Here is a 72,089-nt window from a genome sequence, read left to right as displayed (position 1 = left end):
TACTATCAAAACTAAACATAATCTTTATTGAATTGGTGGTACATTTTTTTTAGTAAAAATTGGAACATTATTCAACTACTAGAAGATTCCTTGCATAGAAACATTGCAGGAGTAGGCCATTCAACCCTTTGAACCTGATCTGCCATTTAATATGATCATGGCTGATCATTGAGTTCAGTACCTAATCCCACCCTCCCTCATATCCCTTGATCCCTTTTGCCGCAAGAGCTATATCTACCTCCTCCTTGACAAGATACAATGCTTTGGCTTCAACTACTTTCTGTGGTAATGAACTTCACAGGCTGGCCACTCTCTGGTGAAGAAATTTCTCCTCATCTCAATTCTAAAAGGTTTACGCCTCGTGTTAAAGCTATTACCTCTGGTTTTGGACTCTCCTTCCATTGGGAACATCCTTCCTGTTGAGTTCTGTTAGAATTTTAAAGGTTACAATGAGATATTCCCTCTTATTCCTCTAAATCCACTGAATACAAACTAACCGACTCAATCGCTCCTCATTCATCAGTCTTGACATTCCAGGAATGACTTGTTAAACCTTCACTGACTCCCTCTATAGGAAGAACATCCTTCCTCAGATAAGGAGATCAAAACTGCAGACAATATTCTGGTGTGGCCTCACTAATGTCCTGTTTAATGGCAGCAAGGCACCCTCATTCTGATACTTGAATCCTCTCACTGTGAAGGACAATAGAGTTTGTCTTCTTTAGTGCCTGCTGTACTTGCTCACTTACTTTCAGTGACAAAGAAAGCAAGGTCTAGTTGAACATTATCTTCTCTCAAGTTACAGCCATCCAAATAATAATCTGCATTTCTATTTTAGCTACCAAAGTGGATAACCTCATATACACATATATATCCCTCAGATACAAGGAGTGTATTTGACATCTGCATCCCGTCCCTTACTTTGCTGGTGATTTCTATATTTCTCCCTCACAATATTTTTCAATCACATTCCAGGCTTTTCTGTATTGCAGCATTTACTGTAATTGTCTGCAATTTGATCACCTTGAGCTGACACATAGACCGTTCCTGGATCAGCCGCTTAAGAAGTATATTCTAATTCATTGTTTTTCAGTGACGTCCCAATTCTATCTGCTCACTCTTCGAAATTGCACATACCCACTTACATCTATTAGCCATTCAGTTAAATCATAGTTGATCATTGAGCTCAATGTAACGTTCCTGCATGACCTCTGTATCCCTCGATGTTGTTAGTTGTCAGAAATCTTGTAATGTCTGTCTTGTACATGGTCAATTATTGCACTTCTGGGGTAGAGATTTCCAAAGATTCTACAAGATGAAATTCTTCCTCGTCTCAGTCTTACCAAACAACTCCTTATTCTGAGATTGGGTCTTCTGGCTCTAGTGTTACCAGACAAGGCAAACATCTCATCCATACCCACCTTTAATACACCATAGTAACATTTTCTAAGTTCAATCAGATCAACTCTCATTCTTTGAAACTCGACAGAATACAGATCTAGATCCTCCATTTTGCCTTCTAAAACAATCCTGACATTCAACTGATTAATCTGGTGAGCCTCCATTACACTAATGACTTGGCTGATTATTAATGAAGCTGAAAATGTATTGCTGGAAAAGCACAGCAGGTCAGGCAGCATCCAAGGAAAAGGAGATCCGACGTTTCGGGCATAGGCCCTTCATCAGGAATCAGATTATTAATGAACCCCATTTACTAGATTTTTCCAGACAACAAACCCTAAACCCAATTCTGCCCAGCTCCTGCCAACAATTAACAAGGGCAGCACGGTGGCTCACGGTGGTTAGCACTGTTGCCTCACGTCATCAGGGACCCAGGTTCAATTCCAGCCTTGGGTGACTGTCTGTGTGGAGTTTACACGTTCTCCCTCTGTCTGTGTGGGTTTACTCCCACAATCCAAAGATATGAAGGTTAGGTGAATTGGCCATGCTAAATTGCCAATAGTATTCAGGGATGTGTAGGTTAGGTGCATTAGTCAGGGTAAATGTTGGGAAATGGGCCTGGGTGGGTTACTCTTTAAAGGGTCGGTGTGGACTTGTTGGGCTGAAGGGTTTGTTTCCACACTGTAGGGATTCTAATTCTTAAATACCATCAGACTAGCAAGAATAAAAACACATAGATTTGCAGGTAAAATAGATCAAGAATATTGAAGTAGAAAAAAATGCTATAGCTTGGAAAACAAAAGGCAGACATGCGTATTTGCAGCAGCTATTCTTCAGTGTGTATACATATGCAAAATGAAAATTATTAGAGGAATTTAACATGGCTGTGAGAGTTTTACATCACAGAAGGAGACCTACTGCCCATTGTATGTGTGTCAGTCATCACATATCCATCTACTCCAGAGATATTTTCAAGCACTTGGCCTCTAGCCTTGTATGCTTTAGCCTTTCAAGTGTTTGACGCTCTGATGGTTCATGTCCCTTTTTGGTAAATGCATTCCAGATACCCAACATCCTCTGGATGAAAATAATTATTCCTTAATAATATGTCGAGTAAAAAATGAGGTCTGCAGATGCTGGAGATCACAGCTGCAAATGTGTTGCTGGTCAAAGCACAGCAGGTTAGGCAGCATCTCAGGAATAGAGAATTCGACGTTTCGAGCATAAGCCCTTCATCAGGAAAGATATGTCTCCAAGTTATTGACTACTGTTGTGGAGAAAATATAGAGAACCACCAGGAGATGCAGAGAGTTCTTCAAGAAGTAGGTCTTTTATTTGCAAACAACAAACCGTGACACTGAGAAAGCAGATTCGCGAATGCCCATGGACCTCAGGATCCGTGGATTTTTATTTTTTTTATCATGTTTCTGTTAGCTTATCAGCATGTCCAACTATATTAATCAAAGTACCTCACTCTAGCTACACAATAAACCAGTGATGTTAGTTCCCATTATCTCTTTAGTTGTACATTCTACTTAATGTCATTCTAATGTCACAGTTAGCTATTTATTGCTAAATCTGCTACAGTGATCTTCCATTCCTGACTAACCTGCCATGATAGATATTTAGCTATTCCATCTGTTACAATAGTCTCCTGTCTCAATCTGACTCCACTAACTATTAATTAGGTATTTTAATGTCATGTCCCAAATATTTATTGTCCCAATCCTGCCATAATAACACTTAACAGAAACTTGCTTTATTACTTGTGTCATCTCATCTGGCCATAGTGACCTTTCAGCCTTAACCTCACAATGCTAATTGGTGTAAGAATGTTCCACTATGGTTATCCCATCCTGCCTTCCACAGAACACAGGCTGCCAGTGGTCTTCATGCATTAACCCTTCGCATGCTTTCATGTTCTTTATTTTCCATACTACTGTCTCAAGGGGAAAGGTTCCTTCCAATCTATGTCACTCACAATTTTGGATATCCCAGTTGGGATCCCCCTCAGTCTTCTCGGCTCTAAGGAAACTAATCACGGCCTCTCTGCATAGCTGAAACACTCCAGAGCAGATAACAGCTGAAAATGTGTTGCTGGAAAAGCGCAGCAGGTCAAGCAGCATCCAAGGAGCAGGAGATTCGACGTTTCGGGCATAAGCCCTTCTTTAGGAATCCTGAAGAAGGGCTTATGCCCGAAACGTCGAATCTCCTGCTCCTTGGATGCTGCCTGACCTGCTGCGCTTTTCCAACAACACATTTTCAGCTCTGATCTCCAGCATCTGCAGTCCTCACTTTCTCCTCAGAACAGATAACATCCTGGTTAATCTTCTCTTGAGAGTAATCACATCCTTTCTTAGTATGGCAACCAGAATCGCACATAATGCTTCAATTGTAGCCTAACTAAATCTCTTGTGCAGTTCCATTCTAACCCATCTGCTCTGAAGACCATAAGATGTAAGAATCATGAGGGGTATGGATATGGTTTAATGGCATGTGTCTTTTCCCTATAATGGGGGATTTCAAGAGTAGGGGGAATATTTTAAAGGTGAGAGGAGTGATTTAAAACAGTCATGAGGGGTAAATCTTTTACAGAGAGGGTGGATCGCATGTGGAAGGGATTTCCTGAGGAAGTGGTGGATGCGGGCACAGTTAAAAAGTTTAAAAGATATTTCGATAACTATATGAATGGGAAATGTTTGGAGAGCTATGGGCCAGGAGCAAGAAGATGGGACTAGTTTAGTTTGGGATTATGTTCAGCATGGACTGGTTGGATCGAAGGATCTGTTTCCATGTTGTATGACTATGACTCCATAACCCTTTATTCACTTAATGATTAAAAAATTGTCTATCTTAGCATTGACTTTACTGAGCAACACAGCCTCGAATGCTCTCTGTGATGAACAATTCCACAGTTCCCTGAGACAAAAGAAGTTACTCATTTTGGTTTTAATGGGTAACCTCTTATTCTGAGATTATACCCTCTGGTTTTAGCCTCTTCCCTCCAGGGGAAGCAATGTCTCTAACAATCATTTCATGTTTCAGTGAGGTCTCCTCCCATTCTTCTAAACTTCAAGCTCAATTTACCCAACCTTTTCATACACCAACGTCCCTCCCTTCTACAAACAACGTAGTTAACCTAGTCAGGAGTATATCTTATACAAGTTTATCTTTCCTTAGAATGTCACGATCAAACACTACACAGTAAATTGGGTGTGGTTTCACTAGTATCTTATATAGGTTAGTAAGCCCTCACTATTTTTATACTTTATTGTCTTTGAAATAAACGCATTTTCTATTACCTAATGAACCTAGGCATTAGTTTATTTTGTAATTCATGCATTAGAAATCTAATTCCCTCTGTGCTGCAACTTTCTATAGTCTCTCTCCATTTAAATAATATTGAGCTCGTCTGAGATTAGAGAGGGAGAGAATTCTGGAGATTAGGGCCTATAGGCAGCTGAATACAGACACAAAAGCCCCAGCAATTAAAATCCAAGTCATACTCAAGAAGCAGTCATTAAAAAAGCACAGATTGTTATAGGGCTGGAGATGGGAAAGGCCAGATCCTAGAAGAAGCCAGGTAGTGGCAGGATTTTAAAGCTGAAAATGTGTTGCTGGAAAAGCGCAGCAGGTCAGGCAGCATCCAAGGAGCAGGAGAATCGACGTTTCGGGCATGAGCCCTTCTTCAGGAATATTTCGGCTCATGCCCGAAACGTTGATTCTCCTGCTCCTTGGATGCTACCTGACCTGCTGCGCTTTTCCAGCATCTGCAATCCTCACTTTCTCCTTGCAGGATTTTAAAACAAGGTTGAGAGAATTTCAAAATTGAGACATTGCTTATGGGAAGGCACTGTAGGTTAGCAAGCTCAGATATGATTTAGGAATCTTTGCGAGTTAGCATCAGGCAGTAAAACTTTGGATGGCTTTAAGGGTAAAGCATGGGAGCAGGCTAATAATTTACAAGGGGCAAGTGTACAGGCAATAAAGATATGAACAGTAGGCGGGAGTGGAGATTGGCAGTGTTAATGAGATGAAAATAAACAACACAAATAAGTGTTTGAAAGCTCATCTTGGGGTCAGATAGCACACCAAAGTTGCTTACAATCTTGTTCAGTCTAAAAATTATTGTTGCTGAGAGGAGCAGAATCAACATTGGGGAAATGGAGCTTGTGGTTAGGCCCAAAGACAATTTTTCCAATATTTACCTGGAAGTCTTTTCTGTTCACCCAGTACTATGTGTCATATAAGCAATCTGAAAGTGTAGTGACAACAGAGTGACTAGGAGGCCTGAGTATATCAGAGTGCATTTGGAAACCAATGCTATATTTTTCGTTACCCTTTGGTAACATAAATGTGTAGATGAGAAATAGAAGAGGTCCAATAGTAGGTACTTGAGGAACACTAGAACTAAATGCTAAATACATTGCTGATATTTCAAACAACAGTTAAATACAAAATATTAAAAGTGCATTTGACAATTTTAAGTTTAAGTAAATAGTGATTTATGTATAATTAGTATCCATTTTGGTAAGAAGGAAGTGCTATTTACTTTGATTTACTTGGCAAGCTTCCATTATAACAAAATAAAGTGGACACATATCGATGTAGTGCATGCACTTTATTCCTGATTGTTGTACATTATCTCACATTTTAATTAATGACAGCAGAATAACATTTACATTAATGAAACCATTGCAAGAAATGAAAATACTTTTTTAAAGTTTGTTTTGAAATATATTTTTCATGCCCCCATTACAATTAAATACATTTGCTTTGAAATTGGCTTGGTTTGAAAACAGTTAAATGGTGGAATGCTTCTATCACTCAGTTGAAGCTTACAAATTAAACATGGTCTCTATTCACCAAAGTTTTTGCATGAGTAAAACTACGTACAGTACATAACTATTAAATAAAACATTAAAATCACTGAAAATGTTGTTTTAGGAAATGGGTGGAAATACTTTTAACTTAGTAATGTTTCTGTTACACTGTCTTTTTGTAATATAAAGCTCAGTTAAAACATTAACTTATTAGACAGCTTTCATCTGATTCCTGGCTTCTGATTTTCAATTTACGCAAGATTTCGCAACTCTCACTTCAGCTTAAATCTCATTAGAATAAATTCTAATCTCTTATAAGGTAATTTACAACAAGAATCAAATACATAACATTATTAGGACAAACCTGATCCTACAAAATACAAATACAAAATATTAATACTTCAGTTTACTTCAAATAATGCATTAACATAAAGCACAAATATTGAAAAAATTAACTCTTTGAGATGGGTGTACCATTTCAGAAGAAGTGTATATTTTACTGCAAATTAACACGGAATATTATCTAAAAACATGTTTGAATAAGGTTATTCCAACAATTAGTTTTTGCATAAAAGTGCGAGGTGTTAGGGAGACCACTCAACAAACTGAAAGAGTTAATGAGCAATGGATGCAATTTGCAATATCTCAAGAATGATAGAATTTCCAAGATGCAAAAAATAGAAATCTGACACTTATTAAATCCAAATGCTGTATGGGTTTTCCTGCATTTCTCTGTTTTACATTGTATAGTGTTTTTGGGATATGAAATGAGTGAAATAAAACCAAAAATGGAATACAACTGCCCCAATATTATTCTACATTTCATCTCAACAGAATTGGCTTGGGGCAGCTGTCATTGGAGTCAAACCCTCATTAAATAGTACTATTCTATTATATTAAAATTAAAGATGTAGACATTTTTAAATAGTTAAATTGCCCATAATTAGCTCTTATACTGTTCAACATTAATAGGTGACTGGCTAATAACCATTCCCAAAGACTGCTGTACATTCATAATAGCAATACATGGAATCATATGCCAACATTTCTGTACATTTGTGCATTTGAACATTTTGTATCTCCATTGCAATTGTGTCTCTTAGGGTTTTCTGAAGTGCTTTGATTAGGCTTGAATTTTCTTTTGTCTTACATTTTCAACTATAGGTTGACTTCTCAGCACCAAGTGACTGCTGTTACATGGTGTCAATATTGGTCTACTAGATTCTGTTTTCCAAAGGTTACCTTCTAAAGACTCTTATTATTCTTAATCTTTGTGTTTTCTCTAATTCCTTCAACTTAGCACAGTGGCTCAGCAGTTAGCACTGATGCCTCACAGTGCCAGGGACCTTGGTTCAATTCCACTCTTGGGTGACTGTCTGGGTGGAGTTTGCACATTCTCACCATGTCTATATGTGTTTCCTCCCACAGTCCAAAGATATGCAGTTTAGGTGGATTGGCCATGCTAAATTGTCCAGGGAAGTGCAGGCTAGGTGGGTTAACCATAGGAATTGCAGGGATAAGGTAATGTGGTGGGTTTGGGTGGGATGCTCTTTGGAGGGTCAGTGTGGACTCAATGGGCCAAATAGCCTTCTTCCACACTGCAGGGATTCTTGGAAATCTGGCTCCATTGCCTTTGCACCTACAGTGTTCATAATGAAAAAAAAAGTGAGGTTAACTCCATGTAAATAACTTTTCACTTCAGTTGCATTCGTACCTAATATTTATTTGGTCACACAACCTTTTCAGTTTTCTGAGGGAAATAACCATAAATCAGTAGGATTGATCACAAAGAATCCATTTTTTAAAATATCTAAATCAGTTATTTTCAACATATACATATGTATGCGTGAATATAAGATATTAAGTTGCAAGTTGTAGAATCATCTTTGAATTAGGAACAGCACAAAATGAGGCAGCCCAGTAACCAGGATATAAAGTTTCACTGTTCACTCTGAAGGGTTCTGTGCAAAATGAGCTCAGTTTAGTCATTGAGAGCTGAGCTCACACTCAGTACAGAAAGGAAAGGCTAGAAATGGTAAATATCAGTGATAGTTGTGACGGCTTCTTCTCGAGCTAAGGCAGGCTTTTTCCCGTATTTTACTTTCTGCAATACCTGTTCTGGTAACTTAAATCACTGTTGAGGAACAAGTGCCTACACGTCCAGTAAGAATATTATATAACTTAAATATTACTTAAAACATAAAAATGCTTGTTGGCCAAAGAATTCTAGGTTATAGAAAACAAGGGTTTTTCACTTGTTTCAATTACAGCAGTTTTCCATGATTACCTCGTCTCCTGTTCTCTTCCCCCCCACCCCAAACCCTTTAATATTTCTCTTTTCTCAAGTAATCTTCTGGTCACTTTTATAAAATGAATTGAATTCAATTTCCAGCTATTGTGGTGGAATCATACCCAATGTCTTCAGAATGCTGGCCTCTAGATTATTAGTCTAGGTACATTACCGTTGTGCCATCACTGTCCCCTTTGGCTTTAATAACGCTTATAAAGCAGAGCCCAGAATTGTTAAACAACAGGTATAGTGTTGCACAACCTCAGCATTATTTTTATACTTTGTACCTCTATATATGAAACTAAGGATTCCATGTTCTTGTTACAGTGCATCTTGTTACACTGCGACTATTAATGACCTGTATACCTTGTTCATTTATTCGCTTTAAATTCTTCATATAACAAGTTGATTGGCAGTAAATCAGTCGATTGGACTGACCTTCCATGTTCTGCAATTACAATTTGCATCACTCTGCCAATTAATGGAAGGCCGAATTCTGCTCATATAAATATTAAAAGAATTATACTGTTATATATCAATGCCCATTTTTGCACTCAGGGAGCTGATGCTGCTCCCGCAAATCTGGAAGTCTACACTGCTGCGCATTGTAAGTGAAATTGGAGTGAGCTTAACCCATGCTTACAGTCAGATGAGAAAGATAAGTCCAGGAATCCCAAAGTATTTAGCTGGTACTGTAACAGGAAAAGCATGGAGTAAGATGAGACGTCCATTAAGTGAGGAGCGTAGGGTTATTTCAGAATATTGGTACTGAAGGTGAACAGCAATTATCTAAAAGCACATTTTAAAATAAAGGTGAGATGGTTTCAGGAAAACCGTGCTGGACACAAAATCAGTTTAGAAGAGAAAACACACAGGCCTAACTTCTATAAATCGTAACCAAGCTTAAGAATGAGGTTGCAAGATACTTGCATGTAGGAAATAATATATTCCTCTAGGTTGTAGGTTATACCAATGATTACTGAAACTAATTCATTACGTAATTAATTACTATAGTGCCTAATATTTCAGGAATAGCAAGCTGATATGTGAACATGGTTGACAGTGTGGTGCTAGAAAAGCACAGTAGGTCAGAAGGATGATTTCTGATGAAGGGCTTATGCCCAAAATGTTGATTCTCCTGCTCCTTGGATGCTACTGTGCTTTTCCAGCACCACACTCTTGACTGATCTCCAGCATCTGCAGTCCTCACTCCCTCCTGATATGTGATCATGCATAGTTTCTACAGAATTTTAAAACATCACCTTATTTATTCGTTCTGAAATTACATTATGTAACATACATAGCACTAAGTAATAACATAAATTGGATTTGGTGCGTAGCTTCTCATGTGATTGAATTTAAAAATGTTCCTAATGACTATGACAGTGCAAGTTTGAGGCATATACACACAACTAAAACTCAATAATATAAATTTAAAACTTCAAACAATTCCTGGTTTATTCAATGTCACTTCCATTTTGAGACTGAAAGGATTCCAGAGTCTTCAAAGGATTAATTAAAGCTAGTCTTCACATCCTCTAAACAAAACAAATTTAAGCTCCAACTGCTGAAGTGTTTTTGTTATTTTGGATTTGAAAATTATTACAGTTAATCTAAATTGTAGAGCAAAAACAAATTTAGGCACAAATAGCAGTCTGAAGAAAATGTTAACACTTAAGGAATAGCATGGACCTAAACAGTTTTTAAAAAAGGTGCCCACATTTTGTTTTTCCCCTAAGTACCTATGTTCTCAAACCAAATATTTCACTTATACTTTACCCAGATGGATATGTAAACATGTTCATTCTAAAGATGCCTTCGGGGCAACTTTGATGACAGACTCCATATTTTTGTATGTAAGCCTGATTATTTCATTTCAAGACAATCAATATGCAGCTAATTAAAAAATTAACAAGATGTGCCAAAATACTAAACAGCAGAATGGACATCTTTTTTTCTGGAGGTTAATCGGTTTGAAACATATGTTAAAATCAGTAGAAGTATGTGATAATTAATTTGCCTTAGCTTATATTTATGACAAAAGAAACACTTCACTAGAAAATGAGTTAAAAGCAATATATTTTGGATGGAAAGTGGAAAATATAGTTGACAAACTAACAACTCTATGACATTCTACTTTGGATCTTTATTAATATGCACCCACACATACTCAAGCAAATTAGATAGCAAAGGCACTGACCTGTTTGTGAGATATTTGCATACAGTGTCTGTTTAAGGTTGATCCAGTTTAGTTTATTTTGCTTAAAATCATTAATAAAGTTGACAACATATTTGTTTATTGGCGAATTTCAGTTTAAAGTTGTATGACAGACTTTGAGTGGTCTGACTGCACTCAAAACATTCCCCCTATGTTTCTGCTGTTGCACTTGGTTTCCCTGGCTTTCTTCGGTCCTCAGACTTTCTTGACTTTACCCATCCCCTAACGCCACCTTGGCTCCTATTCCTGCCCTCTGTTTTTCCCTTTTGTCAGTGTCCACTTTCACCTGTTTGCTATGTCCTCGGCTCCACCTCGTGGCAGAGGTTAGTCAAATGTCTGCCACTAGATGGAGCCTGGTCAATTAAAACTTCTTCAGGAGAGTTTAGCTTTAACATGGATTCCAATGGGAAACGAGGTTCACTTAAATTCCATTCATTTAAGTTGTGATTTTCAGTAATGCAACCACAAAATTAAATGAAGGCTTCCTTGGAGTGTGAGATATCCAATTTCTGAAGATGGGGTGGAGACACTGAGAATCAGCACTCCTGCACCTCTTGGCCAAGAGACGTGCAGTAAAGACACTTCTCCCTGAAGATTTCTTCATCTCCCTTCCCCATTTTGGGCGTATAGTAGGTTCCAACTACCCTGACACCAGAAGATCTGGATTATTTAAGCTGCCTTGTGCTTCTGACAGCATCTGCCCACCTCACTGAAATATTAAAACTGCTAATATGTCTCCTGGGAGGTTTGAGATTTTAAAATTTCAATATGAGTTAAACGTAACCCACCTCTCTTTGAGTTCCATCTAGTTTTGAGTGTTAAACACATATTTTAACGTAAGAACTTTGTTTATGTCTTACCAGTAAATGGTGAAATAACTGACAAAGTAGTATGATAGGAATTTAAAACCCATTCTCATATTGATTCACATTTTTCAAAACATGCTAGCGTACAACTTACAGTGAGAAACAACAGTGTTAATTAACAGATAATAACATTAGCAGTTTACAATTGCTTTCAAATATAATCAACATTTAGTATTTGCATATTGGAGCCTTTATTTTCTACTTACAAACATGAAACTGCAAAGATACTTTTGAGTAAATAGCTTTATCATGTTTCAATTTCTGCCTCTGCTTTAGAGACACCAAGATTACTCCATGTGATACCAACATACAAACTTAAAACTCTTTCCTCGGCACTTTTTAAAAGGATGTTAACATTTTTAAAATGAAGGCGGGAATGTTTTAAAACAGTATTACTTCATTGTGCTATATCCAACAACTGTCAGCAATTACTGTGTAACATAAAAACAAAAGAACTGCGGATGCTATAAATCAGAAACAAAGTCAGAAGTTGCTGGAAAAGCACAACAGATCTGGCAGCACCTGTGAACAGAAATCAGAGGAAATGTTTTGGGTCCAATGACTGCAATTACTATGTGTCGTATTAGTGATATTTTTACATACTTTCATAATAATGATCAAAAGAACTTTATTTCTACACCAATTCCCACAAACTTCAAAGATGATCCAGTACTTTTCTGATGCAGTCATTTTACAAGAAACTATGGGAAATAGCCAGATCCCCAAAGTGGCAATGAGATAAATAACCAAATAAGAGGTTTTTCCCCAAAAATTAGTTTGGCTGGGAGATAGCTATTCAGCAGGATATCAGCAGAACTTTTCTGTGCTTTCTCAAATAGCATTGAGATCTTTTAACTCCACCTGAGAAGGGAGATTGGTCTTTGATATACCAGTCTAGATCTTCCAGTATCAGGATAGTTGGAAATTAGCTCACCCTAAAAACGTCCCCTTACATGTCTTATGACAATGGAACACTTCTTGGATTTGATGGGCTGAATGGCCTCCTTCTGCTTCACCATCTTATGGTTTTAAGGACCGCATTGACTTGCCAATGCAGATTACAAACTCAAATCCTCAACTTTTGTGTTCAGAGGTGAGTGCTACCAAATCTGGTATTTTAATAATTTAGACCAATGTAACAGTATCTATTAGCCCTCCCTTTTGAGCAACACATATGATTTTGGTGTATTAAATTTAAACATTTTAGCATTAATATTGGATTCATTTTTCTCATTAGAAACAAATTATTCATATGAAACACCCTTGATACATGAAAAACACGTGTTCATTGGTACTATAGACCATTGACAATAACTCAGCAGCTTCAAATAAAATGGCAAGACAGAAGAATTGTAATTCAACAGCATCACACTGGTTTATGCCAATTTATAAGCAGCATATAGCCTGTACATGTGATGTAGGTTTGTCTTTGGAGACGAGGTGAGCTCTTCAATTATCATAATTGTCTTGCATTGTCACAATAATCTGTCAATAAGTAGTTTCATTACCAGTATAACCACTTATTTCTTTAATTATTTCAGATTATTCAAAACAGTCAGTAGTTGAAATAAACAAACATTTCATCATTTTGTAGTGTATCAGCCTAACAGCTATATACAATCACTAACATAATATGTTTTATACTGAAAACATCCACAAACACTTCAAACTCCGGTTATTTTGTATTTGCATAATCTGCTGTTTTTTAAATCATTTGGTACAGTAATGTGACTCGTCGGTTTAAATTAACGAATAGATAAATGAGATAAAGCTTTCACTTGATTTTACACATAACTGCTCAGCAAGCTCACAACTTTTATCTAACTCTTGTGAGCTGGTATGTTCAGCATATCATATGTTTAGCTTTAATTGTATTATTATTCAACCCAGAATGTTTCCATTCGGTTTGCCTAATTTATAATGTATTTCATGAGTGGCAGGTTTGTTATTATATTTGGATGACAACTCAACACTGAGCCACAAGTAAAAGCAAGGGTAAGTTTTCTTCCTTCCCACCCCAACTAAATTGTTTAATTTCTTCACTTAACTATTATTATGCAGATTACTCGACACAAAATATGTTGAATGTTCTTTTACCTGACTAGGGAAACCTTCTCTATAAAACACAGTGAACACCCACTGACTACATGCTATTCTTCTCCCACCTTAAGATTCATGGTGAAGGCACCAGTCTGACCGCAATTCTAGTGCAGTCAAGTGAAAAGAAATTCAAGAGCTCTGCTATAATCTGATTGCCTTTTGTAAACAACACAGAAATTAAGGATTCATATCCAAATCAGTGATTCTTACTATTTCACATTTTCTACTTTGCACAGCACAGAATTCAGAGATTAAAGTACTTTGCCATTACACGATACATTTATGTAAATGTTCACAACAATTGCTTAAATCTGGTAGTGTATCATTGAGCAGTGCAAAGCTTAGGAGTGATGAGCTTTGAAAATTGCATCAGCATGTTTTCCTTGAATGTAATTATTCTGCATGATCAAAGGGTCATCCTTCTCACTCCACATTCGCAACAGAACTTTGCGCACTCGATAGGATACTTGGTTCCACATTCATGACAAAATCTTGGCAATTGCTGTCCAGCTGAACTTCGAACACTGGCTTTCATGATTCCATCATTGACATTTAGGGAATTATCCCTGGTGTCTGAACTGGATTTCACATTATTCCTGTAAAAGAGAAGTTTGACTTATCTTAATGAAATGGGAAAGATTTAAGCTTCAACAAGTAGCAAGATTTCAAAACTTGAAAACAGCCAAGCGCTAATCTGATATAAAAGTAATAAATGCTGTAAATACGGAGCAGGTCAGAGGCATCTGGAGAGAGAAACACTTTGGGCCCAAATGTTAGATCTGTGCTGGGACGGTTGCATCTGGCACTGATTTTTAAAAAATGCTTACAGTGTGGAGATCCATCTTTTCTGATCCACCCATGTAGAAGAACTCTGTCAGCTCAGGAATCCACAAAGAGGGCAGCAAATAGAATAAGTGAAGATGGAATTACCCACTTCCATTGGTCTGGTTGCCATAAGTTTTATTGTCCAGTAGTAGTGGGGACACTGGGTGTCACGTGGGTGAGTAGATTGAAGGCATAATTAGGTATGATGGGGTCAGGGTTGTCAGGATAGGTTGTAAGTGGGGATGCATAGTTGGATGGTAGAGGATAGTTGGATGGTAGGGGCTAGTCAAGTCAGATGGGGAGTTAGTGCGAGTAAGTGGGGGTGAGTTTTGGAGTTACCTAGGCATTAGACAAGGATTTGTCAAACATTCCATGAGGAACTACCCAAAGTTGAATCGTTCTGTGTCATCTGTCCCTCGTGGAGAAATTTGCAAAGAAAAACATCTTTGACTACAAATCCATCAAGAAGTGGCCAGCACATAGCATCCTCAAGACACTGCGGGACAAAGAAAGGGTAGATTCTGTTGGGTTATTCCCTGAGTAGACTGTCAAAGTCACCTGATAGAATGGCTAATCACCAGAACTTTCCAAAAGCACAATGACATAGTTTGGCTGGTACTGAGAAGGGCACTACCTGTGAGGTCTTTCATGTATGCCTGGACTCTGTGCCACTTCACATTGCTTTTGAAGTGGCTGCAGGGGAGTACAGACTCTTACATAGCTCCTTCAGGCAAGTGCTTTTCCAAATCTGGAGACAGATGCAGTGGTTTTTGTTGAGGCTTGTCCTGAGCAGCTCCGTGATGCAGGACTCTGTGCTCTACTGGCTGTTCCCCGGGATGCATACTGAGATACACATTGACTGAGCCTGGTGGATCATCAACTCGGTGAAAGATGCTCTTGACCAGCCCGAAACTTGCCCATTCCTAATTGCCCTTGATGCCTTTAACATAATAAACTCAACAGATACTTCATAAGAAAATGATTGACACATAGCCACATAATATGTTAAAGTAGATGAGAAAGGCCTTGTCAAAGTGATAGATTTAATGCAGCTTCATACAGAAGGAAGGGAACTCCAGAACCTAGGGCCCAGGCAACTGACAGAATAGCCACAAGGTTGGCGTTAGAGGAATACATATCTTGTCGGGACTGTGGGGTGGAGACACTCAGAATAGGGAAAGGGTTAGGCTATGGAGAAATTTAAAACACATGAGAATTTAAAAATTGAAGTGCTGCATAATGCAAGCAAGCACAGGTGATAGGACACAGACACAGAGTTTTGTATCATCTGAAGTTTAAAGAGAGAGTAGAACACAACAGGCCAGCCAGAATTGCAGTAGAATTGTTAAGTCCAGAGAGTTATGAAGAGTTTCAGCATTAGATGAATTTAGGTAAGCTATGAATTGAATGATGCTGTTTGGATGGAAGTAGTTGATCTTATTTGTGGTGTGGTTGTGGTTAGAAACCATTTTATAAATGCCATTAAAATGTTCTCCTATATTCTTTTGGAAGAACACCATCCAAAATGTTTTTTTTAATCTGAGATGGTTAGCTAACTTTTATCTTGTAAGATGATGGCTTGAACTATGGTGGTTAACTCTATGTTAGATATTGCCTGATATGGCTCAGGATCTCCACTCTGGGATGGCAGTCTCTGGCACATTTGCTACAGAGAACTAGAGTGGGTAGAGAAGGTGCATGATACATTGGGCTCTCTTGGCCAACTGAGCTTTCTGTTCCTGTTTGCTTTAATAAAGAATTTTAACATTTTTAAAAAATATAAATTAAAATCTTTTTGATTTAAATACAAAAAATGTTTTGTATAAATGACTTGGATGAAGGCGTGGTTGCTAAAGTTGCAGATGACACAAAGAAAGATAGAAAAGTAAATTGCATAGAGATTACAAAACAATATAAATAAGTCAAGTGAAAAAGTGGGTAAAAAAATCAAGCAAATGGAGTGTAATGTGGTCTCCTGACTTTAAGGATATAAATGCATTGCAAGTAATTCAGAGAATGACCGGACTGTTACCTGGATTACTTAGTTGTCTTATAAGAGAAGAGCTAGAATTATAGAAAAATTACAGCTGTCTGTGCCAGCTGAATAAACTGGATCTCACTTTCTGGCAGCTGGTTGCTAGTCTTGCAGATATCTGCTTTTCAGGTACAGGTTAAGGGTTCATTTCAAATAAGTCAAGGGTTGGACAGACGAGGTTTGTATGTGTTGGATTTTCAGAGAGTAAGAGGTGACATGATCCTTAGGGGTCCTGACAGTGTGGATGTAGAAAGGACGATTCTTCTTTTGGAAGAGTCTGAAACTAGTGGTCATTGTTTAAAAAATAAAGTGTCACCCACTTAGGACAGCTGAGGCAAATTCTTTTTCGCTGAACAAGGTCACGGCTCTTTGGAACACACTTTGTCAACAAGTTGGGGAAGTCAGAGTTTGAATGTTTATAAGGCAGAGGTGGATAGATTTTTGTCAGGGGAGTACAAGGTTGAAGGGTAGATAGGAATGTGGAATTGAGACTACAATGAGATTAATCATGATCTTATGAAATGGGGGAGCAACCACAAGGAGTTAAACAGCCTACATCTGCTCCTAATTTTGTATGCTTACATGTTCGTGTGAGACAGTGAAAGTGGAAAATGGCCAATATTTTCTCCTGCCTATCCAGGTTCCACCAATGTAGAAGACGCTTTGAGGACACAGGCCTGGCAGCTCACAGTTAGGTGTCTTCAATTAAGTTGACATTATTCCACAAAATTCAGCTTGGATATAACAGCTGCTACTTTTATTCTGGGTGTTTATTTTAGCATCAAGTGGCAGATTGCTGGTGATAGTGGAGTCTACATATGTGAAGTTATCTAGCATCCATTCTTGATGCAGATAGGAATACAAAATTCAGCGTCAAGGATATGGCCATTCCTTTATCCAAGGTTGACAGCAAAAACAAGTTCTGTACGGGCATGGGTTAGTTTCAAGCTGAAATTATTTTTCTTAATGGCATGCGAGTACAGTGCTATCAGCTGATACCTACGCTTGGATGATGACCAAGTGCACTTGTGTCTTGGATCTTAGACAAGCAAAGCTCAGCAGCTTTAGCACCTGTTCCTCACAACAATCAAGTTAGACTTTTAATTCATAATAGTGTCATCCCACAATAGTGTTACTGATTCACAGTGAAATTGCAGTGTTCTTTCCAGGCACCAGCCTAAGCAAAGAGGTCCAGAGTTTCCCAAAATCAGGATGCCCCTATTGACCTCCCTAGGTGAGCTCTACATATCGAAAGCAGTGCATTTACCATCAGCTTCATTACAGGCGTTGCCAGAAAGTCAACATATTTAGATCTCAATCTGTCTTTGGACTCGTCTCCAGATATTTTCTTTGTCAAGAATATACTTTCTTAATCTTTAATTCTCCAAATGTATTTACCAGACATTGGAGTTATTTGCTTATAGCTGGGAGTCTGGTTCATCATTTCCCGGGTGTGTCCAAATACCAGTGAGACTGCACACTATTCCAAATAAATACTAATTCTTCAAATGTTATACTCAACAAAACATTATCTCCAAGCCAACCAGTCTTGTACATATGGTGCTCCTTTTTAAAAAAATTGATGCTGGGTACAAATTCTGGATTTCCATACCTATTACCAATGCTTAAAATCATGTAGTAACACTGTGGGGAAGCACTAATTCTAAAAGATTCTGCATCACCCTTCCAGGATAACCTGTCAAGTGATAAATGCCAACTTGATTAGATTAGAATTCCTACTGTATGGAAAGAGGCCCTTTGGCCCATTCAGTCCATACTGACCTTCCGAAGCGTAATCCATCCAGACCCATTCCCCTACCCTATGTTTACCCCTGACTAATGGACCGAACAGTATGGGCAATTTAGCATGGCCAATTCACCTGAACTGCACATCTTTGGATTGTGGGAGGAAGCTGGAGCATCCAGAGGAAACCCATGCAGACACAGGGAGAATGTGCAAACTCCACACAGATAGTTGTCCGAGGTGGGAATCGAGCACGGGTCCCTGGTGCTGTGAGGCAGCAGTGCTAACCACTGAGCCACCGTGTCGCCAAGCTGTAAAGTTAACTGTAATATGATCAGAGCAGTTCGTGTCTCACAAATCAACAAACGGAAAACAAAATCTTACAAATGTTCAGCTGCAACACACTGTAGCATCCTTCTGAGTATATAAATTATTAAGAAAACAGACAATAGGTGCAGGACTAGGCCATTCTGCCCTTCGAGCCTGCACCACCATTCAATATGATCATGGCTGATCATCCTTAATCAGTATCCTGTTCCTGCCTTATCTCCATAACCCTTGATAGCTCTATCCAACTCTTTATTAAATGAATCCAGAGACTGGGCCTCCACTGCCCTCTAGGGCAGAGCATTCCACACAGCCACCACTCTCTGGGTGAAGAAGTTTCTCCTCATCTCTGCCCTAAATGGTCTATCCCGTAAAAGATAAACGCTTGCTTCATTTTGTCAATATATTTAAGACTACATGAGAAAAGTGAAACACTTCGAACTTTAAACTGAATTCCAAATAAAAGTGAATCCTCACTCTTCTGGCCATAATAATGACATTAAAATAGCTTAAACAAGGCAGTTTCTTTCCTTTCCAGTTATGGAGTATTAAACACTATATCACCTTATGTAATTTTCAGCATTGTAGGTCTTTTTGTTCACTGAGCTTGTTCCAGCAACATTCCTCATTCCACTTGGTAGTGTTTGTGTTCGAGATCTGATGTTACTGGGTAAACCCCTGAAAATGAAAATGAAATTATCAAAAAGGTAAATTCATAATAATTTATGGATTAAAATTAACTGTAATATGATTTTTCTCAATAAAATGTTATTAAAATCACGGTTACAGTTTTTGTATCAAGTATTTTCAGGCCAGTTATACAATGCCCAGATATACAATGCCCATTCCTGATGAAGAGCTTATGTTTGAAATGTTGACAACGCTTTCTGACCGGCTGTGCTTTTCCAGCACCACACTTTTTGACAATGCCACATCAGTAGAGGAATATTTGCATCTTATGGCATTCCATTTTTTTTTTAATAGTTGATGTCTTGAAATAAAGCCAGTAAAGCCAGTATTTTTGCTTACTTATACAAAGGCAAGTCAGGAGCAGAGACTGACAAAAGGGTTTGTGATCATGGTTTGGCAGTCAGAGTCCCAAATGGTAGTTGCACCACTAAACACACTAATTACAATATCTTTGTTTGTGAAAGATTTATTACATTTCTAACTTTTCCTAATTGGAGGTAGATAGGGTAAACTATTGAAAATATAATGCAGAAAAAAGTATAACATGGACTGCTATACTTGCTGAATTAACAGAAGTATTTTATTGAGAAGGTGCGTATTTAGTGGTCAAGGATGGATCATAAAAGCAGCATGAAGAGGGCAAGAGAATTAGGAGAACTGGTGTCAAGAAAGAGTTGCCACAGTTGAGTGTGTGGTGCTGGAAAAGCACAGCAGGCCAGGCAGCTTCCAAGGAGCAGGAGAATTAACGTTTCAGGAATTCTGATCAAAGGCTTATGCCCGAAACGTCAATTCTCCTGCTCCTTGGATGCTGCCTGGACTGCTGTGCTTTTCCAGCACCACACACTCAACTCGATCTTCAGCATCTGCAGTCCTCACATTTTCCAAAGAGTTGCCACAACCAAAGGTTCTCCTTTGAGGATTGCAATTTGGTAGATAAAGTTCTCTGAATTATTTTTGGATATGATCTTGTTCACACTGGATGTCTGGAATGGAAGTGTTTTATTCCCCAGTATTAACATCATTTATCTCAAAAGCTCAAAAAGCGAATAGAAAATAATGCAATTGACATTTTTGATTAATCTGCAATTATACCAATGATGGGTTGATTATGAATATTTAGGAACAAACTTTAAAAGAAAACAAGTAAACATTGCTAAATTTGAATTCACTAATTCAGAATAAATTTCCAATTTGTAAATTGTTGCTTATCATAAAAATAAAAAAATGACTAGGGAGGAAGTCCAGCTTTTATTTCAAGACATCAATTATTTAAAAAAATGAAATACCTTAAGACGCAAGAATTCCTCTACGACTGTGGTAGTTATATCTTGAAAATCACTGCATTAAGTGAAACTGCATTTTGTGAAACACGCAGTCCCACAGAAACCCGTACAAGTGTTCATGTTACGTTCCTCGAACATAGTTAGAAATTTTAAGGGCTGCCACAAAAACTCTTAAAGGAGACCCACCATTTTAATCTGGCATTGCGGTCAGTTTTTTTTAAACAATTCACGAGATTGTCACTGGAAAATCATTTGTGCGATGTGGGCATCATTGGATGGCCAGCATTTGTTGCCTGTCCCTAGTCAGCAACAGTGAAGGAATGGTGATATACTTCCAAGTCAGGAAGGGTGAGTGGCTTGGAGAGGAATTGAAGGTGGTGGTGTTTCCAGATATCTGCTGCTCTTGTCCTTCTAGATGGAAGTGGATTTGGAAGGTGCTGTCTGGGGACCTTTGGTAAATCTCTGCAGTCAACTTGTAGATAACACACACTGCTGCTACTGAGCATTGGTGATGGAGGGTTAATATAAAACACGTCTTATCTCATATACAAGATTACTCAACTGGAAGTGTAAGGCTGTGGACAGTTTTTAAGATCTTATTCAGCCTTAATGAAGACTGGCAATGGTCAAAATGAGCTGAACAAATAGCAGCTCGCCCTGGAACGCTAAATTTTAGCATTTCTTATTTATTCCTCTGCTCTATTGAGAGTTGCGTAAGAACTGCGTTGTCATGCATCAGGCATGTTTTATTGCAATCATGGGTAGTAAACTAGAAACCAGGCTAACCTAGGACTACTTGTATTGTAATGCCCAAAATAAATATTTGCATTATGGGAAGTTAACTGTGCTCGTAAGGTATGCAATTGTTTATCCTCCAAAGCAGTAAAAATGTAATTAAGTCAACCATTCATGTTTCAATCATAATATATTGTCCAGTAAAGCTTCTACCAGATTGTGCTAGATTTTTCCAATGTAAATCTTTCAAACTAGTTTTTTTTAAAAAAACTGACCATGATACCAGATTGACTTTATCAAAGCAGTGGGTCTCCTTTAACAGCTTTTATGGCAGGTCTTAAAATTAAGTACAGAAAAAAAAGAAACCTGACCATTGCATACTAATGAAACTAGTAAATATTTCGGTATACCAAAGGGTCACCAGAACCAAAGGTTAACTTTGATTTCTCTTCGCAGATGCATCCAGACTTGCTGAGCTTTTCCAGCAACCGCTATCTCTGTTTCTGATTTACAGCATCCACAGTTCTTTCAGTTTTAAAATATTTTGGTATGGTTTGTTTTGAAGTCAATTTCTGTGAAGTCTGCCAAATTCAAACCTATAATCCCAAAGCAAAGGGCAATGATGCAGCCCACCGTTTCATCCCATTGTATTCAATTTAAAATAAATCCACAAATTCAGTGACTTCCATATTGGTACATATGGATCCTTATTAATCCTCACCCAGTTGGTTGAGTTAATGCTCCAGCCACGTTACCAACACCAGATGAACTCCGTTTTGCAGGTGATCCATCTCGAAGTTTATTTTCATAGGCTGCTGTTAGGTTACTTTTGGTGGTAGAAAGTCCTGTCGACAGAACACTGAATATCGGCTTTTACTAAATTATTACAATTTCAATCAAGTCAAAGACTTATAATGAATAACTTACATTGAAGGACAACAATGTTTTCCCTACATTGGTACAAGATCCAGACTGAAGATGACATTTTCATAATCGATGTGGGACATTTCATAAGGGATTGGTATAAATCTCAATCTTTGACATGAAATTTGCATATAGCTAAGCTGAAAAGCCATTGTTCCCAAAATTGAAGCACCATGAAGAGAAGATGACCACAAATAATGTTTTTTTCAGAAAATGTACTCGGAGAAATGGCTGAATGATTGCAGATTGAAAAATACACACCTAAATCACAGCAAAATAATTTTAAAATTCGTACATAGTAATAACACATTACATCACATTATTCTAAGTACAATTAAAATGTCCTGTAAATGATTATGATTTAACCAGTACTTTGCAAACTACATTCAAAGAAAACCAGTGTATTATTTAAAATTTCTCTGCCAGTATGTCCACTTTTGGTAAATAGATCAGTAAGTCCGTTCAGCAAGATTTGTATGAAGGGTACAGTTAATAGTAGTAAGTGTCAATATGAATAATAAATAGTGTAAAGCAGGTATACACAAACAACTAATGACTCATGGTCTATTGGAATTTGATATCACATGGGCTTTAGAAGCAAAGTGGATGTTCCAAATATAGAATTCAAAATAGGTTACATACAAGGCATAAGATTTAATGTGCAGAAAAAAATTCAATTCACTTGAAGATTAACATAATTGACAAATTGGTTATGACTTTCACAACTCACTGATATTGTTTATATTTTAAGAAAGCAAAATCATACTTTCAACTGGACACTTTCGTGACATTGTTTTACTTTCACAATTAGGCTAACTGGTTAAGATGAGAAAAAGTCCCACACAGGATCTTTGCGTGTAGTAAATTACTTAACTTCAATCATCATATTCACAGAGTTTGTTGCACACTGAAGCATCAGTATTCAAATGTAGAGACTTTAGATAAAAATTGCAACAGCTAAGATGTGCAGACTATTAGCATTCCATAGCCTCAATCTGCTTCAGTGTCATTCAAGCACTTAATCTCTGTCATGACAATAGACCATAAACCCAGGTTATACAGCTGGTTTATGTCTTAAACTGCAGACGTGTTTGTGTTTTATCCTTCCAGGAATATACAAAGGGGTTAAAACAATCTGCTGGTTTGTATGTTATTTGGCTGATGTCTTAGTGTGGACTAGTTGTGTTGTGAGGTTCACAGCTTATGGACACCTGTACTGCAGGTAGAGAAAGATTCTCACTCACTCACTGACTTGTGAAAACTAAGCAAGCCAGTGAATTCACCATCAAAAAAACAGGACAAAAACTTGTCGGCTATCTTGCAGACTACAAAATCTTAAAATTAACTACCAATGTCAGCAATATTGGCATCATCCAAGTTAATGGATGCAATGTTCTAATATCTACTTATTAAGGAATCCAGAGACTGATACACCTATCTTTTTAACTGTTACCTTTTAACTCAATTCACACTTTTTATCCATGTGTATGTACTTCATATTTTACTCATCTTGTGTCACATTTTGTAACTAATAATCTCACCCTTTGTTTTACTCAGAAAGAATCTTTCTAAATTAATCTTGTCGCCACCAATTCAGAAATAATTTGAATTAAGAAGGGGAGTCCGTTCATCCTTCTTCACCCAAAATCATAAAATAAATTGGAGACCCTCTCTGGGGACTGATTGTAACATACATACAAAAATACAGCAATAGGGAAAAAAACTAAATACACAAAATGAAAAGAAAATCCACATACCACTTTTCCCACCAACAGAAGGCTGGGGAATCCTTGTTGATGCACCAGGTGTTGAGACTGGTGAATTAGTCTTCTTAAGCACTGGAGACCGATGCTATACATTAATAAAGACATACCAAAGAACAAATTTAGTCACAAGCCATATAATGAAAAAGCATAGAAGGCAGCCATTTGGCTAATCATGTCTATATCAAATACATATTCCTATATGTTACTTTTCATGTATTTAGTCAATCCCATTTAGAATTACAGCTATAATTTTATTAATGGGCACCAGTGTGACCAGGCCAAGAGGTCTACATAATCAATGTAAAAGCACACACTAAGTAGTAGAAATGCAATGCAGAGGGAATGCACATCACTGCTGTGCTTTTCTTACAGCATAAATCACTTACATAATAATCCAACTTTGCCTTAAATAAAACTTACGAGCAGACAGACTTCTCACTCACGCATTCAAACTACTCAGCCATCGAGGAGATCGCAATAATATAATAAAGTTGCAGTATTTCTGGTCCATAATTTTTTTGCCGCTTTATTAAGAAAGCCTGTTCTTAAGGTGCCAGTTAAAACAAAGTTTGCTGCATATTACCAAATCTACTTCTTTCACACTTTCAGGCAACACATTTTAATTAACTTGCTGCATAAAAATTACAGTTCTTTCATCAATTATCTCTGGTTACCAATCTTTCGTCCAGTGCAGCCACTTTTCTCACTCTATGAAAGGGTTCAAGATTTTGAATACTCCTATTCAATCTTCCCTTAACCTTCGCTGTAAAGGAGAACCTCCCAGTTTACCTGATCTCACTTGTAGTTGAAGTTTTTTATTCCCTGTAAGATTCTTCTGCACTTTCCCCAAGGCTTAACATCCTTCCGAAGGTGAGGTACCCAGAACTGAATCCAATACACTAGCTTGGGTCCACCAATGTTGACTAAAGATTCAGCAAAGCATCTTGCTATTATATTCTATGCCTTTAATTATTAAAAAAAATCCTGTATAAACTTTTTCACACTTTTCCACTTGCCCTGTCAACTTCTAAGCTATTCAACTTCTGTCAAATGGGAGAACTATACAGCAAGTCAGCATCACTGCGAAGCAGACTAGGAAGAATAAGTAGTAAGAAATGTGTGTGTGTGTGTGTGTGTGTCTCTCTCTTTTTCTCTGCTGTTAAAACACCAAAGCCTGAAGAGACCAGTTATTTTCTCCTACCACTGACTGTAATGTGTGGCTTTAGACCAGTAGCTAACAGACGTTGCTCTTATTGTATCAATTGCCCTTTACCTCCTGCAAAGACATGACAGCATGTGGAGAAAGGAGATGAAGAATAGGAAATCCTGACAAACAAAAGGAATGTTTCAACAAATTCGGTGGACTGATACTATTGAACTGCATTTCCCAGCTTATTTTTTTTTTAACAATCCTCCAACCTCAACACCATTTTTTTTGTTTGTATGTGTGTAGCTGGACCAAATGGTGTTATAAGTAACAAAGCTGTAAATTTGATAGTTCAAAGCTATTTATTTGTGGTTAGAATGTACTTATTTTTAGCAAATATAGTAGGCACAGGAACCTGATCAATGTTTTCTGTTAACTTGAATCCAACAGAGGGGTAAACTGGGGACTTTGAGTGCTTTGATTAAATCATTTTGTGGTGACCCTGAGAGTAGTGGGGCTTGACCATAAGCACACTTTCCAAAGTCAAAAAGTGTGGTGCTGGAAAAGCACAGCAGGTCAGGCAGCATTTGAGGAGCAGGAGAGATGACCTGCTGTGCTTCCCAGCACCATACTTTTTGACTCTGATCTCCAGCCCTCACTTTCTCAGAGACATTTTCTAAATGGGTTGTAACAATATAGAAAGAGTATGGGATCCTTGGAGAACTCGGCTAGGGAATGGATAGAGAGAAGCAGGAAAATGGCAGATAATGTAATCCAACATTTTACATTGGTCTTTAAGGTGGACACTGTAAATATCCCAAAGATACCAGATATGTAAGATGCTAATGGAAGGGAAGGTCTTATAAAAGTCTCCATGCAAGGGTCAAAGTATTTGACAAACCAATGAGACTGACGTTGCCAATCCCTGATTGATCTACATCTAAGCGTTTCAAAGGAAGTGTCTGTAGAGGTATTGGAGACATTGGCCAAAATATTAGAGGACCAATGCAGATTTCTGCGGTGATGTCCTGGATCTGAGATGACTAACCTCAAACATGCACACCATCTTCCTTTATTCTCGGTACAATTACAACTAGTGAAGAGTTTTTGCTGATTCCCATTGACTCTAGGGACCTCTATTGCTATACCTCAGTCAAATGTTGCCCTGATGTTCAGTGCAATCAGTCTCACCTCATGTCTTAAGCTCAGCTTTTTTGTTTATGCTTGGGCCAAGTCTGTAAGGAGGTCACAAATGGAGATCAGTTGTCCTGGCCAAATTCAAATTGAAAATCAGAGAGCTGGTTAGTCTCATGATACCACTGTCAATTTGAAGATGATTTCAAACAGACTCAGGGCAGTAACCAGCCAGGTTAAATTTGTCCTTTTTGTTCAAAAGATATTGTGGGGTAGATGTCAGCCTTGTAGGAATGTAATGGAATACCTTGGCTATGGTGTGGGTAGTTCTGCAGGTCAAGAGGACAAGTCATCAGTACTGCTGGAACTTTGAAAGGACCCATACCCTCAGCAGTATCCAGTGCCTACAGTCATTTCTTGAAAGCATAAAAAGTGAATCAAGCTGACTGGAGACTGCCATCTGTATTCCTGAGAACTTCAAAAGGATGCAGAGATAGATCATCTACTTGGCATTTGAAAGTGAAGCTGGTTCCAAATACTTCTGCACTGATATGTTGGGCTTCCCCATTGTTGAAGAAGGGGATATTTGTGGAACCTCCTCCTCCACTTAGCTAATTGTTCATCATCAATAATGACCAATGGGGCAGGACTGCATGCTGATATCTGACTCGTTGGTTGTGGGACCATTTACTGTTGTTTATGCACGTCACTTCTGCTGTTTGGCATGCAAGTAGTCCTCTGTTGTAGCTTCAGTTGACACCTTGTTCTAAGGTATGCCTAATGTTGCTACTGTCATGCTGTTCTGCACTCTTCACTGCACAACAACATTTTCCCACAGCTGAGGATTTTTGGAGATTGTTTTTCTCACTGACCTCTCTTAATCTGATCTTTCCTTCCCTCTATTGTGGTTTTAGCATGAGCTTTCAGCGAATTAAATATTTTGATTTATACTTGTGATCCAGACTCTATGTATTAATAAGGATTGTCCAGCCTGGTCGGCTGAAGAAACATGCTGTTGCTTGCTTTGTTCACATAGATCCCTGGTTACCTATTGACAATGCCATAGTGCTGTGACTATCTGATAATAGCAAATTGCAGTGTAATGGCCCACAGAAATTTTCTGGGCAAATATACACTAGTATAATGAACAGTGAGTACTGACTGCAAAATATGGGTGCTTGGCACCTGTATATGTACTGCCCAAGAAAGTGTTTTCGATGTTGCTAAGATCTACCATGATGCACAGTATCACCTGTAAATAAGACATTTATGTTTTACCTGAGTTGGAGTGCTTTGTTTCCCTTTGCTTGCAGCATATTTAGGCTTGGTAATGCGAGCAGCTTGTTCTTTGCAGAAAGAAATGTGTCTGTCTGCAGCATTCTCATTAAATCTTCTCTGACAGTATGGGCACTGGATATAATCTTAAAAAATGAAATTTGACAAATACATTAAGATAACAGATTCTTATTATTCAATGTAGGGATTTTATTAACATCTCTGGAATGAAATCATATATAATGGACATTCTGTATGAAAAGTATGTGCCACAATAGAAGATTAATATGCTTAGTGAAGTAAAATAAAACAAGGCTTACATATTACTTTCCAAGTTAAAAATGAGGACATGACATCAAAATATGCTTGCACAGATTTATCCATTTTCAGTTGTGAGTGATGCTTTTACTAAGGATAATTTAAAGGTTGAAACAAAATTAACTATCAATTGAAATAGAATCTTGACAAAACATTGCAACAGAACAATCTCTGTGGCAGCAAATATAACTGAGATGTTTGGCAAAGTGTTTTACTTTTCTCTAAACTGTAGGAAAAAACGTACTGACATACATAAAACAATACGGCATCTGGCAAATCATTAGCATAGATATGAGGAAGCATTTCCAATGTATCCATGACAGCAAACACAGATGAGCAGTAAAAAATATGCCTCCCAGCAAGATCTGGTAACACCATGGCCAGGCTACAAGTATAGCTACACATGTCTTAAGTCTAAGCCTCCTCAAAACCCAGTTTTGAAAAAAATCTTGCATTTGACTAAAATGTGGATCAAGTCTCCACATATGCCAAGTTTATATTATTGCACCTTTATCAACTTCATTTTTGTAACAATTGCTCTTAATTGCAAACTCTTTCATTTCTATTTTCTTCCCTAGATGCTGGAGTGCAAATATGTGGTGTAAAATCATTCCCTGTCTTTGAATGCATTGAATAACAAAACTTCTGACTTAACCCTAAAAAACTGTTTGTCGTGGGTCACTTTGAAAATTGGACTTCATGATAGAGGGTTCAATGGAACACACCTCACCTGTTTCAAAAAAGATGCTTATGGATGAAAGAACAGGAAAAGAGTTGAACTTACCTCCCTTCCCATACCATAAGTACCATTTGGATTTCCCTCCATCAATACCTCAGCTTTATCACCTTCTTTCCCGTTTTCAAAAGCCTCATCAATATTCATTCTATTAAACATGCTTTATTTTAAAGATCTTAATCTGTCTCCTTCAAGCCCAACATCCTTTCACTATTCAATGCTCTGAAAAATGCTGATATCCATGCATTCGTGAGGCCTCTTCTATCTAGTTCAGGCCACTCAGTTATAGAAAGGACCTTATTAAGCTGGAGAGGGTTCAGAAGAGGTGTACCAAAATGTAGTCAGGTATGGAAGGTTTGAGTTATAAAGAAGGGTTGGACAGGTTGGGATGTTTTTCACTGGAACGTGAAAGGTTGAGAGGTGACCTGACAGAAGTTTGTAAAATAATGAGCGATAAAGTTTGAGTAAATGGTGGTTGTCTTCTCCCTATGATGGAAGATTTCAAGACTATGGGGCACATTTTTAAGGTGAGAGGAGAGAGAATTAAAAAAGATATGAGGGACAAATTTTCTACACAGCAGGTGGTTCATATGTGGAATGAACTTCCTGAGGAAATGATGGATGTGGGTTCAAATACAAGGTTTGGAGAGATATGAGCCAGGAACAGGCAGTGGGAGTAGGTTAGTTTGATATTGTGTTTCTGTTTGGACCGAAGGGTTTGATTCCGTCCTGTATGACTCTGTGACTCTATTAAAAAAAGTTAACTTAAAATATTATGGAATCATACCACACAGAAACAGACCTTTCAGTATAACTTGTTCAGGCCTAACAAGTTTCCCAAACTAAACTACTCCCATTTGCTATGTTTGGCCCATATCCTTGTAAATTGTTTTTATTCATGTACCAGTCCAAATATCTCTCAAATGCTGCACCCATACTTGCATCCAACTCTGGCAGTTCATTCCATACATGAACCTCACCTTCTGTGTGAAAAAAAAACTGTCCTTCATGACCTTGTTAAAACTTCCTCCTCTTGTCTTGAAAATATGCTCCCTAATCTTGAACTCCCCCACCCTAGGGAAAAGACCCTTGCTATTCACCTCCTTACAGCCTTTCTTAAATAAAGGCACAACATTAGACACCTTCCAGTTATTTGGCACGTCATCCTTGATTATAGATTGTGCAAGCAATACTGCTAGGGGCCCCGGAATTTCTTCCCTTGTTTCCCACACCATTCTGGGTTACACTTGATTATGTCCTGGAGTTTTATCTAGCTTTATGTTTTCTGAGACCTCTAGTACTTCTGCATTGTGAACTGTTTTTGAAACATCAATATTTGCCCAGGTTCTTTCGCTTCCATTTCTTTCTCCACAGTGAAAAATGATGTGAAATATTCATTTAGTATCTCTCTCATCACCTGAGGTTCAACACATAGACGACCTCATTGATCTTTAAAGGACCTGATTTTCTCTCTAATTGCTCTTTTGTTCTTAAGGTATTTGTAGAATCTCTTTGGATTATCCTTAACCTTATCTGCAAAGGTTATCGCCTCTTTGTCCTCCAGATTTCCCTCTTAAAAATGTCCCTAAACTTAGGGTGTAGGTTTGCTCGCTGAGCTGTAGGTTTGATAACTAGACGTTTCATTACCTGGCTAGGTAACATCATCAGTGGCGACCTCCAAGTGAAGCGAAGCTGTTGTCTCCTGCTTTCTATTTATATCTTTCTCCTGGATGGGGTTCCTGGGGTTTGTGGTGATGTCATTTCCTGTTCGTTTTCTGAGGAGTTGATAGATGGCATCTAGATCTATGTGCTTATTTATGGCGTTGTGGTTGGAGTGCCAGGCCTCTAGGAATTCTCTGGCACGTCTTTGCTTAGCCTGTCCCAATCAAATGGTGTTTTTTTTCATCCGTGTGTAGGGCTATGAGGGAGAGGAGGTCGTGTCTTTTTGTGGCTAGCTGGTGTTCATGTATCCTGGTGGCTAACTTTCTTCCTGTTTGTCCTACGTAGTGTTTGTGGCAGTCCTTGCATGGAATTTTATGGACATTGGTTTTATCCACGGGTTGTACTGGGTCTTTTAAGTTTGTTAGTTTTTGTTTGAGTGTGTTGGTGGGTTTGTATGCTACTAGGATTCCGAGGGGTCTCAGTAGTCTGGCTGTCATTTCTGAAACTTCTTTGATATATGGTAAGGTGGTTAGGGTTTCTGGCTATGTTTTGTCTGCTTGTCGTGGTTTGTTCTTGAGGAATCTGTGCTCTGTGTTTTTTAAGTATCCATTCTTCTTGAATATGTCGTATAGGTGTTTTTCGTCACAGTAGAAAGAAAGGACAAGGGAGAATTACAAACCTGTGTATACAGAAAACTGACAATCACTGACCAAATACTAGACTACACCAGCAACCATCCCAACACACACAAACGAAGCTGTATCAGAACACTATTCCAATGAGCCACCACACACTGGAGCACAGACGAACTTCGAAAAACAGAGGAGAACCACCTATATGACGTATTCAAGAAGAACGGATACTCAAAAAACAGTGCGCAGATTCCTCAAGAACAAACCACGACAAGCAGACAAAACACAGCCAGAAACCCTAACCACCTTACCATATATCAAAGAAGTTTCAGAAATGACAGCCAGACTACTGAGACCCCTCGGAATCCTAGTAGCACACAAACCCACCAACACTCTCAAACATAAACTAACAAACTTAAAAGACCCAGTAAAACCCCTGGACAAAACCAACGTCATCTATAAAATTCCATGCAAGGACTGCCACAAACACTACGTAGGACAAACAGGAAGAAAATTAGCCACCAGGATACATGAACATCAGCTAGCCACAAAAAGACACAACCCCCTCTCCCTCATAGCCCTACACACGGATGACTGAGACAACACATCTATCCTGGGACAGGCTAAGCAAAGACATGCCAGAGAATTCCTAGACGCCTGGCACTCCAACCACAACACCATAAACAAGCACATAGATCTAGATGCCATCTATCAACCGCTCAGAAAATGAACAGGAAATGACATCACCACAAACCCCAGGAACCCCATCCAGGAGAAAGATATAAATAGAAAGCAGGAGACAACAGCTTCGCTTCACTTGGAAGTCGCCACTGATGATGTTACCTAGCCAGGTAATGAAACGTCTGGATATCAAACCTACAGCTCAGCGAGCAAACCTACTCCCTAAACCTTAACCTGAGCTACAAACCTTGCGTGTCCCTAAACTCTTCATATTAAAGAAATTCATTTGATCCCAGTTGCATATGTCTAATATATGATTCTTTCTTATTCTTGGCCAAAGCCTCAATATCTCTATCATCCACTGGTCCCTACTCTTACCAGCCTTACCCTTCAGTCTAACTGGAATGTACTCGCTCTGAACTCTAGATGTCTCACTTTTGAAAGCTTTCCACTTCCAGTCATCTCTTTAGTTGTGAATATTCCACTCCAATCAACTTTTGAAAGTCCTGTCTCATACTGTCAAAATTGACCTTACTCCAGCTAAGAACTTTAACTTTTATACTAAACCTATCCTTTTCCAGAACAATTGCAAAACTAATAAAATTATGATCACTGGTCCCAAACGCTCCTCTACTAACTTTCAGTCACTTGCCTGCCTTATTTCCCAAGAGAAGATCAAGTTTTTCTCCAGAAGGTACATCTACATATTGAAAAAGAAAATTTTCTTGAACATATTAATTTAATAGAAACAGAAAATGCTGAGAATACACAGAAGTTCTGAGAGAAATTGCTTCAAGAGAAACAAATTTAATATTTCAAGTTAGAATTTTATCAGAATTGCTATTGCTCGAATAGTCATGGGCCAAATCTTCGAGGCTCTGGGCCAAATCTTCGAGACCTCCAAGTGTCTATTGCGACCTACTGGAAATTCTACTTGTAGGTCTTATGTAAATTAACCTGGGTAGCCTCAACATTTAATGGCAATTTTCTTATTCACCGAGACATCTGCAAATCTCTCCAACTTGGAGTTAGATTTACGACAGTACCTAGTAGGTTTACAAATGAGTCCCTAATTATCCACCCTCTGACGCATATACCACCTGAACACCCATCTGACCCAACTATGACAGTCCTCTAAACCTAACTACAGCACAACTTAAAGAAGGGGGCTCACTATTATCTTCTCAAGCGCAACTAGGGATGGACAATAAATACTGGCTCAGCCAATCATGTCCATGTCCCGTGAGTAAATAAATAGAACTACTACCACAATTGTCCTCAACCAAACAACCCAATCAGATCTCCTAATCAGATCCTACTGACCCCAACCAACTAATTCACTAAATATTCAAAGGCTAAACTTTTAACCTACCATATGGCAAGTCGTAAAAAGGGGATGTGTCTTTACTCCCCTGACTCTACTCCACTCCAACGGAGCTCCCCAATGGACACTATGTTGTAGATTTCTGTGAAAACCAGGATCGGAAGATCCCGGAAGTAATGTATAGCAACGTCAGGCCAGGAGAACTTTCGATTGCAGCAGCAATCAGACCATCATTGCTGCTGCTCGAATGACCTGGACCAACACATCTGCAAGAAAAATCATACAATCAAAAAAAAAATTTAATTATTAAGAATATGATGCAATGAAAGTGAATTTCACAAGACAAGATAAATTTCTACTCCAAAACATAGGATTTAGTTTCTTCAACAAATCAATTGTGATACTGTATTTTCATGTGCAAAACAAGATTAAATATAACTTGAAAAGTAGGAACATAAAAGTGGCAATGGGACTTTGAAGCACACAGACGCGAATCATAAGCCAACATTGCAGATTATTAAGGTTTTTAAAAAGCCAAACAAAAACTGGGACTAATCTCTAGGGAACTGAAAAGTATAGAGGTAATGCTAAACCTGTATTGAAACTTGACAAGACCACACTTGGGAGTACTGCATATACTTCTGGTCACCCTATTAAAAGGATATAAAGACAATGGGCAGCATATAAAAGACTGACAAGGATGATATTTGAAATATAAGTTTACATCCATTAGGAAAGGATGAACAGGTTAGGTCTCTTTTCTCTTGAAAGAGGAGGCTGAGAGTTAACTGAGCTAAAATTATGAAAGCATTTAACAGAGTGAAAAGGGCTACTCTCTCAGGAGAGATAGATGACTGGTGGCGGTTTAACCTGAGGGTTACCATACCTCAGATGGGGGGAAAGGTTGACAAATGGAGTCGCTCATTGTAATCTCAGCTGATGCTGGAATTGAACATGCTGTTGGCATAATTCTGCATTCTAAACTAGCTGTCCAGCCAAGTGAGCTAAAATCTGATTTTTTTTTGCATTTATTTATACTGTGCAACTGATGGCTTGTCAAGATTGTAATAGTTAAGCACAAGACATTCCAGTGCTTGAAATATTTGTTCTTTTCTAGTCACAGGGCAGAACCCTCCTGTTTTGATAGGCTACCCAGATCATTTTAAGGTAACTTTAGTCAGGGAGACAGTCTGACATGGTGACTCCTTGTTGGCCAGAGTCACTCACATCAGACGGTTAACACTTTCACGCAGCTGGTGTATCAGATATTTAGATATAGGGCATAAAAGCTCCAGGAGCAGAGAGTCTGATGTTACCAGTTTTCAGGCAGTCAAGGATAAGCCTCAAGGAGCTGGGAAGGAGGTGCAAAGTCACCTATTGTGTTGGAGAAAATCAGGGCTTAATATGGAACCTCTGTCTGTCAATGAGATCTAATCAGCTGAGAATGGGGGTAAAGGAAGCCCAGAACCATATTTTCTTGGCACAACTGAGACATATTGGAGCTAAGAGAAACCCTGAGGCAGTGCCAGCTTAGTGAAGCTGTCTGCAATAGAGCAAAAAATGTGCCTAAAATTAGTCACTGGAATGCAAACTCAAGAATGAAATAGAACACAGAACTGGTTCTAACTGCTGTTCGGTTTTCAGAGACACACTGTTGTATCAGGGGTGTGATGCCTTAAAAGAAACTGTACTTTCCTTCAATCTTTAAGGGGCAAATGAGACTTCACATGGTGAATGACTCAATGACTGCCGGATTTTGAAATAGTCCAGATACCAGACACAGTTATTAATGCAACAGAAGGATTAAAAGATGAGCAGAATAACGATGAAAGTACCTTTAGAAAATGTGGTATTACAGCACAGATAAAGTTTAAACCAAAATAGACCAAACAGATCCTTGAAATGCTTAAGAGACAATTACTAGGTATAACTGGTGTGATTTTAAATATTATTGGTACTCAGTATATGATTTGCTAAATGTTACATTAGTTAATAAACAAAGCGTAGACAGACAATTTTACAGCAAACCATTAAGTTGTGCTTCAAAACCAACACACCTTAATAATACTGTAGTTAATTATTGAATTGGATGTGCTAAGTAAGAGGAAGGTGCCTGGCAAACTAATATTGCCTCTGGGAGAGTAATTCAAAGACCCAAGTAATGTTCCGGGGAATCAGATTGACAAAGCACACTGATTTGAATTCACTAAAACAATATGGAATTAAAAGTTTGATGACCATAAAATCATTGTTGACAGTCATAAAATCTCTCTAGTGAAATTTTAATAAAGAGAAGTGCCAAATTAGCTGGTCTGGTCTAGGTACTCCAGACCCATGGTAATGTGGTTCCCAACTCTCTGAAATGGCCCCAGCAGGCATTTGTTGTATCAGCTGTAGTGGCTATGGGCCCAGACAGTGTCCCAGCAATAGTACTGAAGACATGCATTAGAACTAGTGCACTCCTAACCAAACTGTTCCAGTATAGCTACAACATTGGTGTCTACTTGACTAATGTGGATAATTGCCTGGGTACTTCCTGACACAAAAACTAGGACAAATCTGATCCAACTAATACAACTCCATCAGTCTTTTAATGATGCAAGGTATCATCGACAGTGCTATCAAGCAGCCCTTACTTAACAATAACATGCTCACTAATGCTGGGGTTCACCTGGGTCACTCAGCCCTCGACTTCATTACAATATTTGGTCAAACAGGGAACTGAATTCCAGAGGCTAGTTGAAAGTGACTGTCCTTGGACATCAATGCATTTTACAGAGTGTGACATCGAGGAGCCCTAGAAAAAAAAAGAGTCAACTGGAATTGGGAAATAAACTCTCCACTGGGTTGGAGTGATACGAAACACAAAGGAAGAAGTTTGTGTCACCTCTGCTCCGAGACCTCTCTGCAGGGTTTCTTCAATATTGCATTCTTGGCCCAAGTATCTTCAACTATTTCTTTACCGGCCTCCCTTCCATCATAAGGTCAGAAGTGAGAATGCTCACTGTTGATTGCACAATGTTCAGCACCATTTGGGACTCCTCAGATACTGAAGCAGTCCATGTTTAAAGGCAGAAATACCTGGACAATACCTGGACAATACCTGGACAATACACAAAACTACTGAAGAGAAATACTTTAAACTTAATTGTAAAGTTGGACTTACGACATGACTCACAGGGGTGAAAGGTTACATTTAATTCTTAAATTATGTTTGCTGAATAATGTACAAGCAGAATGTACTCTTTTTTAATGGGCTTGATAATACACAGGAGAATAATGCTAACTAATAATGAATTTGAACTTGATGAGAATTAGGCAATTGAATGAAAATATAGCTATTTTTCAATTGCATTCAAATATACTGTCTAATTAAATATGTCAGTTGTAAAATTGGGCTTGATAACCAGTGTAAAGAAGGGCAAGATTACAGCTAATCATAAGTTTGGTCTCATAATTAATACGCAGGGGAATTCTGTTATTTTTTAAGTCAGGTTTGGTTACAAATAGTTAGGGTATAATGTTCATCGGTTGTTAAATTGGATTGAATGGGACACAGGGGAGTAATTTTATACTTCATTGCTAAATTGGCCTTGATAGTAGATTTAGGAGATATGAGGTTGGCAACCAAAACATAAATAATCATATCAGTCAACTGTTAGATTAGTCTTGATAATTGAAGGGGACTGGTAATTTAAGTGTTATTACAGAATCAACATCTGGAAACACGACTGCTGAACGATCAAAGTACGCTAAGGTAAAGTGATACCACAGATCCAAGAGCTACCGGGGTATATCAGAAGCACTGAACAAAATATAGGTCAAAATCATCAAGGGGTGAGCTTGGTAGATTCCAAGATATTGGACGACAGAGGTCAGAGTCCCCAAAGAGAAGGGGCTAGGGGAGAAATATGACCATAAATGTACGAGTGAAAAAGCCCAAGTGGTAGTTGGTGGAAACACTTCACCAGATGATATCTTTAACTGTGGATCCCAGAGGTCAATAAATTCCTGTTAACAAAAACATATGCAAGATGAGGCAAGATGAAGAAAAAGGGGTAATTTGGTAGGATGGCCAGTAAAAGGTCAGGGATAATGAGGTATAAAAACTGAAAATGCTGGAGAAACTTAGCAGATCTGGCAGTACTTACAGAGAGTCGAGAGTATGTTGCTGAAAAAGCACAGCAGGTCAGGCAGCTTCCAAGGAGCAGGAGAATCAATGTTTCAGGCATCAGCCCTTCATCAGGAATCCTAACGAAAGGCTTATGCCTGAAACATCGATTATTCTGCTCCTTGGATGCTGCCTGACCTGTTGTGCTTGTCCAGCACACACCCTCGACTCTGATCTCCAGCATCTGCAGTCCTCACTTTCTCCTAGTTGATTTCAACCTTACTGCGAAGCCTCTTCCAAGGATGCCGACCTTTAAGAAGTTCTCCTTCTCTCTCTACAAGTACCTATGAAGAGACAAACAGATTTAACATTTTGAATCCAGAATGTTAACTCACTTGCTTGGAACTAAGGTAAGGACTCAAATGCTGCCAGACCTGCTGAGCTTCTCCAGTGTTTTGTTTTCATTTCAGATTTTCAACATCTGGCAGTATTTTGCTTTTATTAAGAAAGATAAGGTGATGGTTCTAATTAACATTTTCTTGGGACTGAGAAAATGAGTCCAGGACAATGCCAAACTAATAATAGAATTAGTGGCAAAATAAACTTGGTTCAGGAGTCAGGGAAAAGATTGGTAAAAATTACACGGGAAATACCACAATGGTCCAGAACGGTGGTGAAGAGACAAGAGTAGTAAAACTTGTATGTGAGTTGATGTGAGTCAATGTTGATGTCTAGTCTGTTTTGTTCAGATGTGGTGAATAGTAAAAGTGAATGTGTGTGTTTGTGGACAAAGTGGAATAAATTGGTATAAGCTAAAAGAAGCAATAACCAGAAGAAGCTATGACAAAAATGAGAGTTTAGGTTATGAAAGAACATTGCTTTTCAATATGCTTTTGTTAGGTGGTAATGGAATCATAGTGCGGAAAAAGACTATTCGGCCCATCAAGTCTGTACTGACTTGACAAAGCACATCCCACCCAGACCCTACCCTGATCCATAACCCCACAATTACCTGGGCTAACCCATTTAGCCTGAACATCCATAGACACAACGGCGAAATTTTATGTATGTGTATCTTTGGACTGTGGGAGGAATCCAGACTACCTGGAAGAAACCTGCACAGACAGGGTGTGCAAACTCCACACAGTCACCCAAGGCTGGAATCAAACCCAGGTCCCTGGTGCTCTGAGGCAGCAGTGCTATCCACTGAGCCACTGTGCTGCCCTCTAGGCCAGGAATCTCTAGGGTGAATCGGCATTGTACAACCCTGTTGATGAGACAGAACAGTGGATGAAGGGCTCCACACATAAGGCCGAAAAACAAAAGTAATGTGGCTATTGGCCTGGCAGGTGAAGTGAGAGCAGCAGGAGGAAAAGGGAAACCAGTTGGAGTTAGAATTGAGGAAATCAAGAAAAGGGAAGGAAGGTAAGTATGCCATAGTTGACTGGACAAAGAGTGGAGAACAAAAGAGATAAATAAGGTACAGAACAATGCAACCTACAGAAGACCCGTGTCAATGGTCTGGGATAGGGGAGATCCTTAAGGTATATTGTGCAACTATATCAAGGGTATAGGAAAAGAGGGAGGTAGATGGGAAATAATTGAAACAGAAGTTTAACAAAGCTGAGTAGGAAAGAGTCAATATTAAGGTTGTGTAACCAGACCCAAAATGTTAACTTTGATTTCTCTGCACAGATGCTGCCAGACCTGCTGAGCTTTTCTAGCAACTTCTGTTTTTGTTACTGCTTTACAGCATCCACAGTCCTTTACGTTTCTACTTTGTATTTTTTTCTGTCTGTGTGGAACAAACAGACTTACTTGTGTGTGCATGCCATTTTTAATTGAACCTGCAAATTTAAAATTTCGATTGAAGAGGATCAAGGAATAATCAGCTCCTCCTTACAAAACCAGGCTTAGCACTTCACTGGCAAGGACCTAATGAAGTTGTGATGACCATTGACTCTGTGTGTATAGAAGGAAAAGGCCTGTGGAAACACTGGACACAGATCAATGTGTATGGGTACACAAAGAATAAAAAGGACTAACTGTTGATGACTGGCACCCTCTATGTTCCTTCTTTACAGGACCGTGGAAATTGCAATATTGCTGATACGTCTGGCAACTACAATTGTGGAGGGACCAAGTCATTGACCAGGGAGATCCAACATGGCCTTTTTATAAAGGACTTGAACCAATCCAACTTACAGTCAGGAGCATGGAATATTAAATGCCATATGAAACAAACTAATATGCAGAAGGAATAGCTCAGGGCATTTGGGAATGGGGGCTGTAGTGAAATTGTAAAGCAAAGCAGAAAGATTCTCTTTATACTTAAAGCTGCAATGCATAAATCTAGTGTCAGCACCATGAACTATAGTTTAAACCTTATAATCCCTATAATAGATATTTTCAATCAGCCTGTTCAGCTGTGTAATGACACACCTCTGGAATGGGTGGGACTTGTGGCATTGCATCATAAAATTTCCTTTTAATTCTTACTGAATCTGTATGCAGTTACCTGTATTAAATTAAGTTCTGTTCTAGTCATTTGTTATCAAATTTCCTAACCAAAGTGATTGTTGATTGCGGCTCACATTTTAGGAATCTGTGCATTATTTATGGTTTGAAGAAAGTTGCTTAATTCCATTACATCCTCTTGAGCACACTGGCTAGTTACACAGCTGAACGATGTTACCAGAATCACTGATTAAACTGTAATCTTTAATTTAGAAAACTAAACTGCTAGAACAATTGTATAGAGCTGGTCTGTATTTATCAATTAATTGCAGCTGTTAGCAATTACAAGTGTATTGACTTTAAAATCACATTGAGCATAGCAATGTTCAAATGCAATTTTAAGTTCAATTTGAAATTAACCAACATAACAGCTTCCTTATAGACATCGACTGCTCAAACACTGCACTGTAGAACCAATATCATCATTTACTTTTCCTCATATGCTTGTATCTAATACAGATTACACATTTTGAACAAAATATCTGACTATTGGAGCTTTTTAAAAATTCATTCATAAAATATGGCCAGCATTTATTGTTCATCCAAGTTTCCCTTGAGAAGGTAGTGGTGAGCTGCTTTCTTGAACTGCAGCAGTCCACATTCTGCACATAAATGAACAATGCCTTTAGGAAAGGAGTTCCTAGGAGTTTGTTCAACTGACACTGAAGGAACAGTGACATATCCCAAAGTCAGGATGGTGAGTGATTGGGAGACGACCTTGCAGGTGATGGTATTTCCAAGCACATGGTGCCTTGGTGCTCTCGATGGTTGTGGTCATAGGTTTGAAAGATGCTGTCTGAGAAGCCTGACTGAATTTTTGTGCTTATGACACCATGACTAAGGCATAGGGTGCAGAAGTAGGCCATTCAACCTATTAACTCTATTCTGCCGTTCAGTAAGATCATAGATGATTTGATAATCCTCAACTCTACTTTCATGCACTATCACCATACCTTGTTTTGCTTCATAATTAGAAATCTGTCTCAGTCTTGACTGAACTTAAATGCCACAATGGTCTATTCCCTGCACTCTCAAATGCTTAACTAACCTTCCCTAAGTGCATAAAACAGTGGAACAATCGCAAAATATCGTAAATTTTGAAACCAGAAATAAAACAAAATCAGGCAGATCAATGAAGAAAAAATATTTAAACGGCACTAACATTCCATCAATTGGATCCACCAACTCATTAAACTTTTTAAAAGCATTAGTACTAAAATTGCAGATGAAACAATTAAACATCACAGATTTTTGTTTTCAAATTATGATGGACCAAATCTGTATGAGATTAAAACAGTAAAACTTGTATTCTGTGCATGCCATACCTGGATCATATAAAGGTGGAGGTGGTGGTGGAAGGGAACCTCCATCATTCATGGTTTTACTCATCTTTTTAGCTGCTCTGATGGTGGCAATAAAATTTTCATGTTTTAATCTCCAGTTTGAGGGTTTTTTGGGAGGCTCAGGCTAAAGAATTGAAACAGAATTGCAATTAAAGTATCATATATGTCATATGCATGCATCCTACATACATCATCCTCATTTCATGTTTTGTAAAAGAAAACTCTTAACATGTCTTAATGGAAATATCAGTAATTCATGAAGGAAAATTGACACGGACTGTTAATGAACCAATTTGAAAAGAATCAACTCTTTTCTGTCATTTTCTGCCAAGTATCCACATCATCAATACCTCACAGCAAAAGATAAGGATAAAGCATTCGCAGCAATCTACAGCCTGTGCCAAGTAGATGATCCATCTTGACCTCCTCCAGTGGTCCCGAGCATCCAGATACAGTTTTCAGCCAATTCGATTCACTCCACATGATGTCAAGAAACAGTTGGAGACATTGGATAGTGTAAAGGATGTGACAGCATCCCAGCAACAGTACTGAAGACTTGTGCTCCAAAATCTGCAGGTCCCTTAGCCAAGCACTTTCAGTACAATTGCAACACTGGCATCTGCCCTACAATGGGAAAAATTGCCTGAGAGTATCCTTTACACAAGACGTTGGACAAATCCAACCCAGCCAGTTACTCTCAATCATCAGTAAAGGGATGGAAGGTGTCATCAACAATGCTATCAAGCAGCACCTCATCAGTAATAACCTGCTTGCTGATACCCAGTTTGTATTCCGCCAGGGATACTCAGCTCCTGCCCGTAAGGCTACATTCAACCAAGTGTGGCGTCAAGCAGCCCTGGCAAAACTGTGATAAATGGGTACCAGGAGAAAACTCTCTATTGTTTGGAGTCATACCTGGCAGATAGGAAAATGGTTGTGGTTGTTGGTGGTCAGTAATCTCAGCTTCAGGCCATCTCCGCAGGAATTCCTTGGGTTAGTGTCCCAGACTCAACCATCTTCAGCTGCTTCATCATAAAGTCAGAAGTGGGGATGCTCACCAATAATTGCTCAACATTCAGCACTGTTCATGACTTTTCAGGTACTGAAGCAGTCCATGTGCAAATGCACCAGGTTTGGGCTGACAGGTGGCAAGTAACATTTGCGCCACACAAATGCCAGCAATGGCCATCCCTAATAACAGGTAATCTAACTACCAGCCCCTTGACCTTTAATGGAGTTACCACCACTGAATCCACCTCTATCAATATCTTTGGGATTACCATTGACCAGAAACTCAACTAGACTTGCCATACAAGAACAAATCAGAGGCATGGAATACCGTGCCATGTAACTCACCTCCTGACTTCCCAAAGCCTGTTGACCATTGACAAGCCTGGAATGAATGGAATATTCACCACCTACCTGGATGGGTGCAGGTCCAACAACATTCAAGAAGCTTGACACTATCCAGCACAGTCCACTTGATTGACACCACATTCACAAACATCCACTCCAGCCACCACCAACACTCAGTAGCAGCAATGTGTACAATCTACAAGATGCACTGCAGAAATTCACCAAAGATCCTTAAACAGCATTTTTCTACACCATGACCACTTCCATCTTGAAGGACAAGGGCAGTAGATACATAGGAACACCATCACTTGTAAATTCTCCTCCAAGCTAGTTACCACTCTGACTTAGAAATATACTGCCATCTCTTACTGTTGTTGGATCAAACACCTGGAAATCCCACCCTAATGGCATTGTGGGTCAACCCACAGCACATGGACTGCGGTGGATCAAGAATGCACTTCACCACCATCTTCTCAAGGGCAACTATAGATGGGCAATAAATGCTGCCAGCCAGCAATGCCGACATCCCATGAAAAAAAAGACTTGGTCACTCACATTTCTAATGTCTTCAAAGTTGTCAATAAATTTTTTTAAAATCCAAATCTCACAATTCAATTTATCCACAAATTCCTCAAGTACTTCAATACATTCATTGAAGTTTTCCTTAAAAAGTATCAATATCGCCCAGAAGCCTATAGTTGGACATCATATTCCTGTTTAGCATGGTGACTCTCAAGTGACACAAAAATGCGCAAACATTATTGTGCAAAACTTTAAAAATAAATATCAGTAGCATTTAGGTTTTTTATATAATATTTTTCTAACACTGTCTTACAATGTCTAAAAACAGGTTTTGTTTGAAATTAATCCAGTAGTGGCAGTAAGACAATTCCAATTGGAAGAGAATGACAGAAATTGAGGGGAACAACAGGGCACGGAGATGACATTAGTGGACAACAGCAGACCCAAAGCTAACAGAGACAAGTCAATAGTAAACAGCCCAATTTTATATCTAAAAGAATGGAAATAGTAGACGAAAATTTAATTGGTGAACACGTTTTAAAAATGTTGTTCATTTAAAAAAACTTCAGCCTTCTCCTGCAAGAGAGTAAAAGGATATTGGAGGTAGGTGGGAATGTGGCCTTGAGGTTATAATTAGACCAGGCATGGCCTTATTGAATCGCGGAGCAGGTTCAAGGGTACAGGCTTTCTTCAGCTACTAATTAATCTGCATGTTAAATTTTATAGCTTCAACAGCCACAATTCTGATGTGTGACATATAAATGTGTCACATATCTGTACAATTTGTCTGAGATCAAGGAAAACAAGAGATAAATTTGTCAAAACAGATAACCTTCCTTGTAAGGTGGATTCAACCAAAATAGAGGATCAGAGAGAAACAGACTACCCAGGCTTTAAAGTATATTACATTACATATGCAAACATTACCATTCATGAACATGGGCGGTGGTGGGTTGCGCTTCGGTGTGGACTTGTTGGGCTGAAGGGCCTGTTTCCACACTGTAAGTAAGTAATCTAATAAGGATTTAATCATGTTACTCTCAAGAATGCTATATTGCTCATCTGGAAATATTTCTAAGAAGCAGTATATTGCCATTCTAACAGATAAATTTGCTTATTTTCTTGTCAACTAAGGAGTTTACTCTTGTGTTAAGCTCATCAATGTATACTAGAGGTGGATACTATAACTTGATAATCAGCAACCAGGCAATAACAGGGAAATGCAACAAATGCTGGCCCAGCCAGTGACTCCCATGTTCACAATTTAAAAACTCAATTAGAAAGAATCAAAATGATATACCGAACTGAAGGCTCTTGTGGTAGTATTCCTATTTCTGAGCCAGGATTTAGTAGTTTCTGAACAGATTAATTAAAAATATACTAAACTGCCTTTACAACATATTACTCATTTTCTTAAGTATTAAATGTTATTCACTTTGCTAAGTCACTCTGTCTATATATATATTAATTGCTTGCACAATCAATGTTGAACTATCAATACAACTTCAGGAGGGAAAACTAAAGGATTAATTTATATTAATTTAAGCATAGTTCTTGAACTGCAACTCTGGATCTCTTTTTCACTCTTCCTACACTCTTTCAATGAGATTCTTTTGTTCCCTCTATTAAATTGCAAATAATCAACGTAATTGCACCATCATAACTCATTTCTCTCATCCTCTTTTACTTGTTCAGGTTTGTTTAAAACCTTCTAACCTTGCAACAAGTTGACCGGTGAACGCGGATCCAGATAGGTCAAATAATAAGCTCTAAACTGACTGCAGAACTCAGAAAGTGAGCAAGCTTTCAGAGATCAAAGTAGCAAGCCATGGAGGCAGCAACAGATGACAACCAGATGGAGTGAGTTGACATCACAGTCAACTGTAAATGTGTAACAAATGAAAAGCTGTAAGCTTATAAGCAGGGGAAGAAGGCAACTGTGGTCAGGAGCACACGAACTGTGCTAGTTCGAGTGTTAAAATATGACTGATGGGATGAAAAAAGAATATAGACAGTAAGTAAATTAATAAAAATAAACTCAATGATTATTTGGTCATTAAAGTTTAAGTAACTTAGATATATCTTCAAAGACAGTACAACTGCATAGATCTATGACCAGAGAAATTCTCTGGGAAGACCTTTTAGACTAGCGTTATCTGCAGGCATGAATACGAAAGGGTTATATTGGATTTTCCACTGTCTAACAGCAGATCAAATTTAAACACTTTGGTTATTAATAATTGAAGTCATTGATAAGGTTTGCCAGACACTTTGTTTGTCACCATTCTATATGTTGCCCAAGTAAAATTTTAAATTCTATATTTTGTTATGTGTGATCAATCCTTTCTGTTCTTCGACTTTCAGTTTCATTTAATGAAAGTGCTCATATATGGAATAATTGCTTCCCTCTGTCTCCTTCCTCAGCAGATTCTTAATAAAAGTCTTTGACAACTTTGACCACTCATATACATGTATACCTCTTAAGTACTCCCAGGCTTGATTCAATTCAACTCTTCAGGAGTCCTTAATTCACCAAACCAGTGCTTGGTCCCAAGTATTTACTGACTGCCGAGTTTTGAAGTGCTGATGTCACATGAGTCAGTGAAAGAGGGTGCTGAGCTGGGAAGTGGCTGATATCCTGTTGGCCTGGAGGAGTGGCTGCATCCCAGCAGGTCCTGGAAGGTATGGGAACCTCTCAGGTGGGATGCCATCAGGTAGCATTGGGTTTGGGTTTGAGCTTCAGCCCTGTCAGGTGGTCTGGAACTTGGTGTGGGAGTGTCTGGTGAACATGCCTTTGACATGAATTTTCATCACTCCCATAGAACTTCAACTGCCTGGCAAATTACCATTTCAACTAAAACCCCACCAAGAATAAATAACCTGTCAAATTAGTAAAGATTTCTTCCCTCTCCTCTTCAATTTTAATAAGTTCCTACCCACTCTGTTGCAAGGTCTCAGAAACTAAATGAAGATTTATTACAAGGTTATACATACACACAAAATACTGAACTTCTTTTGTAAACCTGCTCATGCAGACTAAGACATGAAAATATTTAAACAGCTGTATTTCAGGCTTAATCCTACCCAAGCATACCAGTGAAACCTCACTGCTAGAAATGAACAGTAAGATTAACTATACTTTTAGAATTCGGGCATAAGCCCTTCTTCAGGAATGAGGAAGTCACTTTCCTCATTCCTGAAGAAGGGCTTATGCCCAAAACGTCGAATCTCCTGTTCCTTGGATGCTGCCTGACCTGCTGCGCTTTTCCATCAACACATTTTCAGCTCTGATCTCCAGCATCTGCAGACCTCACTTTCTCCTCCTATACTTTTAGAATGTTCATATTGTGAAACCTAAATAATGCAGAAGCAGTTATTAAAACAGAATTCCAAGAAGACCTGTATATGTAAGCACATAACTTCACGGCTGCAAATTACACAAATGTCAAGTTAAAAATCGCACAACACCAGGTTATAATCTAACAGGTTTAATTGGAAGCACTAGCTTTCGGAGCGCCCCTCCTTCATGAGGTGGTTATGTGGTTGTGCGGATGAAGGAGCGGCGCTCTGAAAGCTAGTGCTTCCAATTAAACCTGTTGGATCATAACCTGGTGTTGTGTGATTTTTAACTTTGTACACCCCAGTCCAACACTGGCATCTCCAAGTCAAGTTGTTTAATCATAAAAGTTCAATCTAATTCATCAATTCCTGCAGATTCAACCAGACAGCCAAGACTTTAAGTCAGCATGATGAAAAACTTAAAAACTGAGGTGTATGGGGGCATAAATGATTTGAGGTGGGGGATGTGTGGCTAAGATGGCATATCCAATGGTACCACCTACTAAAATAGGAAAATAGTAATTCTCCTATTTATAATTGATGGGTTCCTGTCGTCAAACTGAACCATGGTTTTTCATCAATTAGGACTGTAACTTGAGACTGTGTTATTAATTAAGCCAAAGGATGTTTGCCCCTTGTGCTCAACCACATGATGTCAAAGATTACACACGGTTACTTTAAATCACAGTTTCCTCTTTATCCTAATTGTGACTTCCTTGGTGTCACATACACAACAAACAACAAATTTGCATTTTGAAATCTAATAACTTTCTTTGTTCTTCAGACTCAAGACCTAATGCAGTAATGCAATATCAAAGATGCATTGTTGAAACACAGGAATTAAACCATCTTCCTGCTATAAATTCTGTCAAAATAAATAGAATAAGGAATAAATAAAACAGAAATTGCTGAAAAAAACTTAGCAGGTCTTGCAGGTTCTGAAGAAGATCACGAGACCCAAAATGTTAACTCTGACTTTACTCCACAGATGCTGGCAGACCTGTTGAGTTTTTCCAGCAATTTCTGTTTCTTTTTGTTTTTGTTTATGGTTTCCAGTATCTGCAGTTCTTTCCATTTTTTGTTAATGTTTATAAATTGCTTGAATTGAGTTATAACAGCATACACTTTAATAAGCTTCAGAATTATTTCACAATATTTGTAAATATAAGCAATGCAAATGAGATGCATATCCTGATTTCACAGTACAAAGATCTTCATTAGATGTCAATGTGAAAATAATTTTACATTTTAAGGTTTATCACAATGTTTTTACTGAAGTAATAAGACAATAAATGATTGAGGGACTAGACTTTGTAAATTGTGATTTTTTTTCTTAATTAAATTCAGATTCTCAAATTTCCATGGTAGGATTTCAATTCTGAATTACTTGTTTCAGTCACATAATTATCATCCTATCATATGCTAAAGGATCGATTCTGTTAGTAGCAAATAAAAGCAGATTGAATTCTACACTTCATCACTTTCTGAAATGACAAAACCTCTGGTAGATTTATAAAGAACCCATTCAGCCCTTTTGAGCCCATTCTGCCATTCAATTAAATCATGATTAATCTGTGTCACAGCTTCAATCACTCATCTTTGCTCCATATCCCTCAAAGTCCTTGACTAATAAATTCTATTTTTCAGGTTTAAAATGATTATTTGAACATGCATTTATTGCTTTTTATGATAAAGCTCCACTTCTGTGAGAAAAGTTTCTGCAGAAGAATGTCAGGTCATCTCATTGAAACATAGAGAATTCTTAAATTGTTTGACAGGTTGTGCTGACTAGATGCTTCCCCTCATAGCAGAACCTAGGAACAGAAGGATAGTCTCAGAATAAAGGGACCTCGATTTAAGATAGATGAGGATGAATTTCTTTTCTCATAGTGTTGAGAGTCTTTGGAACTCCCTGCCACAAAGGTTAGTGGGGCAGAGTCATACACCAACAGGCTCTTCAGCCTACCTTGGCTACTCTGGCTAATTCTTTTTAACCTGTATTTGGTCCATAGTCTACTATACCCTGGTATTTTAAGTACTCATCAGATGCTTCATAAATGTTGCAAGAGTACTTCACCTGCCTCCACCAACTTCTCAAGCAGAGCATTCCATATTTCTGCCATTCACCGAGTAAAAGTCTTTTCCTCAGATTTCCTCTAAACCATATGCTCCTCACCTTAATCTTATGTCCTCAGGTCTTAGACATGTCTGCCATGAGGAAACGATTCTCACAAACTACTCTGTCTATGCCTCTCAATTTTGTATACCTCTATGAGATTAAGTCCTTGGCCCTCTAAAGAAAACAAACCCAGCCCATCCAATCACTCCTCATAACAGACTTTTCATCCCAGGCAACATCCTGCTGAATCTCCTCTACTCCTCCTCTACAATCATGTCTTTCTGATAGTGTGATAACAAGAACTGAACATTGTATTCTATCTGTGCTCTAACCAATGTTTTATAATGTTGCTACTACTCTCTGTGCCCCAGCTAACAAAGGCAAGCATCCTTGTATTTTTTTTCACCACCTTGTCTACCTGTGCTGACACTTTCAGGGATTTATGGACTTGTATACCAAGATTTCTTTGTTCCTTAGTACTCCTAATAATAATAGGAGTACTATTAGTAATAATCTCCTTCCTATAACAGGAAGACCAGAACTGAACATGCTCCACAAGAGGTCTCACTAATGTCCTGTACAACCTCAACACAACATCCGAACTCCTATACTCGAAGGACTGAGCAATGAAGGCAAGTGTGCTAAATGCCTTTTTAATCACCCTATATATGTGATGTGTGATGAAAACTTTAAAGAATTATGTTCTTGAACCCCTCAGTCTCTCTGTTCTACAACACTACCTTAAGCCCTACTTTTAATTGTTTGTTTTGCCTTTGTTTGTTTTACCAAAAAGGCAATACCTTGCATTTACTTCAATTAAACTCCACTCTTTAGCCAATTGACCTAATTGATCGAGATCTCTTTGTAATCTTAGATAATGTTTTTCACTGTCCACGATACCATCAATCTTGGTGACTTTTGCAAACTTACTAATCATGTTTTCATGTGTGTAATTATTAGACTTCAAGTGAGTAGGAAAGTTGGTTTCCCCACGTTTATCTTCTACTATCATCAAGCACATTGAGTTGAAAAATGTGTTGCTGGAAAAGTGCAGCCGGTCAGGCAGCATCCAAGGAGTAGGAGAATCAACGTTTTGGGCATAAGCCCTTCTTCAGGAATCAAGCATATTGACCAATGTATTTGCATAATCTTCTTAAAGTGACCTGAGCATTTGACAATTTGACTGAAGGCTGCCCAGGTAAGTGTTGCAATTAGCAGCCCCCAAGACTGTTCCACAAATGCTGACCAACTGCAGAATCACATCGAAAAGTCAATATTTTTTATTATGTAAACAAAAGGAATATTTGCTGTTTCTGAACCAGTCAGGAACTACAGTTCCCCATTGCTTTCTCCTTGGCAACACCACAAATCAGAGATGACTGGTCAACAATCAGTTCCCTTTACTCCTGCAGTATATTCCTTTGATTTTTTTGGAATTTGGCATTCTTGCATTTTACACTAATGAGTATAACACGAAAAGCTTGTGCAACATCTCTTATTTCAGCAACATTTGAATGATCTTGCTCCACTACATAAATGCAAAGCAGAAGATGATAGCACAAGGGAATCAGAAAGACTTTACAAAGGGCAGAGTCCCATAATTGAAAAGCTGAATCAATGGAAAAAAAATTAAATTTCTGATCCCTTTATTGATGAGTAGTTCAAAATACATCATGCAATAAATTTATCTTTTAAACCACAGTGATCAAAATACAGGTCAAAATACCAAGAATGCATAATTCAAGGCAAACGGGCAAAAACAACAAGTCAGTATGAATAATGTAGACCGAGAGTTTGATTATGGCATTCAGCATAAACTTAAAGATGTTATTATTCACTATTCTATAAAGGTGTAAATTAAATTAAATGTCACCTATTCAATGTATTGCAAAACAATGTAGTTTGGAGTTAGAGCCAACATGCCAGAGGCTCTGAGTGTGCAAATACTGAGCTGGGACAGATAAACACATTTCCTAATATCACAAAGAAATGTGTGAGTAAAACTCAAATTCAAATCATACAGCAACTCATTTCTAGTCCCACAAAATAAAAACAAATTGTAATCCTTGTAATTATTAAAAGCAATGAAATCCATAAAAATGGATACCCAAAATCCCCAGTGAGAGTGCATAAAATCCAAAGGAATCCTGTCAAGAGGTACAACACCACCAGGATATCTGACTCATTCAGTTTACTGTGCATTCATCAGATGGAAAAGACACCGAAAACGCTTGTAAAATTTTATTTACCTACCTTGGGTTTCAGCGGTTTTAAGGTGGGAATGTCAGTTCCTTCAGCTCGCTGCCTACTGGAATCAAAGGTTTTCCTTTTCTTATTAACATTTTTTTGGCAGATGGGCTCATGCTTTAACTATAAGGAAAAAAAGACAATCTTAAAAGTTGTATTGGAAAGCTGAGCAATATTGAATGGGAAATTACTGCTCATCTACAGCAAAAAAAATGACATTTCATTGATTCAAGCAATTCAGGTTCAACAATTTCCTTATCTCTGGAAAATCTAACAGGTGGACTCATTGAGGAAGCTGGGGACACAGAAAATCCCAAAAGTTTCCGCCATTAGAGTTTTAGCCATCTATTGCTGAATTTCTAGATTTGCTGCATCCATGTGTTAAATCTTATCAAATCTTTCCATTTGATCATCTTTAGTGTTTAATATTAAAGCTCATTCGGATAAAATACCAACAAATTGCTCCAAAGTAACTCATTTCTTAGGTCAAAGTAATGCAGAATCACACAACAGTCAGTATTTGAACAAAATAAAACACTTATAAGCGGACACCTAAATGTTAATGCATATGCGTTTTCCACTTTTGCATTTCTGTTTTCATTGTTGTTTCTGGATATAATAAATACATTCAACATGCTTCATTTGGATCCAATTCATGTTGCTTGATCAGAAAATAGTGTCTGTTAAGTTCACTGGCAAAAATTTAAAACGCAGGATTGTGGTATTAATAATGGAATTGATTTCATATTTTATTTTATAGATTGTGAGCATCAAGAATGAACATATTCTAAACAAAAATGTTATTCTTTCTCTAACATGCCTTAACCTCTGAAAAGTATCTGCTATAGCATGGGTGTGTGAAGTTTTCCCATTAACAACAAACAACGAGAGGTCTTCTCAATGAAAATAACAATCCAACATGAAAGTGAACTAGACAAATGATAATTATTTGATGAGACCCATGTGCTCTAGGGATTGGCATGTCTCTGCCCAAAACTCATGTGTGCAGGAAGCCTGCAGAATTCATCCCATTAGAAGGGCTCGAGTCAACCCCAGCTACCATAACTGATGGCTGTTGCTCTCGCAGAAGGTTCCACGTAATTTATGATGCAAAACTGATGGGGCTTTAGAGAGTGAGAACTTTAAGAGATACATTTTTATAACATCCCAAGATACTTTAATTGTTTTACTCAGTTTCAAGGTGTACTGAAGCAGAAAATGCCCAGCTGCTCCAATTGCATTACGGGCTGAGTATTCAAAAATTATCCAGGTATGCTATACCTAAACTAACAGAGTTCAAAGAATGTTTATTGCTCTATAAAAATTATACACACAAATCCAGATAGACAGGGGACTTACATTGCTAAACAAGACATACAATAGAACATGTAGTATGAAAAACGTTATTCAGGTGGCTTTGCCTACAAATTAACTGAGTATGATACTAATTCTATTTGCAAACATGCCTGAAGCCAAGAGCAGCTTGGTTTGCAAATCACCAGTGATGATGCTGCCAGAGTTGTTGCAATTTATGTAGACATTTTACATTTAACTGTTGTTTAAAGGAAGAAATCTAGGAAGAACATCCTGCATTGACTTGACAACGGAAATAACAATGGTAAACTCAGCCACGTCAACCTTGCAAATGTCCGCTTACTATTATCTGGGCCCTTCTGCCAAAATTGGGACAGGTGTCCGATCAGTGAATCAGGCATTAACCTGAGAGTCATATTCATGGAATTGTATCCTGCATACAAAGTCCCAGATAACACCATCACCAACCCACCTGCTTCTTCAATGAATTTCACTCCAACATGCGGTCAAAAGCAGCAATGTTCACTATGTTTGTGCAGTGTTCAACACGACTTATGTCTACTCAGATAATGAAGCAAGTCCACTGCCAAATGCAGCAATAACTTGAGCTGAGAAGTGGGAAGTGAATTTAGACCAAACAATTGCAAGGCAATGACTATCTCCAACAAGAGAGAATTGAACCATTGCCCCTTGACATTCATTTCCATTAACACTGAAGAAGCTTGACACCACCTAGAACAAAGAAGCACACTTGATTGGCACCATAACCAGAAACAACTATTTCCTCCATCACTGATACACAGCAACCATCAAGTGCATCATTTACAAGATGCACTTCAGAAATTCACCAAGAATCCTTTACAGTATCTTCTAAACCCATGACCATTACCATCCAGAAGGAGAAAGCAGCAGAAACATGGAAATATCACTGCCAGTAGGCACCCCTCCAAGCCACTCACTGTCCTGACTTGCTATTACTTCAATGTCCCTGGGTCACAATTCTGGAACACTCTGCCCAACATTGTATGGGTCTACCTATAGCAAATCAACTGTGACAGTTCAAGTAGGCAGTTTATTTTATGTGAAATAAACGGAATCAAGCAAAGAAGCTGCTTTCCCTTAACGATTAAAGAAAGTACTCTTTCACTGAATTGTCCAAAGGACAGGAAATATATACTGTGTTATTAGAAGCATTTGATACTTGAATATTCCCTTCACTATTTAAGGACATGCAATAACATAATTAAGCAACATTTGAATTCATAAATGTATCCACTCAAATGTTTTGTAATTAAGCAATTGAGTTTTGCTTAGATATAAAATATTACCCTGTTAGAAATACTTTCCTTCAAATTACTCTTAATGTGTGCATTACATTGTTTTGATCCACCAAGATTTGTTTCATAATGGTCCTTGGGATGTTACCTTACATTAAAAGGAGATATTGCAAGTTTTTGCTGAATGCCCCTACTATTGATGGTGGCATCCATTTCTTAATCCTGAATAAAACAACAAAATATCAATCATCTCTCGGCAATATAACTGTGGTGGGTGTATGGAAAGAGAAGAGTGAATTTGATACTATACACTTACCCGCACTGCTGGTAAAAACGTTCGTCCACAAATTTTGCAAGATGCTAGATCACATTCTGCTGCTCCACCTTCACAGACAGAATATCAACATGAAAATATTTTAAATGATTATTCATTTACAAGTACACTAGTGACCCTCTTCAATTGGACAGCTGTTGTCATCCAAAAAGACATTCCAATGTCTATCATTTCCAAAATATCAATATCAGATGTAATGTTTGTGCTTTTAGACAACTGAAATCAGAAAGCTGTGCCCAATGAGAGAGTTGGTGGGGGTGGGGGGTTAAAGTGGGCAGTTAGGCCCAGCCTGGCAGGTACTTTGGTTGGGGGGCCTGGGATGGAAGGGAGTCAGCTCTGGTCGCAGAGGGAGGTGCAAGTCAGGTATGTAGTTAGAGACAGAGTCCTTCAGGTCATGTTGGGTCAGGTGGGGCAGTAGTAATGAGAAAGTCTACAGCCTTAAAACTTGCCTTTAAACATTTAGACCAAAATGTAATGCTGAATTACAGAACACAGTTACTGCATGAGAAAATAGACAGGCTAGAAGGCTCAGAAAAGGGGGGAACTTAAAGAATGCAAAAGATAGGGACACTTGGGCTCACCAAGTGATAACAGGATGCTGTAAGACAATTAAGAACATTTGCTTTAACATCAGTGAATCTGTGTGAACAGGACATCAAGTGATAACATTCACAGCTGTTCCGTTGTGAAATTAATGACAGCGTTTGATTCCGACCCTGAAACGAAACTCAGTACTATCAAAAACTTTGTAATTAACAGTTAGATGCTGCCAATTATAATGGATTCTTATTACCCCTTGCACGTGGGGCAGTCACAGAGAGAAAAGAAATCTTTGTTGTTACAAAACCCTGACTTGAGAGTTCAAAAGGATACTAGAGAGAGAGAGACCATTTTGCTACTGAGGCTGTTGAATCCAGTAGAAAATTAACTCTTACTGCTTATCTGCTTTGGATTGAATTTAATTGCATTTTGAGACTTTTTCGTGATTTTGAGTAGCCATTACTGGTTATGAAATGCAAACTCTGTAAAAGGAAATATTGATAAAACTTTCACTTACTTGCCATTTTTACATACCTTACAGACTGCCTAACTGTTAATTCTAATTAATCAGATCTTATGTCTTATTTGAATTTGAATCACAAACTTAAAAAGAAGGCATGTTTAATTCGAGACTAATTAGTCATTTTAAATACAACCTTGCAGTAACATTTCAGCCTCAGGTACAGAATGATTCTGTGTTTAAGTTAAAGAGCAAGAATCTGCTCCCCACTTAAAATTATTCTAAACCTAATATTGAAAAGATTCTGACACAATCTGTCAGGAAGCCATTTTATGGTCAAAAGTTTGCCCTCCTTGATAAGGAGCCATTTTGCAAAACAATGATATCAGACATGTGAGCTGTCCAAGGTTACCTTATGACATTTCCCATTTAATTTAGACTGGTACTTCTTTATAGGAACCTATCTCACCAGCAGACGCCTAACTTGGCTGGATTTCTTTTTCCCACCTGATGGATAGCTCAAGGCCTGTAGGGGTGATCAGTCAAGTGCACACAGACCTGTCTTCCTTATGAATTATTGTCTTTCACTGTTATCTGTCTAACTAAGAACATGCAATGTTTTTGTAAACTTTTGTATAAAGGAAGCCACTTTGTATCAGTACATGGAAGTAGCCTGCTGGGGCACTTGAAGAGCTGGTACCCTACTCTCCTAGGTTATTAGAACCTAGTTAGTTTAGCTAATAAGTATCAGTGTAATGCTATTAGTGAATAAAGGGGATGACTAAAATTAAACTAATCTGTCTGTAAGGGGTTTTTATTCCAGACTTTCAAAGAGTACGACCTCCGGGATAAACCAAGAGAAAGGCTTTACAGGAATGAGTCCACAAGGGATTCCCTGGGCCATCTCAAATCTGTACTTTAACAGTAAGTTCATTTACTTCAGAGGGTATCAAGTTCATTCATGTGAACATGGTCTTATCAGAAAGCATTAGGTCTAATGAGGGAGTCAGATGAGGACTGCTGTTAGATCTGTTTGGGGGGCAGAGATGTGGGATGATCAATCAGGTCAGGTTGGGGACTTGCAGGCTCAGGGAAGGAGGTGGTCAGCATAAGTGATTGGGACATCAATTACTCAGGAGTTAGAGAAAGCGTTTTCTGTTTAACATTTCCTAGGAAAATAAATCAAAATTGTCCAAAGTCTCTGAATGTAACTCAGAATCTGAGACGTTAGCAGAGGATCCCAGGAGCAGGAGGACTATCTGCTGCAAGTTAAAACTTTCCAGGCAATTCTCATGTAGGTCACTGCAGGATATCCACAAGGTCCTGACACACATATTTGCTCCAAGATAATTCAAAGACAAGATAATTTGGCCCATTATCTTTTCCTTCCTGTATTTGAAGTATTACTTTGACTCTATCTGCTAACTGTAGGATTTTTAATGCAGTTTATGTTGAACTGGCCAAATAATTTCTAATCCCCTTACAAACCAGTATACCTATGTTAATGCATCTTACTATAATACAGTACCAAGTCCTACTTGCAATTTGTAATCACATTTATCATAATTAGATTTGAATCCTTATCAGGCATTTGAAATTGCTACTGAATCTTTGAACCAATGATGCTAATACATCCAGCATGTTGTTTATTTTGTTTTCTGTGGATTATAATCCAAACTTTTCACTTCGCAGTTTGCTGGCTGATACCATCACTGTTTTTGTATGCCACAGATTGCTATAAATATCTCATGCTTAATTTCATCATACTCTGACAAGCCTAGGAGAAAGGGAGGGGCGGCACGGTGGCACAGCAGTTGCACTGCTGCCTCACAGTGCCAGAGACCCAGGTTCAATTCCTGCCTCAGGCAACTGTTTGTGTGGAGTTTGCACATTCTCCCAGTGTCTGCGTGGGTTTCCTCCCACAGTCCAAACATGTGCAGGTTAGGTGAATTGGCCATGCTAAATTGCCCGTAGTGTTAGGTCCATTAGTCAGGGATGAATGTAGGGAATGGGTCTGGATGGGTTGCTCTTTGGAGGGTCGGTGTGGACTTGTTGGGCTGAAGGGCCTGTTTCCACACTGTAGGGAATCTAATTTAACCTTTACCTAGATTGCCCGCAGTGTTAGGTGAAGGGGTAAACGTTGGGGAATGGATATGAGTGGGTTGCTCATCGGAGGGTCAGTATGGACTTGTTGGGCCGAAGGGCCTGTTTCCACAGTGTAAGTAATCTAATCTAATCAGATGCTGGTCAGGCAGCCTCCGAGGGGCAGAAGCTTATGCCGAAAACATCGATTCTCTTGCTCCTCAGATGCTTCCTGACCTACCGTGCTTTGCCAGCACTACGCTCTTGACTCTGACAAGACTTTCAAAAAGTCTAGAGCCCTCTTTGTTACCAGCATTCTTAGAAGTCAGCAGTGAGGACCATTGCTTTGACACTAATCGCAAAAGCCAAATTGTGGATTCAAGGCACAAATGTTAAGGTTTTGAGGAATATTCGCACTGAGATAGATTTTGGATCATTCCTACCTCAGTCAGAAAATGTCATCAACATGCTCTATTACTTTTTTTTGTTGGAAGCTCATGATAATCTAATAAAACATAACTCTTCAAATTAACCTAGTTAATCAAATCAAGTTATCTCCCCGACATATTCTGAAATATATTGATTATAGTTTGTATTTTGTATTGGCATAACAGTCACAGTGTTTTAGAACTCTATGACCTTTAGCTATTGTCTACACAACAGCAGACAAGCATTTCTCATTTTCGAGCATTTTGCCCACAGCCTTGTACATGATGGTGTTTCAACTGATTACCAAAATATTTCTAAAATTGTATGACATTTGCAGCCCTCTATCATCCTTTCAGGCAGTGAGTTCCATGCTCTGGATGAAACATTTCTCCCTTAAATCCCCTTTAAAACTCCTGCCCTTTACCTTTAATCTATGCATCCAGTTTATCAAACCAGTTACTGAAGGAAAAAATTCTTCCTTTCTACTTTATTCAGCCACTGAATTAAGTTACCCCTCAGTCTTCGCTGCTCTAAGGAAAAGCAAACACCAGACCAACTGTCCAGTTGCTTTCGAGGACCTGTTGACATGCATTCTCTGTACTCTCAAGCCCTATTATTTATCATGCACTCCTCTGCTTTGTCAATCTTCCCAAAATACATCACCTCACTTTTTTAGTACTAAATTCTATTTGCCAATATTCTGTCCATCTAATCATCCTTTCGTCTCAGGATTTCCTCTTTGCTATTTATCTCAATTTAATATTTGTGATTGAGAATTATACAATTAGCTGATCTACTTAGGTTGACTGTTAAAGGGCAATTGAATTACACACTTAAGACTACTCCAAAGTGGGGTTCAGGTAAAGAGCAGCATAGCATGAAGTGTGCACTATGATATCCAGCCCTAGTTTGGAATATGGGTTTTAGAGGTTATAAATAAACACCAGTACAAAACCAAAATCTTAGTACTTAAGAAATAATTCAAGAACTTTGCTGGAAATCTGCCTTTTAGAATGATAAGTTTTAATCTGCAATTTGAGAGGGAGAAGGGAGAATCGGAAGTGTCAGTACTGCAGTTGAACAAAAGGAACTATAGAGCTATGAAGGAGGAGCTGGCCAAAGTTCAATGGTTCAATACCCTAGCAGGGATGGCAGTGGAACAACAATGGCAGGTGTTTCTGGATATAACGCAGAAGGTGCAGGATCAGTTCAATCTAAAGAGGAAGTTAGATCCTAAAGGGAGGTAGGGGCAAGCGTGGTTGACTGGGAAATCTTTAAAGAGCATCAGAGGATAACTAAAAAGTCAATGCGCGGAGAAAAAAAATAAGGTACGAAGGCAAACTGGCCAAAAATATAAAGGAGGATAGTAAAAGCTTTTTTAGGTATGTGAAAAGAAAAAATAGATTAAGACTAAAATTGGGCACTTGAAGACAGAAACTAGTGAATTTATTATGGGGGACAAGGAAATGGCAGAAGAGTTGAATAGGTACTTTGGATCTGTTTTCACTGGGGAAGACACAAGCAATCTCCCAGATGTAATAGTGGCTGAAGGACCTAGGGTAATGGATGAACCTGAACGGAATTTATATTAGGCAGGAAATGGTGTTGGATCGACTGTTAGGTCTGAAGGCTGATAAGTCCCCGGGACCTGATGGTCTGCATCCCAGGGTATTTAAGTGGCTCTAGAAATCGTGAACACATTGCTAATCATTTTCCAATGTTCTATCAATTCAGGATCAGTTCCTGCGATTGGAGGGTGGCTAATGTTGTCCCACTTTTCAAGAAAGGAGGGAGACAGAAAACAGGGAATTATAGACCGGTTAGCCTGACGTCAGTGGTGGGAAAGATGCTGGAGTCAATTACAAAAGATGAAATTACGACTCATTTGGATTGCAGTAACAGGATAGGTCAGAGTCGGCATGGATTTACGAAGGGGAAATCGTGCTTGACTAATCTTCTGGAATTTTTTGAGGATGTAACTATGAGGATGGACAAGGGAAAGCCAGTGAGTGTAGTGTACTTGGACTTTAAAAAAACCTTTGATAAAGTCCCAGAAGATCAGTGAGCAAAATTAGTGCACATGGCATTGGGGACAAAATACTGATATGGATTGAAAATTGCTTCCTGTCAGCCAGCCAAAGAGTAGTGACAGACAGGTCCCTTTTGTAATGGCAGGCGGTGACCAGTGGGGTACCATAAGTTTCGGTGCTGGGACTGCAACTATTTACAATACACATCAATTATATAGATGAAGGTATTAAAAGTAATATTAGCAAATTTGCTGATGACACAAAGGTGGGTGGCAGGGTGAAATGTGAGGAGGATGTTATGAGAATACAGGATGACTTGGACAGGCTAGGTGAGTGGATGGATGCATGGCAGATGCAGTTTAATGTGGATAAATATGTGGTTACCCACTTTGGTGGCAAGAACAGGAAGGCAGATTACTATCTAAATGGAATTGTGTTAAGTAAAAGGGAAGTACAACGAGGTCTAGGTGTTCTTGTACACCAGTTAATGAAAGCAAGCATGCAGGTACAGCAGGCAGTTAAGAAAGCTAATGGCATGCTGGCCTTCATAACAAAAGGAATTGAACATAGGAGCAAAGAACTCCTTCTGCAGCTGTACAAGGTCCTGGTGAGACAGCAACTGGAATATTTTGTGCAGTTTTGGTCTCCAAGTTTGAGGAAGGACATTCTGGCTATTGAGAGAGAGAAGCGTAGGTTTACGAGGTCAATTCCCGGAATGGCAGGACTATCATATGTTGAAAAATTGGAGTGACTGGGCTTGTATACACTTGAGTTTAGAAGGATGAGAGTGGATCTGATTGAGATTGGACACTCTGAAGGCAGGAAGCATGTTTTTGCTGATGGGTGAGTCCAGAACTTGAGGACATAATTTAAAAACTTCTTCACCCAGAGAGTGGTGAATACATGAACTGTTCTGCCTCAGAAGGCAGTGGAGGCCAAGTCTCTGGACACTTTCAAGAAAGAGATGGATAGAGCTCTTAAAGATAGTGCAATCAAGGGTTATGAGGATAAGGCAGGAACAGGATACTGACCGTGGATGATCAGCCATGATCATAATGAATGGTGATGCTGTTTCGAAGGGCCGAATGGCTACTCCAGTACCTACTGTCTGACAAAACTGAACCTTATGTGTGAATTTAGATATGCATGTACAGATTGATTGAGTGCTGCGAAGAGAAAGCAATATGCCAACATACTGCTAAATCACATTACTTGAAAAAAAATCAACATATTAACCTGATGGGAGCAACATACTTATCAGCAATGTTCTGGTAAATAAATAATTACTAAAAAATGACAGGAAATAATCATTCTGGGATGCAGAGGAGAGAGAAACAGTTCTAAAGACTAATTATACAATATACTGTTGCTTCAATTTTAAATTCAATTTGAGTGAACCGGTAGGAAAGTATAAAATTGGAAATGGTCATTCCCCTTCTAGCTGCCACAATATATCTAAGTCAGGATTCAATTGTGCAAGCAAGACAGAATGCAAGTTTTAACTACTGCAGTTCTGGATTTCACAGACAAAGTCATTCGAGAATGCCTGGCAGGAACAGGCCCTGACTGAGCAGTATGATGAATGTCACAGGGGCTTGATGAATATATGCAACATTCACAGGTGCTCCTTCAATTGATCGTCAGTTATGATTCAAACACTGTTCGGTTTATAAACTGGATTTCAAGGACTCCACACAGACAAAGACTCAAATTTCTTGGCCTACATAGCCGTACTTCAGGATTCTCACTCTGTCGAGAGCTAATTGCAGATTGCTGCATTTCACCAAGTCACACTGCTTACTGGACTGGGCAGTTATGCCAGTGGAAGTGCTCACTACCCTCAATTTTAATGGCACTTATAACAACAGACTCACAGACAGAAAGAAAGAACAGTAATATTTGCAACTGCATACAAATGGATTCGTCAGGCAGCATTCAGTCTTTTGAAATGCAAAAGCTTCCCATTCATCACCATCCAACTGACATGCAACCACAAAAAGGTCATGCTAGCATGTGCATCGTTTTTATTTTCTCAGAATCAGACAATACATTTACATTAAAACTTGCACAAGTTTTTTTTTCTCGACAATAACCATGAATGGAGCAAATATTAGTGTGTGGGCGCTCAAACCGACGTCGCGGTAACTCAAACTTATTCAGCAGAATTTGACTTGGATGACAATGGCTTTTGTGAATTTATACATCCTTAAGCCGTGCAATTACCTTTACCATAAGGTACACTAGTAAAACCAACAGCAAGCCGCACGGGCCGTAAAATTGTCATCAAATGAATCGATGCAACAAGAAAGGCGGGTGGGGTGGGATGGGGTGGGAGAGAACATCATCGCAGTTGAAAGCTGCAAGTTCTTTAAAAATTAAATGAAATTCTCGTTGGCGGTGATCAGAGATTAAATTTGTGGGAATTTTATATATATTTTATATATATATATATATAAAATGTGCAACCGTGGGGATAAGGGGTGTGGCAGAGGTGGGGGGGGGGGTAGCATTGTCAAACAGCAGAGAGCTTTCCCCTCCCTGGGACTCTGTATCATCCTCATCCTCCTCCAGCTCCCCACCACCCTCCCTGAGAGATGCGGCTGTCAGCCCCCCACCCCATAAAGGTGGGGGGGGAGAGAATATCCTGCACCTTCTGGGTGAGGGCAGATTCCCGCGGCCAGTCGATCTCTCACACCGTGTGAGGTTTTCTCTGTCTCTCTCTCTCACCTTGTTGCCCCGGCACCGCCTCCATCTTCGTCTCATTAGCAACGCCAACTGCGTCCGCACCCAGCAACATCGAGCGTCCTGATTGGCTGCCAGCCTCGCCCCTCCCCCTCCACGCCCCGCCCCATCGGGCGGTTTGACGGTTGGAGACGGACCCTCCTCCTCCTCCTAGCCGCCAGACTGAGCCGGGGGCGGGAGGGGGGGTCTCCGTGAAACTTCACTCCCCCCGCTGGCTGGGCAACAGGCCGACCACTGATTTCCCTGGGGGGGGCATTGAGCCCTGAGGGGGTAAGCTGGAGGGTGTGAGAGTGGCGTTCGGCAAAATTGAGACCGGCCTCCCGCTGACCTGGCCCCCCACCCGCTGACCCGGGCCCCCCCAACCCCCCGCTGACCCGGCCCCCCACCCACTGACCTGGCCCCCCCCCCAGGCTGACCTGGGTCCCCCCCCAACCCAACCCCCCAGGCTGACCTGGGACCCCCCCCCCCCAGGCTGACCTGGGACCCCCCCAACCCCCCAGGCTGTTGGGCCCCCCCCCCAAGCTGACCTGGGACCCCCCAACCCCCCGCTGACCCGGCCCCCCACCCGCTGACCTGGGCCCCCCCAACCCCCCGCTGACCCGGCCCCCCACCCACTGACTTGGCGCCCCCCCCCCAGGCTGACCTGGGACCCCCCCCCCCAGGCTGACCTGGGACCCCTCCCCCCAGGCTGACCTGGGACCCCCCCCCCGCCCCCAGGCTGACCTGGGACCCCCCCCCCCACCCCCCCAGGCTGACCTGGGACCCCCCCCAACCCCCCAGGCTGACCTGGGACCCCCCCCCCAACCCCCCAGGCTGACCTGGGACCCCCCCCTAACCCCCCAGGCTGACCTGGGACCCCCCCCAACCCCCCAGGCTGACCTGGGCCCCCCCCAACCCCCCGCTGACCCGGCCCCCCACCTGCTGACCTGGCAGCCCCCCCAGGCTGACCTGGGCCCCCGCTGACCTGGCCCCCCACCCGCTGACCTGGGCCCCCCCAACCCCCCACCGACCCTGCCCCCCACCAGGCTGACCTGGCCCCCACACCCCCCCGGAAATGTTGACCTTCCTGCTCCTCGGATGCTGTCTAGCCTGCTGTGCTCTTCCAGCTTCACTCATCTGGCTTCCAGCATCTGCACTCCTTACTGTCTCCTAGTCTGAGGAGAGGCTGGCAAATTGGATACAAAATTGGCTTGATGGTATGAAGCAGAGGGTAATGGTGGAAGGACGCTTGTCAGACTGGAGGTCTGTGACTAGTGGAGTGCTTTAGGGGTCAGTGCTGGGCCTATTGTTGTTTGTTATCGATAACAATGATTTGGATGAGAATGTACAAGGTATGTTTAGTAAGTTTGCTGATAACATTAAATAGGTGGTATTGTGGGCAGTGAGGAAGGTTGTCAGAAATTGCCGCGGGACCTTGATCAGCTGGGGACGTGGGCTGAGAAATGGCAAATGGTGTTTAATATAGGCAAGTGCAAAGTCTTGCATTTTGGGCAGTCTAACGATGGTAGGAGTTTCATGAATGTTAGGGCCTTAAGGAGTGTATTGGAACGGAAGGATCTTGGAGTTCAGGTTCACAGTTCTCTGAAAGTGGAGTCACAGGGTAGACGGGGTAATGAAGAAGTCTTTTGACACCCTGTCCTTCATTGGTCAGAGCATTAAGTATAGAAGTTGCAAGTTATGTTGCAGTTGTACAGGACTTTGGTGAGGCTGTACTTGGAGTATTATGTGCAGTTTTGGTCACCTTGTTATACGAAGGATGTTATTAAACTGGAAAGAGTGCAGCAGAAATTTACAAGGGTGTTGCTTGGACTCAATGGTCTGAATTCTAGGGAGAGGTTGTTCACGCTAGGACGTTTTTTTCTTTAGACCATAGGAGATTGAGGGGATACATTTATAGAAGTGTATAAGATCATGAGAGGCATAGGTAGGATGAATGCTCTTAGTCCTTTTCCCAGGATTGGGGAATCGAGGACTAGAAGGCATCAGTTTAAGGTTGGGGGAAAGAATAAAAGGGAATCTGAGGGGCAACCATTTTACTCAGCGGGGGGTACACATATGGAATGAGTTGCCAGCGGAAGTGGTTGAGGAGGGTACATTATCGAAATGCCTTTTAAATATTGATAAATACTAGATAGGAAAAAAATTAGAAGGTGTGGGCCATGTGCAGGGAAATGGGGTTAGCGTGAATGGACATTTTGGTTGGTATAGACCAGTTTGGGCCAAAGGGCCTATCTTGATACTGTGGAACTCGATGACTCTGAGTAATAAGAGGTAAGCCATTCAGGACTGAGATGAAGAATTTCTTCACTTAGAGTTGTGAACCTGTGGAATTCTCTCCCACAGGAAGTTGTTGGGGCCAGTTAATTAGATATGTTTAAGTGGGAGCTGGATGTGTCCTTTGCAGATAAAGGTTATCAAGGAATATGGAGAGAAAGCAGGAGGGGGATACTGGAGTTGCATGATCAGCTGTGATCATGTTAAAAAGTGATGCAGACTGGAAGGACCAAAAGGCCTACACATTATTTTCTGTGTTTCTAAGGGAATTTAACGTGAGAGAAAGAAAGAGAAACAGGAGATGTTCAACAGATCACTCCTGAGAAATGGCATTAAATGGGAGGTGTTACTGCGTCATGGTAATTCCAATAATGTTGTGTGTCATCTTGGCTTTCCCTTGAGGTTCCAGTGTGAAAGCCACCTGCTAAGAGTGGTAGTCAGGTAGTTAAAGTGATTAAAAGGTAGTTGAAGATAATTTTTAATCAAATTGTTATCACACGCTTCTGGAGTAGGTGGTACTTGAGCCAAGGCCACGAATCTCTACCCTGCACACACAGACAGTATTTTTTCTAGGGATTAAACAAAAGGTTTATCAGTCACATGGTCAATTGTCATTACATAGTTTAAGGTATGTAATTATGAATTTACAAAACCTGATGAATGTCGATGTCCTGTGGTAACTTGTGAGTGGATTTCAGGGATTGATTATTGTATTCTTCATGATCATGTTTTGATGGGAAGAAATTAAAACAGAAGGGTTTTGCCTGTTCTCAATGGGGGATTCACATACCTATGCTAATGTAGAGGGGAAGTAAGACAATGGAGCAGGAGACCATTTAACAGGGTTGTGGCTAAGGCTGTCAGTCTTGTCTGGGAAGGACAAATACCTCTGTCTGAGGCTACAGGGGAATCCATATGTGTGGCTCCATTTCTGAGATAGTCAGTTACCCCCTACTGAGATGTTCTGTCTGTATTGTAAGAATTACAGGCTTTCAGTAAGTCCTTTGGTAATGGAATGTTTAATCCTTGAGTGCCCAATGTGCCCTGAAAGAGAAGTAAAGGATGGAACTGACCCCACTGTGGCATTTTAACTTTCTCAGAAGTGTCCTGAGCAGGTAAGTCAGCAGAGCATGTACAGTGGTGTTGGGGGTTTAAGGTGGGTGACAGCAAGCAGCCCATTGTGAGAGTGGTAGAGGATAAGATAAGTGGATAAGTGGGGAAGGGTTGGCCGAGTGGTATTGTCGTGAGACAGTTAATCTAAAACCCCAGATAGTGTTCTGGAGGCCTGGGTTCAAAGCCTGCTGCAGCAGATGCGGGAATTTGAATTCAATAAAAAAAAAACTTGTGAATTTGTGGGCGGCACGGTGGCACAGTGGTTAGCACTGCTGCCTCACAGCGCCTGAGACCCGGGTTCAATTCCCGACTCAGGCGACTGACTGTGTGGAGTTTGCACGTTCTCCCTGTGTCTGCGTGGGTTTCCTCCGGGTGCTCCGGTTTCCTCCCACAGTCCAAAGATGTGCGGGTCAGGTGAATTGGCCATGCTAAATTGCCCGTAGTGTTAGGTAAGGGGTAAATGTAGGGGTATGGGTGGGTTGCGCTTCGGCGGGTCGGTGTGGACTTGTTGGGCCGAAGGGCCTGTTTCCACACTGTAAGTCTAATCTAATCTAAAAAAAAAGACTTGGTGGGAGGTGGTGTTAGAACCCACGCTGATTTTTCACTACTCTTATTTTTACTCTTATCAGCTTTGATTTGGAGTTGTAAACTGGAAATTGTCAACTGAGAATGAAGACTCGTGGGCAGTTTGTGGTTAAAAGAAAAGGACAATACAAACAAACTTTTGTTTGTGAGGCCAGGCCTGGAGGCTAATTGCAGGCTGGTTCTTATTTTAAAAGAATTCCAACAAAAACAATGACACCTGGAAGTGTACGTAAACAGATAACAGAAGTTGGCAAAGTTGGCTTTTAATGGGAACTGGTTTTGTTAAGTTGAGAAGAGATGTTCAAGCAGATGGCAGGTGTTGACTGGTAATTGAGGCCTTAGGGTGAGAAGATCAGTTTATTGGGATGGAAATGGAATTGATGTTATTTTTTGAACTGTGTTTTCTAGGGGAGATAAGCTTGGCTGCTCCCAACACTGCATGAAGATTCAAAAGCTGCCTACCTAAATCTCCCACACCAACTTCCGGAAGCCCAAAGAGTAGTTGTCTTAGGGTGAACTTAGAAAGTAACCCGGTTTGGTGGTTCTGGAAAAGCAGCCAAGGAGTCCATATTTATACCTGTGAAACAATGCATCATGAAAACTGTTTGAGTAATCTGGCCAGTTTTGTTATTTTCTTTCTCTTAACTGTATTTGTCTTGTTTTGTATGAATTGTGGTTGAAAAGAAATACTTCAGGCTTAAAGCATAGGCATTAATTAGATTACCATGTTTAATTTTCTGCTAAATTTCTTGTATATTTAATAAACGGTTGCGTCTTTTGTTTAAATTGTGTTTGGAAATTAATTGTTCTTGAAGTCTGGGATTGGTTATTCAAAGATTTGGTTAGGAACCATCGAAGTAACTAGTGCAGTCTTTGACACTTTAGTTTTACTATGTTGTGAATACAGAAGTAGAAAAACTGAAGGATTTGATAATGTATGAAATATTATGCTACTTAAGAGTCCATGGTGCTCCAGTAGTACATTAGTATGGGTAGAAGATTGGATAACTAATAGAACTTTGTTAGTGAATAGAAAAGAGAGGGATAAGGAGGTGCTTTCAGGATGGTAAATTGTAACTATTGGAGTACCATAGAGATTAGTGTTGGGGCTACAATTATTTACAACATATTAACCTTGCCTGAGGAAGATGAATGTACCATAATGAAGTTTGTGTGAAACACCGTAACAGAGGCAGATTCAATGCTGGTTTTCAAAAGGGAATTGAATAATTCTTTGAAGACACAAAATTGCAAGGTTTCTGGAAATGGCTGGGAAGTGGGCCAGCCAATTTAGTTTTGCCAGCATGGACAGATGGGCTGAATATCCTTTTCTGATGCTGAAGCTATTCAATAATTCTGCATGGCTATTGATTTTATTGCACAACTCAACAACAGAGATTCAAAAGAGAAACTCATCACAAGAGCCACTAAACTTCAAAAAATGCAGTTCCAGCACACCTGCAAGGACATCATACATCATGGTGGTCTGCATTGCTGTACAGGCAAAGGTGGAGCTGAAGGAGCATGTGGAAGAGAACTCTGCTTCCTCCTCAGAAGAGAATCAGCAGGGTATGTGGCAAAGCCATTGGAACTCATGTAGAGGCGTCCTCACACTGACCAGATGGCAGGGAAGATCATTACACTTTGATTCAGGAACACTGAGGCTGTAAGGTCCTGGGCTGGATTTATCCATTCAGCATCTTTGTCCACTGTCTATATTTCATCAGCACATTCACATCTTCTGGTGTCCAGTCATTATCAAAAAGTGCATTTCCAATGGCCTAAGCCACTTGTTCCACTAAGGCTGCTGCGATGTCCTAATACTATTAGAATAACATATCTATGGGTTGGAAAATACATATTAACAGTTGTTCAATTGGCAAGTGTTACAAGGTGCACTTAGTGAACTGCAGATTGATGCTAATCCTGCTTTTCTGTCCTCTTCCGAGAGTTTCCACAGGATATGCCTTCTGTAACTGAGGTAGATGCAGAGACCAGCTGCTTGAGTATGTGTCCCCGCATCTGAGGTGCACTTGATGCTTACCTTTCAGTTATGGTGCCCTTGAGGATATTACCTCCGTATGCGCCACTTACATCCATACAGGTTCAACTTCAGTCAGAAGAGTTTTGAGGCATTAAATGCAGTTCCATCAGCAGGGCAGGAGAAAGGAAACTTTCTGTCTCCAGCAGCTCCTTCATGGTCCACGTGCACATCTTTACCTGGAGTGGGAGAGCACTGGGCTGTCCATCACGCATCTATGGACAACAGTAACCAACGATGCAGAGTAGGTATCATACATTCAGTTCATGCCAGTCCACTGATCCTGCATCCATTTGTTGGACAGCTGATATGAATGTTTTAATTCACTTGTGGGATGTGGACACTGCTGGCTGGCCAGCATTTATTGTCCATTCCCAGTTAAGCTCAAGAAGTGATAGTGAACTGCCTTATATATGACAATTTTTGATACCTTGATTTCCATTACAAATGATGGCATAAAATTGAATTTATTATACCATTGTTGAATATAAAAATTGAATCAAATCTATGATTTTAAAATAATTAATTTTTAGTCATCAATTCCTTGTCATATTGCTCTCCATTGTCCAAACCTAGTTCTGACGTCTGGTACACATATGCCTTGAAAAATCAACTAATAATTTATGAAACCTGATAGGTCTGTGATATGTTGGATTGAAAAATCTTAGAAATGAATTATGGACACTTTTCAGATCAAAATATTCCCATTTACCTATATCCATTTGCTATTGTATCATTAGGTGGCACTGTAGTACGATTTCCAATACTACTTAATTGCATAGATCATTGATTTAAACCTTTTTCAATATTAATTTATTCAATGTGCAGTTTCAGCTTTTAGCCACCTAGTGGTGTTGCAAAACAATTTTACTTTCCTGAAGCATAATGCCAATGAACTTCTGTCTTAATGCTGCTTCTGTTGTACCATGATAAACATTAAAGTTTCATTAACTATATTATCGCTATAGATTCTGAACTTTTATCTGGGATTCATAAATTTGTTTCATTACTTGTTCATAATATATGTGCATCACAATCTATTGCTCAACTCTAAATGCCTTTATGAAGGTAGTATAGACCATATCTTTGTGTTTCTCTGCATTTTAAATTGTAGACTGAAATGAGAAAAGTTCTGCTTTAAAGCCAAAGATTGCACATGTTTTGCAAGCCAAGTAACCCGACATTCATTACAAGCATTTATTTACATAGCTGCTCATTCAAGCAGTAATTAAAGTGTGGTTTAGAGATAAGTTGAAGGATTATAGTTTGGCAACAAGAAGCTGATTGGTCTGTTGAGTTGTGACCTTATTTTATGGTGATCACTCAGTTAGCAGCAGACATCTATTGGCAAGGACATGTGGAAGTATTTTGCCATTCCATAAGGGTATCTGTTTGTGAGTCTTAATTTTGTTTGCTGAAGAGGCCAATCTGGCATCCATAGATTCTGTTGCAGTGTGGGCGTTAGTGGATAGCAATAGTGGTTGGAAGTGGTGGTGGGTGGGCCTTTCTGATGTTCTATCTGATCTTATGCAAGAGTCGCTTCTGTTCAGTATTACAGTGGAGATCGTTTTCCTGGCATATAACTTTCTGCTGGATGATGTTTCTCCAGTGATTCCAGTTTCTAGCCATGTCCTCCCTTGTTGTTGATGTTGATATGGAATTTCTTGAGGATGGTCCAGATGTTATCTTTGATGTGTTTCTTTTGGCCACCAGTGAAATACTGACCTTCCTTGAGCTGGGAGTACATCTGTTTTGGGAGGCATGAGTTGGGCAGTAAGATGAATTATGGTGGTGATGATACTGGCCTCCTTCAAGACACTGGTGTTAGTGCACTTCTCTTCCCAGGTCATCCACAGGATTTTTCGTATGGATATCCGGTGGTGTTCCAATGCTTTCAGGTGCCTACTGTTGGTAGTCCACGTTTCAGCTCCACTTGGCAGTCTGGGAAGGACAATGATTTTGTAGATCAGAAGTTTAGTCTGGACTTGTAGGTCATAGACATCAAACACCCTTTTTCAGAGTCAGGCATAGGCTCCACAGACACAGCTCAGACAATGTTATATTTCTGCATTGATGCTGGCTTTGGAGGAGAGGAAGTTGCCGAGGTATGGGAAGTGATCCACATTTTCAAGGGGACGGTTGTTGACCTTTATTGTCAGCGATGTGGAGGGACTGTTGGATGATGGTTGATCTAGTACTAGAGTTTTTTTTATGTTATCAGTGTTAGCTAATGGTTGATGGAATGCTAAAGGTCTTTTTTATGTTAAGGGACTTTGATGCCTTGGCAAACGCATCCAAGATGCTTTGCAGATCTTCCGCAGAGTATGCTGTGATGATGTCATCAGCATATCCAAAATGGAGCTGGTGGAGACCTTGCCCTTGGCCTTGAACTTGTTAAGGTTGAACAGAGCTGGTCAGGCAGCATCTAAGGAGCAGGAGAATTGACATTTTGAAAATAAGCTCTTCATTCTACTATTAAGGTTGAACAGCAGTATCCATACAGTAAATGATTTGAATTCACTTGGGCAGGTTTTGGCCAGTGAGATGGAGGGTGGTAGCAATGAAGTTAGTGAACAGGGTGGGTGCGATGATACAGCCCTGCATGAGCCCCATCTCCCACAGTGAAAGGCTCAGTCTCTAATCCACATCATGCAGCAGCCTTAGCATCCTGATGAATATAGCAGAGCAGCAGCATTGTGACAGTAACTGTTGCAGAGCCTGGCCGCTAACTGGGTCAAAGGCCTTCGTTAGGTCAATGCTGCCTTGTTAAGCAGTTGTTTCTGTTCCTGACACATTTCTTGTAAATGATGTGCTGTGAAGATCGAGCCTGTTGTTCCTCTGCACAGGTGGAAGCCACCCTGTGATTCAGGGAGTATTTCCTCAGAATAGCAAACCTCAAATGGCAAGGACATGTGCAGGTACTTTGCCAGTGTAATTCCCATAGTCCGTCTTGTTGCTTTAGAATATGGTCACAATCAGAGCATCCCTGAGGTCTGAGGGGAGCTCTTTGATCCAAATGTTCAAGAGCAAAGCATGTGTATGTTCATGGAGCTGTGGGCCACTTTCATTGAGGTTGTCTGCAGAAATCCCATCAGAATGAGGGACCTTGTTGTTTCTTCAACTCCTTATGCCATCTAGTACCTCTGTCGCACTGGGAGTTTCTCCCATGTCACCTTGCATGGAACTCTGGGAAGTTGGAAATTAGTTGATGATTTCCAGGTTGACTTTGGTATTATGGTTGAGGAGTTCTTGGAAAGGTTCTCTCCAGCAGGTGTTTATTGCCTCATTGTCCTTGAGCAGTTTTTGTCCCTCTTTAGATGCGGGTGTTTCGAACGTGATAACTTAGAATGTATACTGCCTCAGTGGCACTGAAGAAGCCTCTGCTCAGTTCTGCCAATTGCTGGATTTCCAAGGCCTCATCTGTCTACCATTTGTTTTTGAGGTCCCTTACCCTCTTCTGGACATCAGCTTTGGAATAGGTTATTCTTGTGGCCTTGCAGTTGATGTCATCCTATTAATCAATAAACTGTTCAATTTCTGCATCATCCTCATCGAACTAGTCCTGATAGTTTCTGGATTTATAACCAAGGGTGTTATTGCAGGCGCTGAGAATGGTTAATTTAAGTAGACTCCAGTATTCTCCGATGTCCTCTGAGTATTCCCAAGATAGGTTTTTAGCAAGTGAGGCCTGCAGATGTTGTGTAGTGACCGTGTCATCCAGGCTCTCAATGTTGAATCTTAGCTTGGTCTGCTTCTGTTTTTGTGTAATCAGTGGATAAGGCAGTGATCAGCCGCAGCAGTCTTCGAAGCTGATCACAGCTGTCATGACATTCACATCCCAACAGTCCCTAGAGCGCACAATGACATGATAAATGAAATGTCTTCAAAATGCTTTGCATTTGTTTTTCTGATGAAAGAGTGTGTTTATGAGGGTGAGGTTTGTACTCAATGCATTTTGTAAGAAGAAGGATTCTACTGGAGGTTGACATTACTCTTCCTATAGTGCCATTGTGGTCTTGACCAACACTAACATTGAAGTCTCCAAGAAGAATTACCTTGTCCTCCTTGGTAATGTTTGACAACATAGAGTCACAGAAATGTACAGCATAGAAACAGACCCTTCGGTCCAACGCGTCCATGCTGACCAGATATCCCAATCCAATTTAGTCCCACCTGCCAGGACCTGGCCCATATCCCTCCAAACCCTTCCTATCCATATACCCATCCAAATGCCTCTCAAATGTTGCAATTGTCACCCCTCAGCCTCCGACGCTCCAGGGAAAACAGCCTCAGCCAGTTCAGCCTCTCCCTATAGCTCAAATCCTCCAACCCTGTCAACATCCTTGTAAATGTTTTCTGAACCCTTTCAAGTTTCACA

General features: G+C 39.6%; 1 protein-coding gene and 1 long non-coding RNA gene across 2 annotated transcripts; one reads left to right on the top strand and one right to left on the bottom strand.

Moving 5' to 3' along the window:
• Nucleotides 1–13,165: 13,165 nt before the first annotated feature.
• On the bottom strand, nt 13,166–61,753 carry zc2hc1a (zinc finger, C2HC-type containing 1A). Its single transcript, XM_060823981.1, has 9 exons — nt 61,684–61,753; nt 53,398–53,465; nt 50,497–50,613; nt 40,890–41,031; nt 27,587–27,729; nt 24,019–24,112; nt 22,059–22,182; nt 19,194–19,307; nt 13,166–14,294 (listed from the first exon to the last, which is right to left on the bottom strand). Exons 1-9 carry the CDS (start codon nt 61,751–61,753, stop codon nt 14,105–14,107), a joined length of 1,062 nt encoding a protein of 353 aa, XP_060679964.1. The 3' UTR covers nt 13,166–14,104.
• An 82-nt stretch (nt 61,754–61,835) lies between these two features.
• On the top strand, nt 61,836–66,372 carry LOC132815305 (uncharacterized). The gene is made up of 3 exons (XR_009644636.1): nt 61,836–61,968; nt 64,953–65,087; nt 66,079–66,372. It is a non-coding gene; the product is annotated as an uncharacterized LOC132815305 (long non-coding RNA).
• The last annotated feature ends 5,717 nt before the right edge of the window (nt 66,373–72,089 follow it).

This window comes from Hemiscyllium ocellatum, chromosome 4 (assembly GCF_020745735.1).
Source record: "Hemiscyllium ocellatum isolate sHemOce1 chromosome 4, sHemOce1.pat.X.cur, whole genome shotgun sequence".
In the NCBI taxonomy this organism is placed as follows: domain Eukaryota; kingdom Metazoa; phylum Chordata; class Chondrichthyes; order Orectolobiformes; family Hemiscylliidae; genus Hemiscyllium; species Hemiscyllium ocellatum.
This window is presented reverse-complemented; position numbering and strand designations above follow the sequence as displayed.

Excerpts from the sequence above, each read along its gene's own strand:
- zc2hc1a (XM_060823981.1), bottom strand. The coding sequence starts at position 61,753 with ATGTTGCTGGGTGCGGACGCAGTTGGCGTTGCTAATGAGACGAAGATG. Across the intron at positions 50,614-53,397 it reads CGTTTTTACCAGCAGTGCGG|TTAAAGCATGAGCCCATCTG; the intron begins GTAAGTGTATAG and ends TTTTCCTTATAG. Across the intron at positions 22,183-24,018 it reads TTCTGTTGGTGGGAAAAGTG|GACTTTCTACCACCAAAAGT; the intron begins GTATGTGGATTT and ends TTCTGTCGACAG.